The sequence below is a fragment of the Cynocephalus volans genome, chromosome 12 (assembly GCF_027409185.1).
Source record: "Cynocephalus volans isolate mCynVol1 chromosome 12, mCynVol1.pri, whole genome shotgun sequence".
In the NCBI taxonomy this organism is placed as follows: Eukaryota; Metazoa; Chordata; class Mammalia; order Dermoptera; family Cynocephalidae; genus Cynocephalus; species Cynocephalus volans.
Window position 1 is genome coordinate 104390863 of NC_084471.1, and position 72089 is coordinate 104462951.

The 72089-nt window shown below is 37.4% G+C and overlaps 2 protein-coding genes and 1 pseudogene across 2 annotated transcripts; 2 read left to right on the forward strand and 1 right to left on the reverse strand.

The window, feature by feature from the left end:
• Positions 1-686, forward strand: part of LOC134361080 (olfactory receptor 4C16-like) — a 3475-nt pseudogene extending 2789 nt beyond the window's left edge.
• A 12917-nt stretch (positions 687-13603) lies between these two features.
• On the reverse strand, positions 13604-14533 carry LOC134360595 (olfactory receptor 4C12-like). The gene has a single exon (XM_063075182.1). The coding sequence runs from the start codon at positions 14531-14533 to the stop codon at positions 13604-13606; it is 930 nt and encodes a 309-aa protein (XP_062931252.1).
• Positions 14534-35417: 20884 nt separating this feature from the next.
• Positions 35418-36353, forward strand: LOC134361144 (olfactory receptor 4C16-like). Its single transcript, XM_063076098.1, has one exon. It carries the CDS (start codon positions 35418-35420, stop codon positions 36351-36353), a length of 936 nt encoding a protein of 311 aa, XP_062932168.1.
• Positions 36354-72089: the final 35736 nt, after the last annotated feature.

A 72089-nucleotide genomic window follows, 5' to 3' on the forward strand; every position in this document is an offset into this window, starting at 1 on the left:
CTTTTGAAGAAGACCATAATCTCTTTCACTGAGTGCATGATCCAACTCTTTTCATCACATTTCTTTGGCTGCCTGGAGATCTTCATCCTTATCTTCGTGGCTGTTGACCGCTATGTGGTCATCTCTAAACCCCTGCACTACATGACCATCATGAGCCACTGGGTCTGTGGTGTGTCGGTGGCCGTGGCTCGGATGGGATCCTGTGTACATTCTTCCACTCAAACTTTTCTTCTCTTGAGTTTGCCTTTCAGTGTCCCCAATGTTCTGGATCACTATTTCTGTGACTTGCAGCCCTTGTTGAAACTTGCCTGTTCAGACACTTATGTGATCAACCTACTCCTGGTTTCCAATATTGGTGCCATTTGCAAAGTGAGTTTTGTCATGCTGATGTTCTCCTATGTTGTCATCTTGCATTCCCTGAAGAAGCATAGTGCTGAAGGGAGGAAGAAAGCTCTCTCCACCTGATCTCCCACATCCTCGTGATCATCTTGTTCTTTGGTCCATGCATATTTATATACACACATCCTGCAACCACCTTTCCCATGGATAAGATGATAGCTGTGTTTTATACAATTGGGACACCTTTGCTCAACCCTCTGATTTATACACTGAGGAATGCAGAAGTGAAAATTGCCATGAGGACGTTATGGAGGAGCAAGAAATTGATCTCAAATGATGAAAGATGAATGGATATTTAAAATCTCTTCACACTTTGGATTTACATAGAAGAAATCAATATGAATATTTTGTTTTTATTATTGATTGGATGTAATTGCATCTGTGGAATGATAAGAGACAATGTGAACACAAACACTGGTTAATGTTGAGTCATTGTTATGTAGAGGAAGAGACAGCACTAGTTAAAAACAAGTGTGTAAGGCCCGTTGCCTTACATGCTGTTCACTAAGGTGTGGCTGCTTCTCTTGCTTGCTTAGTGTCTCTATGGTTTTGGTATGTTGTTTTCCTGCCCTTATCCATGTTGACTTCTGTAGTTGTCAGCTAATAGTTACCCATTTGTACACGCATAGCTTATAATTACAGAACACAGTTGTTCCCTCTTCCAAACAGTTTCCTTTATTAAATTCTTTTGTCTCATCATGTCTTATCATCAACTTAGTTCTTCCGGACTTAGCAGAAAGTACCAGATTCAAATGATTGTAGATGCTTCATGTTGTAAGTGCTAGTATATATGATGGTACTTCAAAAGTTCATGGAAAAATAGAATTGAGAAATAATATGAATTTTTCAATGATGTTTTTGAAGTACCTTTGTATAATCTAAGTAAGCTGTTTTCCAAATCATTGGGTTATACTCATAATATCTTACCATGTTTTTACCTAGATCCCTCTAGAACAGTGGCAAAACACATAGAAAAATTCACCCTTCTGAAAGTTTCCTTTAAGTTAGGAAGGCTGTCACTGTTGGCATTTTAGTCATATAATTATTCAGTTTGTAAAATGTAGTTTTTGATCTAACTTAAAATCTACTATTTTGATCCCCTCTAAATTTGGGGGAGTATTAAGGTTTCTCTTGATTTGTAACAATTATACTATTGTTTATAATTTAGGGTTATTATGATTATAGCATAGAAAGCTTAAATTAAGGTAGAGATATTTATGTGGACTAAAAATAAAGAGTGCAATAAATTGATAGTAGGAAATTTGAAAATACTAACAGATTCAACAAAGCATGTGATAATCCAGAGGGACATTTTTAGGCCTTGAAACAGAAATAGTTACTTCATAGCTATGAATTATTTCAGTGAGTTTTTTCTATAATCCAGAAGAGAGTAATTTGAACAGAGAAGATGGAGATGTTTAGATGAAAGGTACATTTCTGCAGTAGAGATGGGTATCACGTTTTGTCATTATCCATCAACAGTATGGTCTCTAAACACACGGCAAATAAAAATTTTTCAAAACTCAATTTGTTTTCTTATCTGTATTTCTTTCATACAGAAAATTAAGCATGAGTATTTTGTTGATTTGAGACTTCCATTTGTATTTATAAGTTACTAAATTATATTAAGATTATTAAATTTATATCAATTTTATTGTATCAGGAGCATCATAATTTCTTTAGCTTTAGAAAATGATCATCTTTTCTTTTGAGGGAATAGAAAGTTGTGTATTGCACAGCAAACATAGTGATATGTTTACATCACTTTTTTCAGATTGTGTGAATTTCAATGTGTAATCCATCTGAAGACGTTTATCACTGCAGAGCAAGGGTGGTTTGGTTTTGCTATTGTAAGGTTGCACAGCAGCAAACCTTCAATTGGTAGAGTTTTACCTGTTCTTGTCTTTTATCTCACCACAAAGGAAGTATGAAAGGGGATATATATTGAATTTAGGTGCTGTCCAGTTACACTCTGTCTAATGAGTCTGCTGAGGATGAATTCAATATAGAGTCCCCATGGCTCCTGTCAGCACATCTCATGCAGACAGAGATTGTGCTCTCAACCAGGGCCAGGTTTTTTCTGACAAAAATGCAGAGAGTAGATGTACATCCTTACCATGTTTTTAGTTAAAACATGGGTTGTCACACGAGGATGCAGTTGTCCCTTGCCTAAACACCGTGCTACTACCTCATTGGAAGAATTTGCCGTGCAATAATATTGGTTTTCTTCATGAGCTTCCTCCATACTCCCACGGCTTCCAAACAGCTAACCAGGGACCAATCTCAGAAAACTCCAAACAAGAAAGTCCAATGTGGCTCCAGAAGGAAATGACCCACATGAGGATAGAGCAGAACTTGGCTAAGATGCACAGGTGTAAACCAGGAATGGATCTTGAAGGTGTTAACACAGGGTGGCAGAATATTATAAGTCTAGAAACTGAAGTTTTTTAAAAATTTTACTTCACAAAATACATTGCAGTTGATTTTCATGCCCCTTTACCCATTCCTCTCACCCCTCCCCTCCCTTACCAACATTGAATTTGTTCACTTGACTTAAATAGTTCAAGGAATTTTTGTGGTTATTCTGTCTTATTCCTCCCACCCACCCTTTATTTGTTTTTGTGTCTATTTATTTATTTACTTTTAGCTCCCACAAATAAGTGAGAACATGTGATATTTCTCTTTTCATGCTTGACTTGTTTCACTTAATATAATTTTCTCTGAGTCCTTCCGTGTTGCTGCATAAAAATAGACACACAGGTCAATGGAATAGAATAGAGAACCCAGAAATCAATCCACAGACCTACAGCCATCTCATCTTTGACATAGGCACCAAGTCTACACACTGGGGAAGAGACTGCTTCTTCAACAAGTGGTGCTGGGAAAACTGGATACTCATATGTAGGAGACTGAAACTAGACCCGTACCTTTCACCATATACCAAAAATCAACTCAAAATGGATTAAAGAATTAAATATACATCCTGAAACAATAAAACTCCTTAAAGAACACAGAGGGGAAATACTTCAGGAAGTAGGAGTGGGTACAGACTTCATGAATAGGACCCAAAAAGCACAGGCAACTAAAGGTAAAATAAACAAAAGGGGTTATATCAAACTAAAAACTTTCTGCACAGCAAAAGAAACAATCAACCGAGTAAAAAAAAAAAAAACACACTGGGAAAAAATATTTTCAAAATAAACATCTGAAGTTTTTTTTTGACATCAGGCACTCACCCAAGACTTGATATTTGATGTTATGATTGAATTGTGTCACCCAAGGAAAGGATATGTTGGAATCCTGATCCCCAATACTTCAGAATATGAACTTATTTAGAAGTAGGCTCTTTACAGAGTTAATGAAGTGAAATTCATTAGGGTGGGCCTTAATCTAATATGACTGGTGTCCTTATGTGAAGGATAATTTAGACATAGTGAAGACACACACACATACCCACATGCACAGAATGTCATATGAAGATGAGGGCTGAGATCAGGGTGATACATCTACAATAACAAAACACCAGAGATTGCCAGTCAGTGCCAGGAACTATGAGAGAGGCATGGAACAGATTCTCCTGTCACCTCTCAGGAGGAACCAAACCTGCTGACACCTTGATCTCAAACTTTTAGTGTCCAGAAATCAGAGACAATACATTTCCATGGTTTAAGCCCCTTAGTCTATTGTACTTTGAAATGGCAGTCCTAGGAAACTTAACACAAATATTCTAAGAACATCTGGAGCTGGCTGTTTAAAGCATATAGGAGATGGTAGCTGTATTAGTTTTCTATTGTTTCTGTAACAAGTTAACACCAACTTATTGGCTTTAAACCACACAGATTAATTATCTTACAGTTTTATAGGTAGAAGTCTTACACAGGTCTCATTGTGCTAAAATTAAGGTGTCAGCAGGGCTGTGTTCTTTCTAGAAGTTGTAGGAGAGGATCTATTTCTTTGTCATTTTGCAGTTACAAGAAGTTGCCCACATTTCATGGCTTGTGGCATATTAATTGCATCTTGAAAGTGGGCATGTTGCATCCATTCTGTTTTTTTTTTTTTTCAAAATTTTATTTTGTCTATATACAATGTGGTTGGTTATTGTGGCCCATTACCAAAACCTCCCTCCCTCTTCCCTCTCCCCCCTCCCACCCAACAATGTCCTTTCTGTTCACTTGTCATGTCAACTTCAAGGAATTGTAATTGTTATATCTTCTCCCTCCCCCTGCCTGGTTTTTTTTGGGGGGCAGGTATGTGTGAATTTATTTATTTAGTTTTATCTACCACCAAATACCTGTGATATTTCTCTTTCTGTGCCTGACTTGTTTCCCTTAATATAATTCTCTCTAGGTCCATCCATGTCATTGCAAATGGCAGTATTTCATTCTTTTTTATAGCAGAGTAGTATTCCATTCTGTAGATGTACCACATTTTCTGTATCCATTCATCCGATGATGGACATTTGGGCTGGTTCCAACTCTTAGCTATTGTAAAGAGTGCTGCGATGAACACTGGGAAACAGGTACACCTTTGACTTGATGATTTCCATTCTTCTGGGTATATTCCAGCAGTGGAATAGCTGGGCCATATGGTAGATCTATCTGCAATTGTTTGAGGAACCTCCATACCATTTTCCATAGAGGCTGCACCATTTTGCAGTCCCACCAACAATGTATGAGAGTTCCTTTTTCTTTGCAACCTCACCAGCATTTATCGTTCAGAGTCTTTTGGATTTTAGCCATCCTAACTGGGGTGAGATGGTATCTCAGTGTATGTAGTTTTGATTTGCATTTCCCAAAAGCTGAGTGATGTTGAACATTTTTTCATATGTCTGTTGGCCATTTGTATACCTTCCTTAGAGAAATGCCTACTCAGCCCTTTTGCCCATTTTTTAATTGGGTTGCCTGCTTTTTTCTTGTAAAGTTGTGTGAGTTCCTTATATATTCTGGATATTAATCCTTTGTCAGATGTATATTTTGCAAATATTTTCTCCCACTCTGTTGGTTGTCTTTTAACTCTGTTAATTGTTTCTTTTGCTGTGCAAGAGCTCTTTAGTTTGATATAATCCCATTTGTTTATTTTTCCTTTGGTTGCTCGTGCTTTTGGGGTCATATTCATGAAGTCTGTGTCCAGTCCTACTTCCTGAAGTGTCTCTTCTATGTTTTCTTTAAGAAGTTTTATTGTTTCAGGGTGTATATTTAATTCTTTAATCGATTTTGAGTTGACTTTACTGTATGGTAAAAGATATGGGTCTAGTTTCATTCTCCTGCATATTGATATCCAGTTCTCTCAGCACCATTTGCTAAAGAGGCAGTGTCTTCCCGAGTGTATAGGTGTGGTGCCTTTGTCAAAGATAAGATGGCTGTAGGTGTGTGGATTGATTTCTGGATTCTCTATTCTATTCCGTTGATCAGTGTGTCTGTTTTTATGCCAGTACCATACTGTTTTGGTTATTATAGCTTTGTAGTATAGTTTAAAGTCAGGTAGTGTTATTCCTCCTGCTTTATTCATTTATTTATTTTTTGCTCAGTGTTGTTTTGGCTATGCATGTTTTTTTTTGTTATTCCATATAAATGTCTGGATTGTTCTTTCCATTTCTGAGAAAAATGTCATTGGAATTTTCACGGGGATTGCATTGAATTTGTATATCACTTTGGGTAGTATGGACATTTTCACTAAGTTTATTCTTCCAATCCAAGAGCATGGGATATCTTTCCATCTTCTATTCTGTCTAATTTCTCTCAGCAGTAGTTTGTAGTTCTCATTATAGAGATTTTTCACATCCTTGGTTAACTCAGTTCCTAAGTATTTTATTTTTTTGGTGGCTGTTGTAAATGGGCAGGCTTTCTTAATTTCCCTTTCTGCATGTTCACTATTGGAGAATAGAAATGCTACTGATTCCATGTCCACATCTCCCTCTGACTTTTTCCTGTCTCCTTCCAGTTTTAAGAAGCTTGTGTTTACATTGTGCCTACCTGGATATTCCAGGATAACTTCCCTTTTTAAGGTCAGCTTATTGGGAACCTACTTCCCTCTATAACCTTAATTCCTCCTTTGTCATGTAAACTAATGTATTCCCAGATTCCAGGTATCAGATCATGGGCATCTCTGGGACCATTACTCTGCCTTCCACATAGTGTACTGTAAATACAATGAAGATGCAGGAAGTTCCTTGGCCCAGTATTGAGGAAGGAATTAGACTGCTCAGAGTGGTGAGGATGTTAGAATCTAAGGCCAGAGAATCCATGAGTTGCTTGTGTTTTCTGTGATGAACCAGAAGACATTCTTTTCACTAATACAGTTCCAAGTACCAGTAAGGTGAGCACGAACATTTTTGAGAGGCTGGTGGAAATTACAAATGATGATGGTGCTTCACTGTAACTATGCTCCCTGGTATCAGTGAGGATGATGACATTCTAGAATTGCAGGTGGCAGGAGGTAATAACTAATACAGGCAAGGTGGGTATAAGTGTAGTAATAATAGCAATTCCAAGGTGCAATAAGATTCCTTTTCCTGTAGGTCTCCATGACAAAGGCAAAAATATGGTGTTTCTAGGGGTAAGATGATAAGCAGCCAACTAAGTTGATGAATAAATGCCCAATTATGAGATTACAGGAGTTTTAAAAAAAAGAAGATGATGATGATGGTGATGATAATAATAATAGCTCACAAGGAAGGAGTCAATTTGGTGGAGTAGAAGTGCCTATGGCACATTATTCCCACAGGAAAGGACCAGAACAACTAACAGCCAGCTAAATATTGATGGGAACATTGGTGGAAGAGTGTAAGAGTGCAGCAGGAGACTGGTGAGATCCATGTAGAGCATAAAAGCCCAGGATGGTGGCATAGAGAGGAGAAAGAGGTACACAGTCTCAGCTGCCATGGCTGACTCAGGAATTGATGCAGGAAGAATTTTCTTTTGTAGCTAAAAGGTAGGCAGAGGGTCCACACCAACCCCGTCCTCACCACAGAGATGGACAGATCCTTTGGCAGGAGGAACCCGGAGGTCAATGTGCGGAGAATCCTAGAATACACACACTGCATAGCTCTAGAACACTAGCACAAACTGTGCATTCCTACCCTCAATCCTCATGACTCAAGCCAATGCACCATCTTGAAACCAGAACTGTTAGGAGAGTGCATTCTGCTCTGGGTTCAGTAGCCATGGCACTACTTCAGCCTTAAGACGCTGCTGTCATTGCAGTGCACTCACAGGAGAGGCTACAATGCCATGGCCCTAGCGACTTGAATCCTTGCCTCAGGGGGACTGTGTCTCCAGTTCTGCTGTCTGGGAACCAACCGCAGTCCTGCTGAAGTGACACACCCCCATGTCCCCAGCCAGAAATTAGAAAGGGAGACCCTCCTTGTGTAGGCCACCCCTTGTTTCTACCCCTTCCCCCTATCCCCACTGGCTGAGTTGTGTGAGCCTGAGCCCCCAACCCCCCAAAACAGCTTGTGGGTCTCTAATGAATACACCCTTGGGCTATTGGAAATAAAGTGCATTCGTCCCTCCTTGAGAAGCAGCCAGGCAGTTCTACCCTGAACAGTCTCACCTAACAGCTGTGCAAACAGTCCAAGAAGTAGATGCACTGGCCCCCTCACTGTGGGCCTGCCTAGTGGCCCTGCCCTTTGTCCAGAAGCAACTGGACTGGTCACTTCACTGCAGCCTTGCCTAGCAGCCTTGTCCACTGCCCAAAAGCCTCTGGATAGGTCACTTCTGTAAGAAAATAATCTAAGTGATTCATTTTCAGAAATAATTCAGGCCCAACCCAAAAGTTATCTGACTGGTCTAGCCCATTCCAGCGGGAGGGGTTGGGTGTCACTGAATAGAAAAAGCACCTCCTTCAGATGACAATGAGTTACCAGCCCTTAATTGTTTACTTCAAATGGATAAATTTGTCCTTGAGATGGTTATGAGTCAATAGCCCTTTATGTTTCTCTTCACTTCCTAATGTTTCTCCTTTCACAGGGTTTTGGGTGGGCCTTTTTCATAGGCTTGTCCTGAGCCCTCAGACAAAGAAATTTGCTACAAGGGGGTAGTAAATTTGGGTACTTTTAGACATCATCCGGGAAGTTTGTGCACCCCAACCAATGAGAAGGTGGGGGCAGGGACTTGCGCACTAGGAAATAGATTGCTTGCTACAGCCCTTTTCCATCTGCCTGCCCTTCAGACACCTGAACCTTTCAAGGCCATAATAAAAGTCTCACTTCGCTGTACCCTGTGTCTCCATGTCCATCCTTTGGTATTGGACGGGTGAGGGTGTTTCTTACAACTTCCTAGCAGTCTTGCCAAGTGGCCCAGACCACCATCCAGGACTAGCTGGATAGGCCACTTCACTGAATACCTGCCTACCCACCTCCCAGAAAACAAAACAATACAAAACAAAACACTTAAGAATAAATTTAACAAGGAGGTGAAATACCTCTACACTGAAAACCAGAAAACATTGATGAAGGAAACTGGAAAAAATTCCCACAACTAAATAGAAAGATATCTTGTGTTTATGGATTGGAAAAATTAATATTGTTAAAATGTTCATGTCACTAAAAGTGATCTATATATTCAGTGTAATACCTACCAATATCCTCATAGAAATTTTCATAGAAATAGAAAAGACAATCCTAAAAGTTATATGAAACCACAAAAGTCCCCAAATAGCCAAAGCAATAGTGAGCAAAAAAACCCCCAAAGTTGAAGGCATTGCACAATCTGATTTCAAAATATACTATAAAACTATAGCAATCAAAACAGTAATGGCACTGGTAAGAAACAATCATCTAGACCATTGGAACAGAATAGAAAGACCAGAAAGAAATCTGTGCATTTATGGTCTTGGACAAGGTACCAAAAACACACAATTGGGAAAGGATAGTCTCTTTAATTAACGGTCTTGGGAAAACTGGATATCTACCTGAAAGAAATGAAACTGAACCCTTATCTCATACCATATGTAAAAATCAATTCAAAGACTTAAATGTAAGCACACACATATATAATGGAATACTATCAGCCTTTAAAAAAAAAGAAGGAAATCCTGTCATTTAAGACAACATGGATGCACCTAGAAGATATTAGGCTAAGTGAAACAAGCCAGACACTGAAAGACAGTTACTTCATGATCTCACTTGTTGTTATTGAACCAAATGGAGTCCATTTGTCCATGCCACAAAAAGCCAATCACCAAAGCACATGTCTTTGCAATAGAGAAAAAAAGGTTATTCACCAGGCAGCCATGTAAGAAAACAGGAGATTTGTATCTCAGATCCACCTTGCCCACTGCCAGAGAGATGGTATAATTATGAAGTGGTCAGGGGTGGGGTGAGGATATGCACAGGCCCAATCCGTCTGCATGCCTCTGCTGGTTTGGAAAATGGTGAGATCTGGAGGCAGGGTTTTTGGCACAAGCTCAGTGGAGAGATCTGTTGGCTCAATCAGCCTACCCCAGTTTATATTGGGCCAAACTAACTTCAATGATGCTGAAAAACACCTGTAGGCACCCAACTCATGACTTCTGCACCAGAGGTGTTTCCTTAAAAGACAGATAGGAAGAAACAGAATGAGAGGTTAGTTACGAAATTTTACCAAAAAAAAAAAAAAGAGCAATTTAAACAGATAATAATTTTAATTGAAAGCCATGGTTACACTATCTGTGGAATCTGAAAAAATCAAACTCCTAAAGGCAGAATGGTGGTTTCCAGGGTTTGGGGAAATGAGGTTAACAGGGAGCTGCTCGTCAAAAGGTATGAAGTGTCAGTTGGACAAAGTGAATAAGCTCTGGAGATCTGATGTACAGCATGGTGACTATAATCAGTAATGTAATGTATGTTTGAAATTTGCTAAAATAATAGATTTTAAATTTTTACCCCCCTTCCCCCCAAAAAAAGTAACCGTGAGGTGATGGACATGTTAATTAGCTTGATTGTAGTAATCATTTCACAATGTATACATGTATCAAAACATCATGTCATGAATCTTAAATTTATTTAATTTTTATTTTTCAATATTACCATAAAGCTAAAATGAGAAGGCAAATTGTATGATGTAATTATTTCATAATATGTACTTTTTTATTGTAAAGATACCAGTGTGTCTTATTAATATCTTAAATCCAAAGTGTTCATGAAAAGCATACATTGAATATAATTTGGCTTATAATTTGACAGTTGATAGCAATGATTAGCACTAAATCACAGTACAAGAACATGCAGGAATGAGCTGGTGGTAGAAGCACGGTGGTCCAAGGAACATGGATGTAGGGATGCACAGGGGATTGGAGAGCAAGACATCCCTGATAATATAACAGCTTTTTATTTTTTTTCATGAAAATTAAAGCTGTCCTATGATATGAGGATATAGAATTGCATGAACTGTTGCTTTGTCCCCCACGGATTTGTCACCCCACTTACCCTGGGTAACAAAGCTGAAAAGGATTACTCAAAGCCCATCTCTTCTGATCAGTGAGAAGCCCTGAAGTGGTTAACTTCCCTGGAATCTTCAAGCAAGAGGCATTCCTTCCTTGGGAAATTAACCCCAAATTGGGGTTCTCCTCCTGCATTTATTTTCCAGACCAGGAAGTTACAGGAAGAGAACATAGGTGGTGTTATAGTTTAACAATATAGGCTGGTAACTTTCAGTGAAACAAGTCAGATGACATTTCATTAGACAATTAAGTGATCCACCAACAAAAGCTTGAACTTAGCAAACATTCCTTCTTACAGCTATTTCCCAGTATCTTTACATATTAATCAGTAACTAGTTTGTTTTTGAGCAAGTAACCTTGCTGTGCCACAAATCTTTATCTTACACCAGAGACTCTATATCCTAAGGAAAATTTCCAGTCCTTCGCAACGTCAATATTTGAAACTGCAAGGCTTTTAAAAACCAAGCCCTGTGAAGGACGTTTGCTTTAAGAATCCTCTACAATGAACAAAAAGTTGAACTAACATAATGAAGTGCAATGTGCATATAAGTCATCATTTATCAACCTTGATTTCCTAATGATCATGTCTGGGACCATCTGGACACGCTAAATGAAGAATCTCTATGAAAGTTCTAACAAACATCATCAGCTTCATTGACCTCCTTTCTGTCTGGGTATCTTTTTAAATTTCCTCACAACTTTACAGAGAGTTGAAAGACATCTTTGAGTTGTGCCCCAGGAATCTCTCCTGGGTCCATTTTCTACTGACCACTCTAAAATTTCTTGGATACCTTGGCATCTGGTGTCTATTGACCTACGTTGTGATTTTGCCTTTCTGCTAGTCTGACATTTCAATCACCTTTGGATACCAATTCTGTTTATGTCCCTGTACGCTATCTATTTCAGGTTTTTCCATAATTTTACTTTCTTTTTGACATTCCTGAGCCCATTCTGGTGCCAAAGTCTAACTCCTAAAGACCCGTCATAAACCCCTTTGACGTAGGAGAAGAGACTATATCTTCCATGCTGTGAAGACTGCTACACTAACTGGATGATACAAATTTAGTTAAAAGTTTAAATAATAGTAATGTTTAAATCTGTTCTACAAGACCATCCTCTGTTTACCTCCAATAAAAGTGTTAATAAGACACCACAGTATACCTAATGGTAAAATTATATGAAATAGCCAAAAATTAGGTTATACAGAATCTTTCAGTAAATTAAGGCTCTTTTTATTCATTTTCAGGCTTCACAATGAAAAAGATGATTGCAGCTACCTGCTACCAACAAAGAAATGTGATTTTTACTTAGAGCTGTGTAATGAGCAGAAAATATGTAGGACAGAGTCATGTCTTAGTTTATATCTAAGTTCTGCCACCAACTTGAGGTTAGTTCAAATCATGACATACATTTGGGCTTCAATATCCTATAAAATGTGTTGTAAGAATTAATGAAAATTGGGTTCCTCTTACCTACCAGAATAAAATTTGTGTGCCAGTTATCAATTTATTGCCTATCAGCCCCAAATATGCCCTTCATTGCCTGCTCCAAATTCATGAAAATGGGCCCTGTAAACATTTCTCCCCTGTACCTGGCCTGATATGATGTTAAGCTTTGTCAGTATAGGGCATCTCTTCCTGATTTTAAATATATTTCTGTTTTCCTCTTGATCTATGTAGCTGCCAACAATGTGTGTGTTTTTGTGGGAGCAAGGGAGGGAAATCCCGTGGTACTCATTTCCATCGAGTTTCATTGATAACTTCATGGACAATTTCCCATTAAGTTTCAGTGGCACCTCTGCCGGCAGATTCCAGTGAATCTCACTGGCATCCCAGTGATCAGTTTCCCACCTCTGTCTATCTACACTGTGATGGGGTGTTTTCTGGCAACCTTGGTTCACCTGCAACCCAGAGGGCTGTTTCCTTCTTGCCAGTCCAGAACATACTTCTTTGTTTGCCAGCCTTAGTCCACCAGCTTTTCAGTGGGAGGCTCCCAGCTTTCCAATCCCAGACAAGTTTCTTGTGTGCCGGTTTCTGCCCAGCTGTGATGAGCTAGTTCTGGCCCAAGACAACCCAGTTAACTTCTCCACCAACCAATGGGCAACAAATGCACCTTCTCCAAAATATGGAATCCCAACCTTGAGCAGGGAGCTCAGCTTCTAAATGTGTTCCTTCCTTTGATACTCATCTCTCAGTCCCAGGGCATTCTTTACTCCTTTATAGTTAATCCCCTAATATAGTTAATAAGTGTATATAAACTTTCCTTGTTCAAATCACAGAAGCTTTTCTGTCTCCTGATTGAATTCTAACTGATACAATAGAAAATACTTAATATTATGTCAGCCTTATATGCATTACATAACCAGTATCTTTTTATACTATACAATCAATGTTTAATAAACAATACAATTAACAAAAGAAAGAATTTGCATTAAGGCCAAAGTAAAGAAATATCATTAAACATGTTATTTTCAATAATCTTTAATAACCAACACCTCAATGTTGCATAATAAGATTATTTTAGTATCAGTCCAATATTCTAGATTTATACCTTTTAGCTTCTAGAGATATTTCAGATTTCCAAGTAATTGATAAATATTTATTAAGAAGTAATAAGTTGTGATAACAAAAGAAAAAAGATGGGAGACAGTTAAGTCTGGATTACACTTCAAGATTTAGCTTTATGTGTTAAGTGTACATCTGCAACCCCTTGTCTTCATCTACAGATTAAGGGCTTGGACTAGATTACATCTATTACCTGTATGTGTAATGCTCAGTGATCCTACTTAGTCATTATCCAAAGTCACTTTTTTTCTACACAGCTTCCTTATTGCATTTTTAACCTCAGCATTTCTGAGTGTGTAGATTAAAGGATTTAACATAGGGGTCACCATAGTATAAAAGACAGCAACAGCTTTATCAATGGGCAGAGTAGTCACTGGGCGCAGGTACACAAATACACAGGGCACAAAGGATAAGATGACAACTGTGATGTGAGAGGCACAGGTGGAGAGGGCTTTGCACCTCCCCTCCGAGGTAGAGTTCTTGACGGAACACAAGATGATCACATAGGATACCATCAAGAGGAGGAAGTTTAACAGGCATATGAGTCCACTGTTGGCAGCAACAAAGAGACCAAGGGTATGAGTGTCTGTGCACACAAGTTTCAACAAAGGGTACAAGTCACACATGAAGTGGTCTATGACATTGGGGCCACAGAAGGGCAGACAGACTGTAAAGAGGATCTGAATGGTTGAATGGAGAAATCCTCCAGTCCAGGCCACTCCCACCAGGAGAATGCACAGCCTGTGGCTCATGATGGTCGTGTAGTGCAGAGGTTTGCAGATGGCCACATAGCGGTCATAGGCCATCACTGTCAGCAGGATGATCTCAGTAGCACCAAAGATGTGTTCTGCGTAGACTTGAGCCATACAGCCACTGAAGGAGATGATTTTCTTCTCACGAAGGGAGTCCACAATCAGCTTAGGAGCTGAAGAAGAAGAATAAATAGTGTCTATCAAGGACAGATGGGTCAGGAAGAAGTACATGGGGGAGTTCAGAGCCTGGCTGGTGATAATGGTGACCACAATGAGCAGGTTGCCTGAGAGCGTTACCATGTACAGAACCAAAAACACCACAAAAATGACTTTCTGCATTTTGGGGTTCTGTGTAAGACCTAATAAAATGAATTCAGTCATGTTCCTTTTATACTCCATCTATGTGGTGTGGGTGATAGACACTGGAAGGAATCTTTTACCTTTACATAAAAAGAAAGAAAGTAAAATTAGAACCATAAAAGAATCAAATAGTGCAAAAGTCTCCCTCTTCCTTTTTGGTACTCTGCCACCTCACAGATGACTCCTGCTCTTCCCCAAAACTCTCTAGGAACAGGTTCCTCATTCTCTTAGTTGACTCTTTTAGTCCTTTATTATCCTGACCTCAAAAATATTCTTAAAACGTGTAGGACACCCAGATGAAAGGAATTCCATTTACTAGGGTCAGGGTAATTGTTTTAAACTTGAAAATCAATATGATGGATTATTTTAGTCATGAGAAATAGTAATTTTGCAGCCTAATAAGACTTAAAAATATATATACATGAAATAACATGATTAAAACAACACAATATAGTCTGTATACCCTAATTATAATTATGTAAATATACTATAGGTAAAAGTTAATGAATAATAGTTATGGAATTAGCATTTGAAGATAATAGGTTTTATACACATATTTTAAGAATAAAATTCAAATTAAAAATTTTACTTGTATGATTTTATACAGGTTTTGTTTCACCTATGTTAAAACATTTGTTTGGGAAAAAGTAGGTAAGGAAATATGTCAATATATTTAGGACATTCACTTCTGGATATTAGATTATGGGTCATCTCTTATTTCTTTGTATTTTTTAGTATTTTCCAAATTTCTAAAGTTTGCATTACTATTTTATGATCAGAAAAGAAATATAATTTCTACATTTTTTTCTTAGAGGCCTACAGTTGAAACCATGAATTTTTAAACTGAGTGGAGTATGTGGGGAAATAAACATAAGGAATTGTACATTGGTACATCACGGGAACCAAGGAAATACTATGTGGATATAATTAAAGTAACTGCTGTAGTGTGCTCATGAAACTGTTGTTACCAATGGACCAAATGGACATAGAGTGAGAGGGCCTGACTGGATACCAACCAAAGATTATTGATCCATCATTGTAATTTATACCATTGATAATGATGGTCAATATATCAAATCTGAACAATCAACCAGAACCTGTTTAATAGAAAGTCTATTTTTATTTGCTTGATGAATAATGCACTTATCACTCAAACTTTAAATTAGTATTTAAAACCAAGTTTTGCCACTTTTAATTGTCACTTTTTCCTAGACCTCAGGTTTCTTTCTGTTTTCTTTTTTCTTTATGTGTTCTTAATCACAAAAGCAATGAAGGGTAAGATGAATTGTTCCTGCTACATGTGGGCGTGATATAAAATGAGATTCATGGAAAAGAAACCTCTTCCAGATGATCCCACAAATGTTTCATTGAGAAGCTGGTTTTACAGCTCCAAGCCCCAGGATCATGGCCTCCCTTCTGGATAGATCAATGCATCAGAGAATCCTTCCAGAAGCAAGAACCCTTGAGCATAAAGGTGAGTGCACTTCCAATGACCAGCTCTTCTCTAAGGAGATGGCCTCTGGGAGAGTCAACAAGTCACTAATATGTTTTTCAACTTCTTGAAGGTCTGGGCCAAAGGTTAGGTGATCAAAACTGGACAGAAATCTCCAAACTTGACTCATTCATCTTCATTACTTCACTTATTAGTTCAGCTTCTTGCATATCTTGAAGTAATCTGGATATGTTAAAAGAACATTTCTCTTTTACAGTTGTTTTTTTTTTTGACTTTTTCGTGACTGGCACCCAGCCAGTGAGTGCACCGGCCATTCCTATGTAGGATCCGAACCCGCGACGGGAGCGTCGCTGCGCACCCAGCACATAGTGTGCTTATTATCACTCAAATCCTCTAATACCCATATTTGCAGAAATGAGAAATGGAGAAAAGTGTCAATCCAGCAGGAAGATCCTGATCTTCCATAAAAAAGGCCCTCAGACTGCAATTGAGAAGCAAAGACCTAAACAGTCAAACTTCTTCCCAGAGAAACAATTGCTACTTGTTTAAATTCCACATACCCAAACATTTTAAAGTGCAAACATTTACTATAGCTATGCTTTTCCACATTCTTAATAGCACGCAGAGATTTACTTTTGCACTGTGTGCTTCCTATAGTAGTTAATTTTTACTGAGTGTGTTCAGTACTGTACTAAAATTTGCTTTATGTGTATTATTTCACTTAATCCTCACAACAATGTTATGAGGTTGGTACACTGTTATACATATTTTGAAGAAAAGAAAATTCTTGTTAGGAAAAGGTAAATGACTTGCCCAAAGTCATAATAATAAAAAACATAAAGGAGCCTCTATTCAAATCCAGGATGTCTATCTCTAACTCTTTAGCACTTATTCAATGCCTCTTCGGTATAGGTCCAGTCTGCTTCTGGGAATCAGAAGTTTCAGAGTTTGTACATGTGGGTTAGTACCTAAAATCACTATTTGTGACCATGGGAAATCCATGGCAGTCTTTTTGCTAAGCTATGAAATGTAGAGTCAGATGTTAGTGAGTTCAACAGTCCATTGGACAAGATTTTAGACAATTTGTACTTTAGAAATCCTCAAGCACCTTGCATTTCATCAATTTATGCATGCTTTGAAGATCAGGAAACTGAGAACCAAAGAGGTAAAGTCCAAGGGAACACAGCTAATGGATTAGGGGCAGAGGACAAGGAGAATTCAGAGCTCCTAATGCCCAACACAGTGATTTTTTTCCACCAACTCATCTTGCCTTCCATAAGATGCCTTCAGATAAGTGTATACAAGGAAAAACTCACTTTAAAGTGAGAAAGAGAATTAACTTTAATCTTTTATCTTTAGTAATACTTGTCTTGGCTCTCTAAGAAAAAGGCCTAGGTCTGAATGCAGGGATACAGAAATTCAGTCACATTGCTGGGACCACATCCATCGTAGCAGAAACAAGGACTCACTAGGATAGAATAATATCTGAGAAACTTTGAATAGAGTCAGAATCAGAAGTGCTTCTGAGTCTGGAGTTTAACATAGATTCCCAACAGAGCAGAGGGTACACTCTTTCCTTGCAGATTATACTTTTTAATGCATTTGCCTTTTGTATCTCAGTTTTAGAGCTGAATGTTTTCTTTGAAAAACAGAATCCAAATGCTATCCTTCTCTTTCCCATTGCCAACCTGTCTTGACCACAGTGAAGCTTACACACCCTATCTCAGCTCTACCTCCAATTTGCATTTCTTTATTCTCAGTTGCCTCTCATATCTCCTCCTATCAGTACAAGGTGAGATATTCCCCCTCTTTCATCCCTGGAAACCATCAAAGTTAGAGCATTGTTTCAAGGAAATGAGTGACTGTCCATAAGCCTCTAACTGTCCAAGCCACCATATCACATACCCTACCCTGGAGGAAACCCACAGTGACCCATCCAGCTACTGAAATCTCTCCACATTCAAAAACCTGGAAATCCCTTCCTTCCTTCCTTCCTTTCTTTCCCACCACTTTCTTAGAAAGAAAAAAACACAAAAATATGTTGTACTTACAGAAGGAGAGAACAAACCTAAGGATATTAAAAATTGGGGGGAGGGAGAGAGGGGTTGGGGGGAGTAATAGGTTGGGTAAAGGGCATAAATAAAAATCACGATTTGTAAAAATTGCCTATGTTAATGATAAATAATAAAAAATGTTTTAAAAGCCAGGACATCTAAAAGTGATCCCCCACAATGAATCAAAAAGTAATTTTTCTTTTTTCTTTAATTTAATTTAATTTCTCGAAATATATTGTACTTGATTTTCATGCCCCTTTACCGGGTCCTCTCCACCCCCACCCCTCCCCCACACATCGTAACTGTGCACTTGGCTTAAATAGTTCAAGGAATTTTTGTGCTTATTCTGTAAAAAGTAATTTTTCAAGGATTTTAAAATAAGCCCCTTGAGGAGAAATGGAAATACAAAAAAATCAACAATTGTAGATAACTTACTGTGGTTGTATGTAATTGAGAAGAATACCCAATACAATCAGAAATAAGAAGTAAGCCTTATACTTGTAGATAGTTGTTCAAATAGCATGTTTTTTTAATGTAAGTTTCCAAAGTCCCCACTGGCTGAACAATATTACAGGAAGCAGAGAAAGTCAAGTTGGTGCAAATTACTCCCAATAGATTCAGCAAGCATTTCCAAAGCTTTAATGACCTTGAAACTCATGTCAAAATAAAATGAAATACTTTGTTGAATTTGAAACCTAAAGTCCTTTGATACCAAAGAGAATCTTCTGATCTTCTCCCACATCTAGATCTGTCATTTCAGAATAAGAGATACAAATATTTCTATTACTTAATGTCACCTCTTATTCTTCTCTTAATATAAGAAAACAGCTTGTTCTGGAATCATAGAGTTTTGAGAGGTTACTGAGAATGTTATATTTCTATCTATGGCTTTGCCCTCCCAGGAATTAATTATCTCTGTTTTTTAAAGATTTTTTCTTAGAAACAAATATTTAAGAGTATTCATCTATGAACAACATATCTTTACCTGATTAATTCTTTTCCCTGCACTTTACATTAATCTATTAACAGCCTACATTCCTGGTCTGGATTGTTATGTGATAAAGCACAACTCTAATAAGCCCTTGGGTGTCATGAACTGGGACATAAAGGACTCTAAACCCTCTGTGAATAACAACGTGGGATTTCTCTCAAGTTGCATATCCCTGAGGAAATTTCCTCACTGTCTGAGGTCATGAAGGAGGTTGAGATACTGAATCAATCTCTCAGCTGTGCTATAAACACATCTGGACATATCCCATCCATAGGAATGAACCTTGACACTTGATGTACTTTCAGGCAGGATAATATCTAAAGTTGGAAGCTAAATGGAGGCTAAAATCCTAGTGTCAACTTTCCCAGTGTAGAAACCTAAACAGATTTTTATGCCTCCCATCAACAATTTTTGGAAGTTTAGGAATTCCACTGATCACTCAATGGAAGGAGCCTCCCCTAGGCAAACAGACTTCTTCAAATTTTCTTCACACATAATATTCCCAAGACAGTGCAGATTTGCATAGCCAAATACATTTTGCTGTCTTTAAAACATATATTGTAGCAATTACCCTGAAGTTCGGAGGACAAGGGTTGTTTAAACCACGTGTCATAAAAGTTAAAACAACTACTATATTTAAATGTATGGTTAGGCAGTGGATGGAGAAACCAATAAAAATAAAAGAAGCAGCTATCATTACTGAGCACTATGTCTTTTTTTCTATTAATATGGTATATTAGGGACTTCCAGGAAAATGGCAAACTAGAGGTGCCAAGAGCATGCTCCTCCCACAGAAGAAGATTGAAACAGACCCACCGTTACAACCACTGCAGTCGCTGAAGTATTGTTTGGTCCCAGAACTGTTGCACATAGCAGAGCAGCTCCCCGCAGAGCAGCAGTCCTGCAGGTGGCCCTTTGATGCACCACAGACATGAGGGAGGCTGTTGCCACTGCTGTGAAGTAACCACACTGCCATCAAGGACACAGCAGATGAGAGGGAGGGGGCTGCAATCAGCTGTGCCATTGCCACAACTACGAGGTAACCCTGTTGCTGCTGCAGACACTGCAGACACAATGGAGGCAGTTGTGCCACTCTCATCACCAGAAGTAACCCTGCTGCCACTGAGGACACTGCAGATAAGAGAGAGGCAGTTGCAGCTGCTGGCACTAGTGCCACTGCCATGAAAGAGCACCACTGCTACTGCAGACACCATAGCTGTGGGCACAGCCGCTGCAGACATCAAAGCTGAGTGGGCAGGAAACCATTGCAGCTGCCACTGCTGTAGTTGCTGCCATCACTGGCACCACCAGGCAGCCACCAGCATTGTGTGAGCAGCATGCCACCACTGAACTCACCACTATCATGTGGGTACTTCACCAAAGCCACCACTGGTGTCACTGCCATTGTAAGGGTGGTCTGTCACCACAGCAACAGCCACAGCAGCCACTGTCATGGTGCAGGCAGACCACTGATGACTCAACTGCATTCTAGTGGAATACCAGTAGAGTCCAGGGAAAGAAGTAAGACAGCACAGACCCTCTACCCAGTGGTCCAACCCACAGGGGGATTTAAGCTGTCCCCCACCCACCATAGTAGTGCACTTGTGGGTGAGAGCTACGTGGGAAGCCCACATGACTGCCTCAATCTGGGGAGAGACACACATGGAACCCCTGGAGAGTGAAGAAACCCAGGATAGCCAGAGAAAGGAAGAAAATTCCCAGTGCATCTATCAGGGTCACAGGATGCAGCCAGTATGCCAACAAGCCCTCTCAGGGTCACCCACTCTAAACAAAGTGTGACAGGTCCCCCAGGCACTTCTCCCAAGAACTCAAGATCTCATGCAAAACCATGATGACCCAACACAGTGTCAATAACCTCAGTAAGAAATCACTAAATGCCACAATGGCTAGGTCATGGAAACACTCACATAGAATTCCAACACTGAACATGGCTGAAGTGCCCACAAGGATACTACACTACTGCATCTCCCTGGAATGAATACTAAAATACCCTACTCACCACTAACTATAAAACACATCTACAGGAATCTTTCTTCTCAAAGTCCACTCTAGAGTAATAGAAGAAGCAACTGCTCTACCAGATGACTAGACATCACATAGAAAGATGAAAAATACAAAAAAAAAAACAAGAAAATATGAGTCACCCAAGGGAATACGATAACTCTCAAGTATCAGATCCCATAGAGCATGAAATCCTTGAAATGACTGGAAAGGAATACCCAGTAATGATTCTAAGGAAACACAATGAGATAAAAGAAGACACAGTAAGATGAAACAATGCACTGAAAAAAACTATTCAGGATATGAAGAAGGAAATTTACACAGAGATTAATACTTTAAAAAATAATGTGGCAGAACTCATGGATCTGAAGGAGCCATTCAACAAAATGAAAAACACAACCAAGAGCTTAAGCAGCAGGCTGGAGCAAGCGGAAGAAGGAATTTCTTATCTTGAAGACAGTGTCCTTGAAATAACTCAGGTAGACAAAAAAAATAATATTTTTTTTAAAATGAAGAAAATCTAAGTGAGGCAGGCAACCTTAAGTGTACAAACATGTGAATCATGGGTGTTCCTGAAGGGGAGGAGAAAGGAAAAGGCACTGAGGGCATATTCAATGAAATAATTGCAGAAAACTTCCCAGGCATAGGGAAAGATATGGACCCTCAGATATAGGAGGCTAAAGATCTCCAAACAGATCAATCCAGAAAGATTTTCTATGGGGCACAATTGCCAAACTGACAAAACTCAAAGACAAATACAGAATCCTAAAGACAGCAAGAGAAAAGTCACCTATAAATAAAGTCCCTATCAGTTTAACAGCAGACTTCTCAACAGAAACTCTACAGGACAGAAGAGAATGGGACAATATTCGAACTTAAAACAAACAAACAAAAACCTGTCAGCCAAAAATAATATACCCAGCAAGGCACTCCCTCAGAAATGAAGGAGAAATAGTCTATTTCCGAGACAAACAAAAACTATGAGAGTTCACTGCCACATGACCAGCCCTACAAGAGATCCTCATGGGAGTACTGCATCTGGTATCCGAAAAATAATCACTGCCATGAATATGCAAGAAAGGACCTGCTGGCAGAACAAAAATCTAAATGAGAAAGAAAAAGCAACTGTATCTTGCCACCTCCAAAAACCAAGAAACACCAAAGATAAAGTATAAAAGTGAAAGAAACAAACAATATTTAAAACATCCAAATAAAAATTGATAAAATGCAAGAAGTAAGACAATACCTTTCAACAACAATGAAAAAAAAAATGCTCAACATCAAGAATCACCAGCAAAATACAAGTCAAAACCACAATGAGATATTATCTCACCCCAGTTAGAATGGATATTATCAAAAAGACAGAAAAATAATTCTGGAAAGGATGTGGAGAAAGGGAAACCCTTTTACACTGTTAGTGGGAATGTAATTAATACAGCTATGGTGGAAAACACTATGAAGACTTCTCAAACATCTACAGGTAGAATATGCACCCAAGGGAATGAAAATCAACAAGTCGAATAGATACCTGCACTTTCGTGTTTATCAGGACTCTTAACACTAGCCAAGAGTTGGGTCCTATCTAAATGTCCTTCAATGGATGACTGGATAAATAAAATGTGGTATGTACACACAATGGAATACTACTCAGCCATAAGAAGAATGAAATTCTGCCATTTATAGCTACATGGATGAGCTGGGAAAAAATTATGTTAAGTGAAATAAGCCAGACAGAGAGAAAGAGATACCACATGTTCTCACTCATATGTGGAAGCTGAAATAGTTGATTTCATAGAAGTAGAGAGTAGAATAGTAGTTACTAGAGACTGGTGGAGGGAAGGGATGGGGGGATGGGGAGAGGGTGATCAGTGGACACAAAATATTAGACAGATTGGAAGAATGGTAACTAGTGTTCTGCAGTAATATAGGGAGACCACTGCTAACAGGTGTATCTTTGAATAGCTAGTCAAGATGATGCTGAATGTTCTTAACACAGAGAAGTGACAAATGTTTGAGGTGATGGATATACTAAGCATCTTGATATGATCTTTGCACAGAGTATGAATGTACCCAAATAACATATTGCTCTCCATAAATATATACAATTTTCATAGGTTAATTAAGAAAAAAAAGCTAAAAAGAGAAAGACAGACATAGAAAGTAGAATAGTGGTTACCAGAGATAAGGAAAGGGGGAGGGGGCAGAGGAAGGTTGTAGACTGGTACAAATTTACAAAGTTACAGTTAGATAGGAGGAATAAGTTCTGGTGCCCTAGGGTGACAATAACAAATAATATTGTATTGTGTATTTCAAGATAGCTGGAAATGAAAATCTTGAATGTAATAACCACAAAGAAATGATAAATGTTTAAGCGATAGAAATGCCAATATTCTGATTAAATCATTATACAATATAAGCATGTTTTAAAACAACAAACTGTGTTCCATAAACATGTACAATGAAAAAAATTATAATTAAAAATAAATAAATATATGAAAACTAAAAAAAAAAAAAAAATTGATGATCACAACAATAATACAATCACTGCGACAGAAAATTGTGGTCCCTTTCACAGGTCCAGAATTAGGTGAATTTTCAGACCTGGAACCAAATGATTGAACGGTATGTTGAGTCTCCTTGAGGTAGTATCATGGCTATTAAAAAAAAAGTATATAAATATCCTCTGATCCTTCCTCCAAAGAACCTGTTGTGCCAGTGTAACTTGCGTGATATGGAAAGGAAAATACCAAGATTTTTGTAGATTGTTTGTAAAATTCTTTTTTGATGGATTTGAGATTTCTGTGTCAAGTCAGTGAAGTCAAAAGTAAAGTCATTTGTTGAGACTGAGGAAAAGAAAGGAAGTTTTGGGGTTTTCGAAGACAAAGAAAAAGGGTGAAATAATCCTTTAGGACGATGAGATTATAAATGGACTGCAGACCTACAGTGTGATGCTCTAGCTGCTTCAAGAGCTCACTTGAGATCCAGGTCATGAATATAAAGGGAGACCAGTTAGTGTGGCCTTAAAGTAACACTCACAGAGTGAAGCACAACATGGTTAAAAATTCGCTAATGATCTATTAATATTTTCTGAAGACATAGGCAACTCAACTAAATCCTCTAGGACTGACCCCCAGTCTAGTATTCAATTTGAGTGCCACCTTATGGGAAAATCCCAAAAGGGAAAATTAATCAAAGGGTAATAGAGCTACAGATATTATTACTATCCAGGTTGTCCTAATGTGTCCCTAATGTGAACAGGAATTAGGGTGCATGGTTTGTTCTTGTAACTGTTTAGGAAATTAAATCGTCCTGGGAATTGATCTTTACCCGAACATGTTTCATAATATTGGCTTAGCTTATTTATCCATGGGTGACATGATGTGAGGGCCAGATTCATACTGGGGGCATACCCATTGCCAGAATTGCTTTTGTACCCCATGTCCCCACCCAATTATCCCCCAACATCCCTCCCCCTCCCCCTTTCCCCCACTCTGCTTTGTAGCCCTAGGAATGTTCCCTCCCTCTGTACGACCACTGCACTATTGTGGTCTTTCTTTCCTTCCTTCCTTTCTCTCTTAGCTCCCACATGAGTGAGAACATGTGGTGTTTATCCCTCTGTGCTTTGCTTATTTCACTCAACATTGAGTCTTCTTATATTTTAAAATATTTAAAACATTTAGGTCAGGGATTTTTTAAGCAAAAACACTCTTTTGAAATTCCTCACGTTGGATAATGTTGAATTAAAAAAAATGTAAAATTTTTCATTTTTAATTAAAGGATGTAAAATAGTATACATGATAAATTGTATTTTCTAAAAAAAATTCATACATAAATAATACAAAGAATATGAATAAAGATGCTAGGAAAAATAAGTTAACTAGCATCATTGATCAAGCAGTTTATTTTGTTATCTTTGACTGCTGAGATTGGAGCAGAAGTGTCAAATCAAAGTCCATTTCAGAGCACATTTTATTATGGGACTTATTCTTGGTACCTAATAGGGGAAGCTCTGATTCTAAGTTCCCAGAGGCCTGTGTCTCCACACAATGCGCCCCACAGACCTGATTCTAAACATCATCAGGATGGGTTAACTTACCACATACCACTGAAATTACATTGATCTCCCTGCACACTCAGGTATGCCAGCACCCTTCTATGATGGTCCATAGCAGGAATTGAAATCTTGACAGTTGTTAGTTCTTCAGTAGCTGGAAACCCTAGATCAATTTCTGTTGTAGTATACCATGCTGGAAAGCATTCCAGAGAAATCATTTTGGACATGTTTGTGGGTACCAAATCTTGTACCTAGAGCATTTATCATTCCCATGGATGAGAGCTTATTTTCCATCCATGCAATGACTGTGTATCTTTAACTTCACTCAATATCCTGCTTCCTAATTTCTCTTTTTCTTCTTTCCTGCTGTATCTTAGAAACATATCTTCAGCATCTCACTGGAGGTATTCATCCAGTTGTCATCACTTTCTATAAACATCCACTGGAGACAATGGCTAAAAATATTAATAAAATATAAATTTTACATATCTTAAGGTATTGCAGAACAGTTCTAGCTCTGTTAGACAATTTTGTTAATTTGTCTGAGGCAAGAAAATAAAACAGTATTCATGCTTTAGCAATGAGATGTAATACTAAAAAAAGGAAGAGATGAAAAAGTTGCACAATTTTATTTTGCTTTGTGATACTATTTATGCTTGTTCTTGAAGTGATTTAGTACATTTGTAGCTGTGGTTGTCATGTCTGTGTCCACATTTTGGAAAAGGATTAGTATTATAACTATTTATTTTAGAAAGTCAATATAGTTAATGTTTCATACTAAAAGGAAATCAAAGTGAAAAAAATAAGACATATATAGAGATATTTTCGTCAAGTTTCATTTGGAATGTTTACCCATATTGGAGAGAGAATATTTATACATTGACAACAAATCTGATTTTCATGACTAAGTTAGTATAGTGCTAGTGTGCAGATTAGAGGTGATGATAACCCATGCAGACGTATGCCTGAAAGAATGACACATAAGAAATGCAGCTGATGAAGTCATTTATCTCTTCCATCTTTTAAGTGATGAAATATAAGTTAATAAATGATTTTGGCTGAATACCAAGGCTGAAGCCGAACTTCAGAGCAGCCCTATTTAAAAGTCTTCAACAAGCAAACCACTCCTGAGAGAAATTAGAGAGGATACAAGAAGATGGAAAGATATCCCATGCTCTTGGATTGGAAGAATCAACATAGTGAAAATGTCCATACTACCCAAAGTGATATACAAATTCAATGCAATCCCCATCAAAATTCCAAAGACATTTTTCTCAGAAATGGAAAAAACTATCCAGACATTTATATGGAACAATAAAAGACCATGCATAGCCAAAGCAATGCTGAGCAAAAAAAATAAAGCTGGAGGCATAACACTACCTGACTTTAAGCTATACTACAAAGCTATAATAACCAAAACAGTATGGTACTGGCATAAAAACAGACACATTGACCAATGGAATAGAATAGAGAATCCAGAAATCAACCCACACACTGACTTCCATCTGATCTTTGACAAAGGCACCAAGCCTATTCACTGGGGAAGGGACTGCCTCTTCAGCAAATGGTGCTGGGATAACTGGATATCCATATGCAGGAGAATGAAACTAGACCCATACCTCTCACCGTATACTAAAATCAACTCAAAATGGATTAAGGATTTAAATATACACCCTGAAACAATAAAACTTCTTAAAGAAAACATAGGAGAAACACTTCAGGAAATAGGACTGGGCACAGACTTCATGAATACGACCCCAAAAGCACGGGCAACCAAAGGAAAAATAAACAAATGGGATTATATCAAACTAAAAAGCTTCTGCACAGCAAAAGAAACAATTAACAGAGTTAAAAGACAACCAACAGAGTGGGAGAAAATATTTGCAAAATATACATCTGACAAAGGATTAATATCCAGAATATATAAGGAACTCAAACTACTTTACAAGAAGAAAACAAGCAACCCAATTAAAAAATGGGCAAAAGAGCTAAGTAGGCATTTCTCTAAGGAAGACATACAAATGGCCAACAGACATATGAAAAAATGCTCAACATCACTCAGCATCTGGGAAATTCAAATCAAAACCACATTGAGATACCATCTCACCCCAGTTAGGATGGCTAAAATCCAAAAGACTCTGAACGATAAATGCTGGTGAGGTTGCAGAGAGAAAGGAACTCTCATACACTGTTGGTGGGACTGCAAAATGGTGCAGCCTCTATGGAAAATGGTATGGAGGTTCCTCAAACAATTGCAGATAGACCTACCATACAACTCAGCTATCCCACTGTTGGGAAAATACCCAGAGGAATGGAAATCATCAAGTCGAAGGTATACCTGTTCCCCAATGATCATCGCAGCACTCTTTACAATAGCTAAGAGTTGGAACCAGCCCAAATGTCCATCATCAGATGAGTGGATATGGAAAATGTGGTACATCTACACAATGGAATACTACTCAGCTATATAAACAAATGAAATACTGCCATTTGCAACAACATGGATGGACCTTGAGAGAACTATATTAAGTGAAACAAGTCAGGCATAGAAAGAGAAATACCACATGTTCTCACTTATTGGTGGGAGCTAAAAATTAATATATGAATTCACACACACACACACACACACAAAACCGGGGAGGGGAAGAAGATATAACAGCCACAATTACTTGAAGTTGATACGACAAGCAAACAGAAAGGACATTGTTGGGGGGGAGGGGAGGAGGGAGAAGGGAGGGAGGTTTTGGTGATGGGAGCAATAATCAGCCTCAATGTATATCGACAAAATAAAATTTAAAAAAAAATTGAGAAACAATTGTGTATACATTAAAAAATGAACTGTTAGAGCCAATATATATAAACAATGGAAAATTCTAAGAGACACAAAAGTCTTGAGTGAGGATGGAACTGAATCCATGCTCTGTGTGACAGGAAGGGGAAAATAGTGATTTCAGGAAGATACTCTGTGCAAAGAGCTGGCATAAGCCAATGGGTAGGGAGATAGAAAAGAGGTCTTAGTGGCAATGCTTGGCTGGGCAGGAGAATTCAGTGAGACAGAAACACCACACAAGGTGTAATGACTTCAGAGAATCCTTTACTATGTTGGGGGAATTGGGGCTTGTTAGCAGGAACCATTTTCAAAAGCTCAATGGTAGGATTCAGCTCTGAAATTTCTTGCCAAGAAACAATTGGCTGCTAGAAGAAGTAAAAACACTGGGGAGTTGATAAACAACAATGCCTGTTAGTGCAGAAGTGACTTTGGCACCAAACATTCTGAATAATTAAATCATTGCATTAACCTTGGAACCCAAGAGATCATTTCGGACTGAGATATTGACCACAGTTTGCCAAATACCTCAGGGAATGCACTTTCCCTTCCTTACTTCATGAGCCAGAGGTTTGAGTTCCAAGGAATCTGTGATTCGAGCTAATCTAAAGACTGCATCACCTCAGTATACCTTGTGATCCCAAAATATTACAACCTAGAGAAACACTTGGCAAATGCATGTAAATATCTTCTAATAAGCTAATTAATAATATTGGGTTTTGAAATTATGAACTGAGGTGAAGGTAAATCTGTCTTGGGTTAGGCAGTCATTTTGAGCTTTTCATTTTAAGAATTTTTATTACAGGCAAAAGTATATGCAATCGGAGTTTGCTATTAGGAAATACAAGGTCCATTTAAGACTCAAAGTTCTGAATGTTCACGTACTTAATAAGATGTATAACAAATCAGTAAGAGAGTAAAGGTGATATATATCCTTATCATTTTCCAAACAGGAGATTTCTTATTCTACTTGGCTAAGCTTTTCAGCCCAGACTACACTCTAAGAAACAAAGAAATCTAAGATAGCATACAATATTCTAAGATTTTTCATTATTGAGCCTATGCTAACCTCTGCAAGTTGTGTTTAATTAATGTAGGCATGCAGGTGTAGAAGGAAATATTTTTATAGTAACACCTCATTAATAAATGCATAATCATATACCTCAAATCTAATTTTCTAGATTACATATTTTAACAATACTTAATAAATAAATAAGAGGAAGTCTTTATGCCTCAAAGAAACTCTTTCACAGACCTCCAGTCTGTTTTAGTGTTCAAGAAATTTTATTCCAAATATGAAAGAAATCTACTTACAAATAATTGACATTTTTTATGTTGACAGTAAAAATATATAAGTGGAGATTGTTTTTTGGGTTACAGATTTACATTTGTATGTTATTAAAACACCAACAAAAAAAGTAAAACATTCAACAAATTAATCCTTTCCTCTGTGTGGAGAGTAGTAGGTCTGTTCAAAACTATTGTAACTTTCTACTTCTTTTACATAGTTTGATTGTATTTCCTGGATCTCTTGGGGAAATATATGATGTTACTCTATAAAGCTAAATATTGCCACATCTTGCAACCAATCAATTGCATTTTGGGAGACATGTTAAAATTGTCATAGTTGCAGTGTTTATAGTAGTCAAATATTAATGGACAGGATAATAACCTAGCATGTTTTGAAATGATCACAAAATGGAGTACAGTATAGGATAAAAATGAATCTATGACTTCAAGGAATTGTAATTGTTATGTCTTCTTCTCCCCCCCCAATTTTTTTTTTTTTGTGTGTGTGTGTGTGTGTGTGTGAATTTTTTTTTTTTTTAGCTCCCACCAATAAGTGAGAACATGTGGTATTTCTCTTTCTGTGCCTGACTTGTTTCACTTAATATAACTCTCTCAAGGTCCATCCATGTTGTTGCAAATGGCAGTATTTCATTCGTTTTTATAGCTGATTAGTATTCCATTGTGTAGATGTACCACATTTTCCGTATCCACTCATCCGATGATGGACATTTGGGCTGGTTCCAACTCTTGGCTATTGTAAAAAGTGCTGCAGGAGAGGTTTCAGTAATGGGCCACAATAATCAACCACATTGTATATTGACAAACTAAAATTTTTAAAAAATGAATCTACAACTATATTCCACAACTGATTTAAAACTTAGTAAATTAATGCTATGAAAAAATTAATTTCTAAAGTCTGTATAAAGTATGCTAAATTAAAAAAAATTCAGAACCATGTAAATCTAAAAAATACATACATTATAAAGATATTTTATTTTTGGAAACAAGATAGTTATACATTAAAAACAAGATATTGTTACTGTTTAAGGTGAAGCATGGGGCAGGATAGGAAAAGGATTTAAACTAGACACAATATTGGTAAGATTTTAGTTCTTGGGATGCGTAGTGAGTTTACAAATATGCATTATACTATTTGTATAAGTCTAAGAAAACAATAATATAAAAAAATAAAAATGGTAAAATAGTTTAGAAAGAGAATTCTACATTGGAGATTTTGTTGATAGAACTGGTTTCTTCTGCTTGTACATTGGATCTTCTTCCTCTTGTGTTGGCTCCATTTTCAATCAGGCTCTCTGCATTCATGGTAAAATCATAGAATGGAGTTTTGTGTCTGTCCTCTCAGAAACTCCATGAGGAAAAAAAAAATGACTTTTTGTGATATTCCAAATGAAAGTATTGTCTTTGCATCTCATTTACACTAGATTTCTGACGAGATCATTATAGCCTTGGGAAAATGTTTTCTGATGGACTAACAGGAGTCATATTCCCATCCTTTGGGGAGATAGCACTCCCCAAACCTTATGTGCTGAGTATGGACAAGTTGGAGATTCTCAGAGGAAACTCAGGGTTCAGTTATTCAAGAAGGAAAATGGATTTCTTTCAGGCACAAAGAACCAGGGTCCAGTGTCTAATAACAATCTTTTACAACTCATCATTAGCGTCCTTATGAAGAAGGAAGGATGTATTTGCAAAGGTATTTAAATACGAGGATACTTCAAAAAGTTGATGAAAAGATTCTCATTACATTTCAATTCTGTTTTCCCATGAACTTTTTGAACACCCTCATGTTGTGCAGCAAAAGTCAACCATGGCTGAATGTATCCTCCTTATTGATACTACTTTCCACACTACATCATCAAAAATAGCACACTCTGTTACGGGGACAATCTAACACTTACAGTGCTAGTTATCTCCCAGTGCTGTTGATTGTGCTAGTAAGTTGCATCTATGAAACAGATGACCAGAAAAGTGTTTGTTCTTTCCTGAGATCTGACCTCCCTTCCATCTGCAGCCTTTTAAATTAGTAGTTTATTGTTATCCAGAAAGAATCAAAAGAGATTCTTATTTCATTTATCATTACAGAAGTAGTTTTCCAGAATAGGTAATTGTACATTGATACTAATTTCTTTCAAAATTTGGTTTCATTTTTTCTTCATTCATTCACTTACTAAATGATTATTAAATATGTAATATAATTGTAGTTCATAAATACCACAGCAGACATGGTGAAGAACGAGATAGTCATGATCTCTATCCTCAGTAAGTGCTTACAATTTACAAAACTTTTTAAGAGTCTGAGAAACAAAATAAGAAATTTTTTCTGGTCTAGCCATTATTCAACATTTTCCTATTTTAAAGCTCTCTAGTGAGTGATCTTTCAATCAGGACTTGCATGTGTGTGAGTTTCTGACACTAGTGCTCATGTGGACTTCCTATGCAGAAAACTCATGCACTCCTGTCTGAAAGTCTAGTCCTTTGGGTTTCATAGTGTTACTTTTCCAGAATTTCATCCAAGTTCTTTAAGCATGCTTCTTGCAATCCTTCAGGGATTCTTTTAAATGGTGGTGTAACCCCACATTTTGTGGTCAGCTTACTTTTCTAATCTCTCTGCAAGTTTTCTTCAGGTGACCTCATGTAATCTCATGATTTAAACTACCATCTACAAATAATGATTTGCAAATTGAATTCTGCAGTACTGACTTGAAATTTATGCTTACAAGATTCAACTCTGTACTGAAAATTTTCATATTTATATCCTGAATTTCAACCTGTTCTCATAGCCTTACTATTAATTTCAGGATCCTAAACCTGAGATACCATTACTTAGCCATTAGAAATTTTCTTCAACATCATTACTTTCTAGTATTAACTGATTTTTAACTTAGGATAGTGTACAGAAAATGTGTAGAATGAGGAAAAAACACAGAATAAGACAGACGTTAGTACAGATGAAGTACTGAATTTACTAAGTAACCTGGGCAAGCTGCTTAACTTCTGTGAGTTTTAGTTTCCTCTTATAAGAAATCTTATTGTTGGTACCTGCATCATGGGATAGTTATATAAATTAAAAGGTGTAATTTATGGAAAGTGATAAACACTCAAGCTATTACATAAGAAAATTGATTATTAATTAATAAAAAAATCAATAAATATTTTGGGAAATAGAATTTTTTTGATACAATATATTTCTTAATAAATGTCCTTTATTAACATGGGTTAAAAAAACAAATGAAAATAAATTTTAAACAATATGAGATTCAGTGCTTCTTGTACATTTTAATCCTCGGACTATTTGCTGTAAATCTGTAGTTCTCTGGTGGGGGTTGTCTGTAGCCCACAGAATCAAACCTCTGGTTAAAGGACACCACCCTGCCCTCCTGGTCTGTATTTGCAAATATACTTCAAGTGTATTACATGAGCTGGAAAAGTTTGCTTCTTAATGCATGGAGTGGCAATTTAGAGCCTTGGTTGAGAATAGTTATTTCTTGGTGATATTACTCTAATGACATTATTTTTCCTTCTTCCTGTTTTCTATCACCCTCTACACCATACATTTGTATTTTTCCTCTTCTTCTCTGATACCGTTGGTGTGTCTGAGACACCTAACACCTTCATACCATTATTTGTATTTGGTTACCGAAGATGAGTAGGGTTAACTTACTATTCTTACAGGCAAATAGACAAACCCAAAGTCAAATTTATTATAATATCTGAGATGTTTCTGATTTACAAAAGAAAGGACACTTTAGGGAACAATACTCTCTAGGATGCTAATGTTTTACATCATTACATGTTAACATATTCCCTCTGGAATGCAGAAAGGGATTTTTTTTTTTTTTTTTTTTTTTTTTTTTTTTTTTAGTATTCTTTGGGAAGGATGCTTCAAAAAGGAATAAAAAGTCTTGACACTACCTTAGAGCATCTTCTAACAGGTAAGTGACAGATTATTTTTATTTTTTGAGCTCTGAAAGTCATCATTACAGATTAATCCAATATAATTTTTATATTTATTTACATACGGTGTGGCTATACTGTTCTCACATCCTCTGAGAAAGGAACAGAATAAAATGAATAAGAGGTTTTAAAGGTTTACTGTTAATATAGAAAATAAATGGAATGAAATTTAATTTTTGGTATAAAACAGTCTTTTATACCAAATATATTACCAATACAAATATTTTACGAACACCAGGTGTGTGAGAAGCCATCATTATTGTGTAGGGAGATGAGAATGCATTCCATGTCTTAAGTTAATTACTGTTTCTGGACATGGAAGAGTGAATAAGAGTCCATAATTTTTTTAATGTTATGTAGGTGGGCAAGATAAGTCCTCACCAAAACCTATGGGAATCAGAAACTCTGAAGAGGTTATGCCTGATAAACAAACAGAGAAAAGGTTAATACAGCATAGTAACCTTGACAAAGTTTGTGGAGAATGCCAATTTTTCCATCTCCAAGTCACAGATTTCAATAAAATATTGTATGTCACAGCATAGAAATTATCACTCCTTGCATGTTCTTAAGTGGTTTCAGGAGATATAATTTCCAACTCATGCACATATGGGATTTAGTTTGAAAAGTTGAATGATGACTCCTCATAGAATGTTCAGAGCAAATATGAAAATGAGGAGGCTAAACACTAAATATTGACCGTGATTGATAATATATCATATCTGTGGAGAGGTGTTGCTGAAAATATTTTGGGTAAAAGCCTTCCCTTTTCCTCAGTATTTGTCCCTGCATGACTTTCTTCCACTTGTCGTCTTATCTACCCCTGACCCTCCACAATATTCCTGCTCTCTGTCTAGTAAGATTTTGGAAAAGGAATAATTTAAATATTAATTTTATGACATTTCGGACAACCAGACATAGGAAGCACAGATAATGGGTATTGAATTTTATAATGACCTTTTGATCCTCAGGCCAGGTTGTTTTCCAGAGTGTCACCTGAGCAGAGAGCAGGAATCCTGGGATTTGGTTGCACAGGGTGAGGAGCTGAAGGTGGGTAGATTACACCACTCTTTAATTTGGGCTTTTTTGGGATAAAAGAGCTCTGGCAACCTGTTTTCCTTTCCACAGAGAACGGTAAATTCTGCGTAGAAATAAAGTGAGTAAAGAGATTCTCCCAAAGACAGAAGTCTAGTGCCACTGATTTAGGGAGGGTTGGGGAGTTTAAGAGAGGAAAGCAATGCTTCTGCGTCCTCTGCAATCCAACACAGGAGCATAGAAGGAGTCACTTAGCATTCTGTGTTCGACCCTCATTTGTCCTCGATCTTTTCGTGATTGCTTTTTTTTCAGCTCTTCGATGTTACCTCCAATGCTGACACTTTGTCTATTTCCTATTGTTTTGACTAATTCGGCCATTCTAAAGTTGGCTAATCTCGAAGAGTTGAGGTAAGTGCAGTCTTTATTAGAAGATGTGCTGTATAACTAGTTTTGTCTCTAGTCCATTGCAACCTATTTTTGTGTCTTATTCCTTTGGGAACCTGATGAAAGGTGTTAACATTCCTCTAAAAAAAAATAGACATAGAGTCATACACATAGACATCCATGATAATGTGCATTGAGATCAAGAGAAGTGCAGCATATTATGTATCTGTAAATAACATGTATTTTTATAAATATGTATAATGAATATTTAAAGCATACAAAATGTATAAATAAGACTTTCTCTATGGGATGGCAGTGGTGTTTGACTTTATATTTATATTATGAAACTCCAAATGTTTAGTGATATACCATGTAAAACATGAGTATTTACCTAAGTATATCCTAAATGTTTAGTGATATACCATGTAAAACATGAGTATTTAACAAATATAAAAAATATAAAATATCATTTATATTTACTAAATGAAAAAAAAGATATAATACAATTGATCCATACCTCCTAACTTTACATTCACTGCATTGGCAAAATTAATCAGAATATGACAAAACTAACAAGGGCTTGTATTGTAAGAATGTTGTCAGAAAGTATCACATTCATATTCCTATGTGAGACTCAAAATATCCCCATAAAGCGGTCATTAAAATTGAGGAACAAATATTCATGTGACTCATTAAGGCCACAGACAGATTGTCTCCGAAGAGAAATGTTTATTTTTTCTTAACATATTTCATAACTTCAAATAGCACACCACAATTTATTTTTATTTTTATTTTTTGCAGACAAACCATTTCACACTCTTGGCTTCTCATTCATGAAATCATGCACCTGAATAATAATGTGACTAAGTTTATTCTGCTTGGGTTGACACAGGATCCTGTTTGGAAGAAAATGGTGTTTACCACTTTCTTGCTTTTCTACTTGGGGACATTGTTTGGTAACTTGCTGATCATTGTAACCATCAAGACCAGTTGGGTACTTCAGAGTCCCATGTACTTCTTCCTTTTCTACTTATCCTTATCTGACACCTGCTTCTGTACTTCCACAGCCCCTAGAATGATTGTGGATGCCCTTTTGAGAAAGACCACTATTTCTTTCACAGAATGCATGATCCAACTCTTTTCATCCCATTTCTTTGGCTGCCTGGAGATCTTCATCCTTATACTCATGGCTGTTGACCGCTATGTGACCATCTGTAAGCCCCTGCACTACATGACCATCACGAGCCACCAAGTCCATGGTGTGTTGGTGGCCATGGCCTGGGTAGGCTCCTGTGTGCATTCTTTAGCTCAGATTTTTCTTGCCTTGAGTTTGCCTTTCTGTGGCCCCAATGTAATCGATCACTACTTCTGTGACTTGCAGCCCTTGTTGAAACTTGCCTGTTCAGACACTTATGTGATCAACTTACTCCTGGTGTCCAATGGTGGTGCCATTTGCGCAGTGAGATTTGTCAGGCTGATGTTCTCCTATGTTGTCATCTTGCATTCCCTGAGGAACCACAGTGCTGAAGGGAGGAGGAAAGCCCTGTCTACCTGCATCTCCCACATCACCATGGTCATCTTCTTCTTTGGTCCATGCATATTTATATACATACGTCCTGCAGCCACCTTTCCCATGGATAAGATGATAGCTGTGTTTTATACAATTGGGACACCTTTGCTCAACCCTCTGATTTATACGCTGAGGAATGCAGAAGTGAAAAATGCGATGAGGAAGTTATGTGGGAGCAAGAGATTGATCTCAGATGATGAAAGATGAATGGAGGTTTAAAATCCTTCTTCATAATTTGACTGACCTAGAAGCAGTCAACACTAATATATTCTTTCTACCCTTGATTGAATGTAATTAAATCTTGCAGAATAAGGGTGAGTTCCTTCAGGAAAAGTGATAATGTGAACTCATACAGTGGTTAATGTTGAGTCATTTTCGTGTATAGGAAGAGATTGCACAAGGTTCAAACAGGTGTGTAAGGCCCATTGCCTTATATGCTGCTCACTGCTGTGTCTCTGCCTCTCTTGCCTGCTTAGTGTCACTTATGGGTTTGGTCTATTGTTTTTTCTGCCCTTATCCATGTTGATTTTGGAGTTCTCTGCTTATAGTTACCCGTGTGTATACCCATAGTTTATATCTACAGCCTGACAGGTGTTTCCTCTTCCATATGGTTTCCTGTATTAGACACTGTTGCCTCATGATGTCTCATAATCAACTTAGTTGATCTTCCTGACTCAGCAGAAAGTACCAGATTCAGATAATTGTAGAAGCTTCATGTTGTAAGGGATAGCAATAATGAAGGTACTTCAAATCTTTGTGGATAAATAGAATTAAAACGTTGTAGAAAATTTTCCATGAATTTTGTGAAGTACCTTTGTATAATCTAGGTAAGCTCTTTTCCAATTTTTTGGGTTAGATGCTGAAATTTCACCATCTGTTTATTTAGATCCTTCCAGAACAGTGATGGAATGCATAGAAATTTTCACTCTTCTGAAAAAGTCTTTATCTTAGGAAGGCTCTTGCTGTTGGCATTGAATTAATATAATAATAATAATTATTTTTTTGTAAAATCTACTGCTGCTCCTATTTAGATCCCATCTAAGTTTATGAGGTTATTAAGGTTTCTCTTTAAATTGAACAATTATACTGTTGTTTATAATATAGGGCTATTATGATTACAGCATGAATAGATCAAATTAAGGTAGAAATATTTATATGGAGTTGAAAGAAAATGTCCAATCAATTGATGGCAAAAAATTTTTAAATATGATAAGTTTCAACAAAATACACAATAACCCAGAGAGACATTTTTAGGCATTGAAAGAGTTACATCACAGATATTAATATTTTAGTGAGTTTTCACTATAATACAGAAAAGAGTAACTTGAGCAGAAAATACAGAGATGTTGAGATGGAAAATGTATTTCTGCAATGCAGATGGATGTCATTTTTTGTCACTATCCATCAAACACCACAGTCTCTAGTCACATGAATATTAATAATTTTTCTCATTTTAATTTTTTCCTTATTTGTATTTCTTCCATATAGAAAATTATACATGAGTAGTTTTATTTATTGGGACTTCCATTTCTATTTATAAATTACTAAATTCTATTAAGATTATTAAATTCAGATAAATTTTATTATAAAAGAAGCATTAGATTTTCTTTAGGTTGAAAAATTGTTCATCTATTTCATCGTGCAGGAATAGGAAGCTCTATATCCACAATGAGCTGTAGTGACAAGTACACATCACATTGTTCAGATTCTTGTCAATTACAAGGTGAAGTCAATGTCAAGGAGTTTATCTTTGCACAGCAGCTACAGTTTGGTTCTGCTATTGCAAGGTTTGCACAGTAGCCTATTCCAACTGGCAGAGTTTTACCTAGTGTCATCTTTTCCCTCAAGACAACAAAAGTATGAAAAGGAATTTATACTGACTCTAGGTGCTTCCTCAAATACACTGTGTCTAATATTTCTTCTGAATATGAATTTGGTATAGAGCCACCATGGAGACTGTCAGCACATCTCGTGCAGACAGAGATTGTGCTCTAAACTAGGGGCAGGATTTTATTATGAAAATGCAGACACTGAATGTGAAACCTCATCAGGTTTTTAGTTGAAGCTGGTATTTTGTATGGGGAAAGAGTGAGAACAGTGACTCCATAAATTATCTGGCATTCTCTGGGTTGTCACATCTATCTCCCTTTCCCTTGAAAGAGGATCAGTTGTCCCTTGCTTAACATCATGCTACTACCTCATTGGAAGAACTCACCATGAAATAATATTTGCTTTCTTCATGAGCTTCCTCCCATACCCTTTATAGCTTCCAAACAGCTAAGGCAAAAGTCTCATGAAAGTCCAAGTGGGAGAGTCCAATCTGGCTCTAGGAGGAAATGACACACTTGAGGATACAGCAGAATTTGGCTAATATGCACAGGTGTAAACCAAGAGTGGACCTTGAAGTTGTTAACACAGGGTGGCAGAATATAAGTCTAGAGATTGAAGATTTTTTGACATCAGGCACTCACCCAAGACTTGATATTTGATGCTGTTATGATTGAAATGTGTCACCCAAGAAAAGGATATGTTGGTATCCTGATCCCCAGTACCTCAGAATGTGAACTTATTTAGAGGTAAGGTCTCTGCAGAGGTAACAAAGTGAAATTCATTAGGTTGGGCCCTAATCTAATATGACTGATGTCCTTATGTGAAGGATAACTTAGACATAGTGAAGACACACACATGCAGAATGTCATGAAGATGAGGGCTGAGATTGGGGTGTTACATCTATAATCACAAAATGCCAGAGATTGCCAGTCACTGCCAGGAGCTAGAAGAGAGGAGTGAAACAGATTCTCCTCACAGCTCTCAGGAGGAACCAACCCTGCTGACACCTTGATCTCCAACTTTTAGTCTCCAGAAATCTGAGGCAGTAAATTTCTGTTGTTTAAGCTACCTAGTCTATGGTACTTTGGAATGGCAGTCCTAGGAAACTTAACACAAATATTCTAAGAAGATCTGGAGCTGGCTCTTTAAAGCATATAGGAGATGGTAGCTGCATTAGTTTTCTATTGTTTCTATAACAAACTAACACCAACTTGGTGGCTTTAAACCATACAGATCAATTATCTTATAGTTTTATAGGTTGGAAGTCTTACACATATCTCATGTGCTAAAATTAAGGTGTCAGCAGGGCTGTGTTCTTTCTGGTAGTTGTAGGGGAGAATCTATTTCTTTGGCACTTTCCAGTGTCTAGAAGCTGCCCACATTTCATGGCTTGTGGCTTTTGAACTCTATTTTCAAAGTGAGATGTTGCTTCTTTTTCGCTGTTCTTTCATGTCCATATTTCCCTCTGAGTATTTCCTGGCTCCTTCTTCTAGTTTTAAGTACCCTTTTGTTTACACTGTGCCCACCTGGATATTCCTGGATAATCTCCCTATTTTGAAGTCAGCTAATCAGGAACCCGCTTCCATCTGTAACCTTAATTCCCCCTTTTCATGTGAACTGTTATATTCATGTTCAGGGGATCAGATCACGGGCATCTTCAGGCTCATTACTCTGCCTTCCACATAGTGTACAGTAAATACAATGAAGATGCAGAAAGTTCCTTGGTATAGGATTGGGGAAGGAATTAGACTGCTCAGAGTAGTGAGGGTGTTCGAATCTAAGACCAGAGAATCCATGAGCTGACTGTGTTTTCTGGGAGGGCTCAGAAGACACTCCTTTTACTAATACAATCTACATATACAATCTAAATGTACAAACAACTTTGAGAAGCTAGGTAGGGGTTATAAATGATGATGCTTTAGCATAACTATGCTGCCTGGTATCAATGGGAATGAATATGAGATTCTAGCAGGTGGCTGGAGGTAATAAGTATTAGGGACAAGGTGAATATAATTATAATAATGACAGCAAGACCAATGTGCAATTAGGTGCCTTTTCTGTAGGACTCTGACAAAGGTAAAAATATCATGGTGTTCCTGTGGGAGAGAAGGATAAACAGCCAACTAAGTGGATGGATAATCATCCACCTAAGAGACGTCAGGACTTGTTGAATAATAGTAATAATAATGATAATAATAATAACAATAATAATAGCTGATGAGGAAGGAGGTGGAGCAAGGTGGTGAACTAGGTGCCCAGGGCACATTCTCCCACAGAGAATGGATCAGAACAACTAACAGACAGCTAAACATTGATGATGGCATTATTGAGAAAGCTTGGGAGTGTAGCAGGAGACTGGTGAGATTCCCATCGAGCAAAAAATCCCAGGATGATGGCACAGAGAGGAGAGACAGACACATGGTCTTAGCTGCAAAGTCTCTGACATCCGGGCTGGCAGAGGAGGAATTTTCCCTTCTGGTGAAAAGGTAGCCAAGGGCCCATACCAGCCCCCATCCTCACTGCAGCGGCTGGCAGATGATTTGGCAGGACAAACCCAGAACCAAGCATGGGGAGATCCCTAGAATATACACACCACACAGCTCTAGAACACTAGCACAAGCTATGCACTCCTTATCCCCCATCCTCATGACCCAAGCTGGTGCAGGACAGTGCTGTCTTGAAACGAGAGCTATTAAGGAGCACACCTTGCCTTAAGACCAGTAGCCAAGGTACTTCCCCAGCCTTTAGTGTATGCTCTTGTCCCAGCATATTCACAGGGAAGCTACAGTGTCCTGACCCTGGTGACCTGAAACGGGCTCAGAGCAGCTGTGACTTTAGTTCTGCATTCAGGAAGTCAACTGTAGTCCTGCTGAGCTGACCCAACCCCACATCCCCAGGCAGAGACCAGACAGGCAGAACCTCCTCAGGCAGACCATCCCCCATTTCTCCTCCTACTCCTCACCCCACCAGCTGACAGAGTTTGTGCACCTGAGCCCCCAGCCCAGAAAAAAAAGCTCATTGGTCTCTATCTTAACAAATATACCAGTCAGGTTGGTGGAAATGACTTTCAACTGCCCCTTCCTGAGAAGTGGCCAGGCAGATCTATCCTTAATATTCCCACCTAGCAGCATTGCTGACAGTCCCAGAAGTGGCTCCATTGGCCTTCTCACTACAGGACTGCCTAGCAGCTCTGACTGCTGCCCAGAAGTGGCTGGATGGGCTACTTCACTGTAGGCCTATCTAGCTGACCCACCCACCACCCAGAAACAGCTGGACAAGCCCCCTCACTGAAGGCCTGCCTAATGGCCTTACCAAAATCTGAGAAGTGGCCAGAAAGGTTCCCTTACTATGGGTTTGCCTAGTTGTCTCAACTGCTTCCTGAGAAGTGGCTCAACAAACAGCTCTGCTCTTGGCAGTCCAGCTCCTGAACCATAGAGAGAAGCATGATGTTGCATAGGGCCCCAAGCAGTGGCACAGCAGAAGGGGCACCAGCAGACTGGAACTCAGCTAGCTGAGCCAAAGCACATCCAGACACAACAGCTGAGAGAAGAAGCTTGGCTGCCAAGCCCCTGGAAGATCCTTTACTAAATCTTTGAGCCATCACATGCACAGACATATGAGTGAGAAACAGTTCGGCTGACATGCTCCTGATGGGCTCAACCCTGGTCACAGAAGCAGCACAATGACCCTGTCACCAAATGCCCACATCCCCAGCCTGAGAATTAATGCAACAACTGCATCTGCAGTGAGCCAGCTCCTGAGACTACTGACCTACACATTGCATATGCACACTCTCAGCCTGTGAACCAACTTGGAGATACCTCCCCCAACCAAACTGTGCCACTGCCACCATAATCATCTGAAGCATAGATTGTTAAGTCACTTGCAGACATAGCAAAAGTAGATTATAGTTGAAAAAACTAAATCTGAAATCATATTACGAGGCCAGCATTACCGTGATACTAAAACTAGACCAATTCATCACAGATCTGTTTACAATAGCCAAGACATGGAACCAGTCTAAATGTCCATCGACAGATGATTGGATATGGAAACTGTGGTATATATACACCATGGAATACTACTCTGCCATAAAAAATAATGAAATGCTCCCATTTGCAACAACATGGATGAACCTGGAGAAACTTACGTTGAGTGAAATAAGCAAAGCACGGAGGGATAAATACCACATGTGTTAATTCATATGTGGGAGCTAAGAGAGAAAGGAAGGAAGGAATCATGGCATCACGTCAAAAGAATGAAAGAAAAAAACATATGACCATCTCAATAGATGCAGAAAAGGCATTTGATAAAATTCAACATCCCTTCATGATAAAGACTGTCAACAAATTAGGTATAAAAGGAAAGTATCTTTTTTTTTTTTTTAATTTTATTTTGTCGATATACATTGTGGCTGATTATTGCTCCCCATCACCAAAACCTCCCTCCCTCCTCCCTCCCCCCCCTCCCCCCCAACAATGTTCTTTCTGTTTGCTTGTCGTATCAACTTCAAATAATTGTAGTTGTTATATCTTCTTCCCCCCCCCCCGGTTTGTGTGTGTGTGTGTGTGTGTGTGTGTGTGTGTGTGTGTGTGTGTGAATTTATATATTAATTTTTAGCTCCCACCAATAAGTGAGAACATGTGGTATTTCTCTTTCTGTGCCTGACTTGTTTCACTTAATATATCTTAATACCAAAAAGCCTCTATATGACTAGCCCACAGTACACACCCTTCTGAACTGGGAAAAGATGAAATCTTTCTCCCTAAGAACTGGAAAGAAACAAAGATGCCCACTCTCACTACTTCTATTTTACTGGAAATTCTAACCAGAGCATTTAGGAAAGAGAAAGAAATAAAGAGCATCCAAATTGTAAAGGAAGAAGTCAAATTGTCCCTGTTTGCAGATAACATGATTTTATACATAGAGAAACCTGAAGACTTTACCAAAAAAATTCCTAGACCTGATAAACAAATTTAGTAAAAAATTCAGAAATAAATCCATGTACCTACAGCCAACTGATTTTTGACAAAGAGTTAAGAACATACATTGGGGAAAGGACAGTCCTTTCAATAAATGGTGCTGGAAAAACTGGAGATCCATATGCAGAAGAATGAAACTAGGCCACTATCTCTCACCATCAAAATCAACTCAAAATGGTTTAAAAACTAAAATGTAAGACCCCAAGCTATAAAACTTCAAGAAAAAAAAAATAGGGAAAACACTTCAGGTCATAGGTCTGTGCAAAGACTTTATGAAAAATACTTCAGAAGCATAGGGAATAAAAACAAAAAATAGCAAATGGGTTTATATCAAACTGAAAAGCTTCTGCATGCAAAGAAAACAATGAACAGAGCAAAAAGACAACCTGCAGAGTGGGAGAAAATATTTGCAAACTATACATTCAACAGGGATTAATATCAAGAATATACAAAGAATTCTAACAACTGAGTAGTAAAAAAAACAAATAATTAAAAAAAAAAAAAAACGGGCAAAGGAACCGGATATATATTGTTTGAAAGAAGACATGCAAATCACCAACAAGCATATGAAAAAATACTCGACACTGCTAACCATCAGAGAAATGCAAATCAAAACCACAGTGATATATCATCTCTACCTAGTTAGACTGGCTATTACCATAATGACAGAAAATAACAAATGCTGGTGAGGATTCGGAGAAAGGGAACTCTCCAACACTGTTGGTGGGACTGTAAGTTACTACAGCCACTATGGAAAACAGTGTGGAGATTTCTCTAACAACTACAGCTAGAATTATATGCTGCAGCAATTCTGTTATTGGGTGTATATCCAAAGGAATGGAAGCCAACAAGTCAAAGGGACACCACGCTCCCATCCCATATTTATCATGACTCTATTCACAATAGCCAGGAGTTGGAACCAACCTAAATATCCTTCAATGGATGATTGGATAAAGAAAGTGTTCAGCTGGCTGGTTAGCTCACTTGGGAGAGCATGGTGCTGGTAATACCAAGGTCATGGGTTCATATCCCTGCATCAGCTAACTGCCAGAGAAAGAAAAAAAGTGGTATGTATAGATAATGGAATACTATGCAGCCATTAAAAAAATGAAATTCTGCCATTTGCAGCAACATGGATGTGCTTGGAGAAAATTATGTTAAGTGAAATTTTAAGCCAGGTACAGAGAGAGGGATACCACATGTTCTCACCCATATGTGGAAGCTAAACAAGTTGATCTCATAGAAGTAGAAAGCAGAATAGTGGTTACTAGAGACTGGTTGGTGGAAGGGGAAGAGAAGAAGGGGAGATGGTGGTCAGTGGATACAAAATATTAGAGAGATAGGAAGAATGGGAGCTCGTGCTCTATAACAATATAGGGAGACTACAGTTAACAGCAAACTGTTGTGTATCTTTGATGAGGTAGTCGAGATGACGTTGGCTGTTCCTAACTGTAATGGACTGAATTGTGTCTCCCCAAAACTCACTGAGGCTTGAATTGTTTCCCAAGTTTCATGTATTAGAAACTTAGCCCCCACCGTGACTGTTAAGAGTGTGGGAAATCTTATTGTGGTAATTGAAAGGTGGAGCCTTGAAGAGGTGATTGGACTGTAGGACTGTGCAGTAGTGAATGGATTAAAAATGGTCATCAGGGGAGTGGTTTTGAGGGCTTTATAAGAAGAGGAGGGTCTCTCGGTCATCTCTCTCTCTCTCTCTCTCTCTCTCTCTCTCTGCCTCCCCCTCTCTCTCCTCTCTCTGCCTCCCCCTCTCTCTCCTCTCTCTCCCTCCCCCTCTCTCTCCTCTCTCTCCTCTCTCTCTCTCTCTCTCTGCTCTTTCTGCTTCCACCATCTTGCAACGTGAGAACTCTGGTTCACTGTTGCCACCACCAGATGGACTTTGGACTTCCCAGCCCCAGAAACTGTAAGCAATAAATTTCATTTTCTTTATAAATCACCCAGTTTCAGATATTCTAGCAATGCAAAACAGACTAATACACTAACACAAAGAAGTGACAAATGTTTGAGGTGATGGATATACTAAGACCCCTGATATGATCTTTGCACGTAGTATGAATGTACCCAAATATATTGTAGACCATAAATTTGTACAATTACCATGGGTCAGTTAAGAAAAATAAATTATACAGAGAAAAAAAGGAGAAATAGAGAGTAGAATAGGGGTGTTAGAGGCAGGGAAAGTGAGGCAGGTGGCGGGAGGGGGTAGAATAGTTCAAAGTTACAAAGTTACAGTTAGATAAGAAGAATAAGTTCTGGTGCCCTAGGGTGATAATAGCTAATAATATTGTATTGTACATTTTAAGATAGCCAGAAAAGAGGATCTTGAAAGTAATAACTGCAACAAAATGATAAATGTTTCGGTGCTAGATATGCTAACTATTCTGATTAGATCAATATACAATATATGCATGCAAACAACAAACTGTACTACATAAACATGTACAATGAAAATTAAAATTAAAAATACACAAGTAATTTAAAAAATAGCTACTTAAAACAGTTATGCCAATCACTGCAATAGAAAGCTGTGGTCCCTACCCCAGGTCCAGAATTAAGTGAATTTTCAGGCCTGGAACCAAATGATTGAATGGTATGTTTGTTCTCTTTCGGGAAGTACCATTGCACTGAAAGTAAGCAAATATCCCTTGATCCTTCCCCTAAAGAACCTGTCGTGCCAGTGTAACTTGTACAGTAGGGAAAGAGAAATGCCAAGATTTTCATAAATGTTTGTAGAAATTCCTTTTTCGTTGATCTATGATTTCTGTGTGAAGTTGCAAGTAAAGTCGTCGGTTGAGACTGAGGAAGAGAATGGAGGTTTTGGGTGTTTAAAGATAGAGAAAAGGTATGAAATAATCCTTCAGGACAATAAGACTATAAATCGACTTCAAACCTACAGCATAATGCTCGAGGAGCATCAAGAGCTCGCTTGAGAAGCAGTTCACGAATTTGAAGTGAGACCAGTTATTGTGGTCCCAATGTAACAGTCACAGGATGAAGCACGACTTGGTGAAAAATTCGCACAATGTAGTATTTTCTGAAGACATAGGCAACTCCACAAAATTTAGGACTAGATGAAATTTGAGAGGCTGTTAACTAGCCGAGTATTTGACTAAGCATCACCTTGTGGCAAAATTGCATAAGGGCCAAATTAATCAAAAGGGCGATAGAGCTACAGAAATTATTAACCAGGTTGTCCAGGTTGAGAGTTTTCGTCCCTTTAGTTTTTTCTGACAGGTAGGAACACTGTTAGGCTTCACTTAAAAGTTCTGTAACTGTTCTATTTTTTTACTCCAAATAGATTTAAAAGCATCTTAGATCAGGACACCATCCAGAAGGCAAAGCTGCTACTGCTGCCCCAGGAGCGGTCTTGAGCATCATGTATTCCTGATCGTATCCCAAATATTTATGTCTAGCTTTTCCTATAATTAGCAAGATTATTCCACTTTATTGTACCAATTGTTGTAATTGTCCCAACCAAATTTCATGGAACAGATTGTCAGAGTCACTTTTCTTACACAGTTTCACTTTTCACCTAAAGCATGTTACAATTCAGGACCGCAGGGCTGGCCCTTAACTTCTGCTTTTTGAAGAATGATATTTATCCTCAGAGGACAGGGCAGTTAAATCAGTAGCTAAGTTAATAACTATCTTTCAGGCAGAATTGTTATATAAATTGTATAAAGCATTTCCCTAGAATCTATTGTTTCTTCCTTAAAATAGGCACATTTTTGATAAATTTCTAATTTCTCACAGTCCACGAGGCTGTAGAATTTACAATAAGCTCAGTTTTTAACCTGGTTTGGAGCTGTTTTATATGGGCCAGCATGCTTAATTTTCGTGGGGTTTAGGAGGGGGATTTAGTTACATCAAGCGGACATTTAAGTTTTTAAATTATTTGTGTATTTTCAACTTTAATTTTTTTCTGATATTTTGTATGTGGATGGGACAATGTTAAGATGATTAACGCTGCTCTGTTCACAATAGCCAAGACATGGGACTAACCTAAATGTCCATCAACAGAGAATTGTATAACAAAAGTGTGGTTCATATACACAATGATATATTACTCAGCTGTAAGAAAGAATGAAGTTCTGCCAGTAGCAGCAACATGGATGACCTTGGAGGAAATTATATTAAGCAAAACAAGTCTGGCACAGAAAGGGAAATACTGCATGTTTTCATATGTGGGAGCTAAAAAAAAGAGAACAAAAGAAAACAAACAAGCAAAACCAAATAATCATAATAAGTTGAACTGTTAAGAGAAAGAACTATGATTACTAGAGGTGGGAAAGGAAAGCAGGGAGGAGGGACAGCGAAAGGCTGATTAATGGACACAAAAGTACAGTGAGATAGGAAAAATAAGCCCTACTGGTTTACAGTCAACCCAGAATTCCATAATCAATAATGTTTTACTACATGTAATCAAATGACTAGAAGAGAGATCAAATGTGCACATCACAAAGAAATGATTAAATTTTGCAACGATGAATAGGCTTGTTACTCTGAATAGATCTAACACACATTGTATACATGTAATGAAATTTAACTCTGTACCCTATAAATATGTACAATAAATATATAAGAAAGATGAAAGTTCTCTTATTTTGTAACAAAAGATACATTTTGCCATAAGGGAAAGTGAATCAATGCTGACCTTTGGTTACACAGAAATCATTATTTGTATTTGCATGTACATTTACTAATTACGGTGGCCTTCATTACTTTTGGTACGTACAGATTTCCATCTGGCCTTATTTTCCTTGTGACTAAAGGATTTTCGTAACATTTCTTGTAGCGCAGTATGAAGGTCTTTACTTCACCTTGGTTTTTGAAAGTCATTTTTGCTGAATATTGATTCTAGGGTGACAAGTTCTGTTTGAGTACTTTATTTTTATTTTTTATCACATATATTTAAGGTGTACAACAGGATATTTTGATACACTTACATAGAGTGAAATGGTTACTATAGTCAAGCGAATTAACACATCCATCATCTTACATAGTTACTCCCTCACCCCTAGTTTTTTGTGGGGGAAGCCAGAGCACCTAAAATCTATTCTCCCAGCAAAAATCCCAGATACAATTCAACATTATTAACTTTAGTTCTTTGCTGGACATTAGACCTCTGGACTTGTTCATTCTACATAACAGCGATTTTTTATCCTTTGACCTAAGTCTCCCAAATTCATGTCCTACAGCGCCCCCCCTCTGCAGTATATATTTTATTTTCAATCTCTGTATATTCATCATTAACTTCCTTCTTTCCTTCCTTCCTTCCTTCCTTCCTTCCTTCCTTCCTTCCTTCCTTCCTTCCTTCCTTCCTTCCTTCCTTCCTCCCTCCCTCCCTCCCTCTCTCCCTCCCTCCCTCCTTTTTTCTCTGTCTCTGTCTCTCTTTCTAGATTCCACATACAAGTGAGATCATGCAGTAATTTTTCTTTTTGTGATGGTTTATGTGTTCTGCTGCTGTACTCTGGTTTACACTGTTTCTGGTGAGAAGTCTTCTGCAATTCCCACCTTTATTTCTCTGTACATAAAGTGTCTTTTCTCTTTGGCTGCTTTAATGAGTATTTTTAAATCATTGCTTTTGACCGATTTATTATGATGCACCTTTTAGTGTAGTTCTCGCCAGGACGTTTTTGCTTGAAATGTGCTGGTTTCTTAGAACTTTGAGTTTGTAGTTTTCATCAAATGTGAAAAACTTTTGGTCATTATTTCTTTAAAAGAATTTTCTGTCACTCTGTCATTCTAATCTTTGAGGATTCCACTTCATCTTACGTTTGACTATATTTTTTCCACAGGTCAACCACACACTTTATTTTCCAGTCCCCCTTTTTTCATTTTGTTCTTCAATTTAGATAATTTCTATTGCTGTCTTCAAGCTCACTAATATTTTTGGCTGCTGTGGCCAGACTTCTGCAGTGCCCGATCTTCTGTTAAGCTGCCACCCAGAATTCTTTTTTTGAATTTCAGTTACTGTAATTTTCAATTATTAGAATTTCAACTTGAGATTTTTTTAAAAGATTTAAAATATTTAATTCATTTAGGCCAGTGACCCTTTAATAAAAAGCATTCTTTGGAAATTTCTTACATTGGAAAATGCTGAATTAAAAATTATAATGTCCACTCCATCTCAAAATATCACAAGAAGGAAAATTCCCAAAAGCATGTAAACTAATAAACATGGTAAACTGTATTTTCTAAAAAAAAAAAAATAGACATAGTAAATAATACAAAGAATATGAAGAAAAATCATATGGAAAAACAAGTTAACTAAAGTCATTGATTAAGTTTACATCCACACAAGTGGTTGGTTTTGTTTCCCTTGATAGTTGGGATGGAGAGGAGGTGTCCTACCAAGGTCCATTCCAACTTGACAGCACATTTTATAATGGATTCCTGTGACATAACAGGGAAGGTCTGATCCCATATTCCCAGAATCCTAGGCTCCCAGACAATGTACCCCACAGATGTGATTCCAGACATCATATGATGCCTAAATTAGCCACATACCACCACTGAAATTACAGTGGATTCCCTGCATACTCAGATGTGCTGGCACCCTTCTCTGATGCTACACAGCAGGAATAGAAATCTTGACAATTGTTAGTTCTTCAGTAGCTGTAAACCCTAGATCAATTTCTATTGTAGCATGCCCTGCTGGAAAGCAACCCAGAGAGATCATTTTGGACATGTTTGTGGTAGCAGAACTGGTACCTAGAGCATCCATCATCCCCCCTGGATGAAGAGTTTATTTTTCATATCTGCAATGACTGCGCATTTTTAACTGGATCCAGTGTCCTGCTTCCTATTTTTCTCTTTTTCCTCTTTCCTGCTGTATCTTGGATACATTTTTTCTACATCTCATTGGAGGAATTCACCTAGTGGCTATCATTCTGTATAAACATTCAAACCAGACAATGAATAAATATATTATTAAAATATAAATTTTACATACTTTAAGGTACTGCTTGTGTGTGCATGTGTGTACATGCATACATTGAGATATTAGAGAACTATGGTAACTTTCATATAATTTTATTAACTAGTTGAAGCAAGAAGATAAAATAAGATTCCATGCCTTAGCAATGAGGTGTTATGTTAAGAAAAAGTGAAGAAAGAAAAATGTTGTACAATTTTATTTTTCTTTGTCATCCAATTCATACTTATTCCTGAAGTGACTCTGTGCTAGTTTCAGCTGTGGTTGTCATGTCTTTGTTCACATTAAAATATTAGTATTATTACTATTCATATTATAAGAATGCCAATCTGGTTCATGTTTGATATACACAAGAAAAACGAAGTGAAAAAATATTAAGACAAATAGGGAGATATGCTATTCAAGTTTCATCTGGAATGTTGACCAATATCTGAGAGTGAATATTTATACATTGATAATGAATCTGATTTTCATGCGTAATTTGTTATAGTGCCATTGTGCAGATTGGACATGCACTCATATCACTGAGGGGCAGAGATGCCAGAAATGAAGCTGAAGTTATTTAACTCTTCCACTTTTCAGCTGACAAAGTCTAAGTTAATAAATGATTTTGCCTGAATACCAAGGCTGAAGCTGAACTTCTGAGAATTCTTATTTAAAAGTCTTTAACAGGTACTCAAATTTGAGAAAAAAATGGTGTGCAATTTAAAAGTGTACCATTAGGTGCAATGTACATAAACAGTTGGAACTTCCAAAGGACACACTAGTCTTGAGGATGGAGCTGAGCCCATTATGAGTGACAGGAAGGGGAAAATAGCTCTCTCAAGGTGCAAACACAGAGTTGGCATAAACTCATGGATGGGGAGAAAGAAAAGAGGTCTTAGTGACAGTTCTTGACTTGTAAGGGCACTGGAGATAGAAACACCATGCAAGGTGGCTGATGTAATGACTTCAGAGAATTTTTTACTATATTGGGGATATTGAGGACTGCAGCTAGGAACTATTTTCAGAAACTCAGTAGTAGGATCCAGCTGTGAAGCTACTTGCCAAGAAATCACTGGCTGCTAGAAGAAGTAAACACTGGAGAATTGGTAAATAACAGCACCTGTAAGTGTAGAAGTGGTTTTGGTGCCAAACATTCTGAATAATTAAAGCATTGCATCAGCCTTGGAGATCAAGAGCCCGTATTGGAAAGAGATGTTGATCACGATTTGCCATATAATTCAGGCAATGCACTTTTTCCATCCACATTTCATTAGCCAGAGGCAGGAGCTGGAGTTCCAAGGAACGTTTGAGTAGGTCTGATCTAAAGGCTATTTTTGCTTCAGTATAACTCATGATCCCAAAATATTACATCCTAGAGGAACACTTGGAAAATAAGTGTAAGTATCTATACATAAGCCAATTAATCATAATGTGTTTTAAAATTTTGAACTAAAGTGAAGGTAAACCTATCTTTGATTAGGCAAAGGTGTCTGAAGGCAGAGTGTGACATTGGAAAGCATAAGTCCCATTTAAGACTGAAAGTTCTGGTTGGTCATCTATTTATTAAGATGCATAACAAATAAGTAAGAAAGTAAAAATGGTATATCTCCTTATCAATTTCCAAACAGGAATTTTGGTAATTTCAGCCCAGATGGTATTCTAGGAAACATAGTGGAGCTTGCTTCCATGAAGTTAAACTTGCTTCTAAACTGCTAACCTCCTGGGAGTCTTTTTCACAGAGATATTCAACAATGTTTTCTGACAGTGTTTGCATGGCCATTCCAAAGGGCCATGAAAATATTCTAAGATTTTAAAAATATTCTAAGACATCATAAAATATTCTAAGAGTTTCCCGTATTGTGCCTCTGCTAACCTTTGCAAGTCATTTTTATGTAGGTATAGAAGGAAATATTTTTATATTAATACATCTATTCAATAAAAGCATAATCATTTACCTCATATCTGAATTTCTAGATTACATATTTTAATAATACTTAATAAATAAGGGGAGGTCTTTATGTCTCACAGTAACTTTCACAGACCTTCTGTTTATGTTAGTATAAAAAATTGAGAATTTTTATTCCAAGTATGACACAGATCTAGTGACTAAAAATTGAAAATTTTAAATGGATGTTAAAAAATATAAGTCCAGATTGTTTTGTGGATTACAGAGTTATACATGTATGTAATTAAAATAACAAGAAAAAATTATAACATTCTTTGAATTAATCCTTTGCTAATAGTATGGAAATTATTAGGTCTGTTTACAAATATTCTAGCCTTCTCCTTTTTTTACATAGTTAGATTTTGCACAGTTATATTCCTGTACATTATTATCCTATAAAGCTAAATATCAGCACATCATGCAACCTATCAATTGCATTTTTAGGAGACATGTTAAAAATGTTCATAGTTGCACTGTTCACAGTAACCAAATATTAATTGATAGGATAATGACCTAGCATGTTTTGAAATAATCACACAATTGTATATGGTATAGCAGTGAAAATGAATCTACAACTACATTCGATTACTGATATAAAACTTAATAAATTATTGCTAAATGAAAAAATAAATTCCTATTAGTCTACATAAAGTGTGCTAAATTTTTAAAAATTCCAAAAGAGGTAAAACTAAAAATGTGTATGTGATAAAGATATTTTATTTTTCAGAAACAAGGTAATTATACATTAAAAAATAAGATATTGTTAATGTTTAAGGTGAGGTAGAGGGCAGGAAAGGAATGGTGTTTAAAATAGATTCAGATATGGGCAATATTTTGGTTCTTGTGATGAGTAATACGGTTACAAGCATTCACTATCCTATTTAAATCAATCCAGAAAAAATTAAATAAATATAATACAATAAAATAAAAACGGTAAAATAGTTTGAAAATGTGAGAAATCTACATCTGATATTTCATTTTTGGAAGTGGGTTTTTCTCCTTCCATATTGGCTCTGCTTCCCTTTCTCTGGTTGTATTTTTGATCAGGCCTTTTCCACTCAAGATAGGATTGTAAGCAGAAGTTCTGGGTCTGTCCTCTCAGAAACTCAATAGTAATAAAAATGACTTTTCTCCATATTCCAAATGATAATATTGACTTTGCATCTTGTTTGTACTAGATCCCTGACCAGATCATTATAGCTTAGGGAAAATGTTTTCTGATGGAACAAGCAGAAGCCATATTCTTATCCTTGGGAGATATCACTCCGCAAAACTTATATAATGAATATGGACAAGTTGGGGTATCTCAGAGGAAAATCAGGGTTCAGTTATTCAAGAAGCAAGTGGATTTCTCTCAGGCATAAGCAATCAGGGTGCTCTGTCCACTCAGACAATTTTTAGGACTCATGATTAACATCCTTATGAGGCAGCAGGATGAATTTGCAAAAGTGTTTAGATATGAGCATACTTCAAAAAGTTCATGAAAATATTCCAATTATATTTCAATTCTTTTTTTTGATAAACGTTCAAAGCACCCTCCTATTGTGCAGTGAAAGTACACCAAGGCTGAATTCATTCTCCTTATTGATAGTATGTTCCACACTCCATTATGAGGACAATCTAACATTTTCTATGTCCCATTTGATGTCTCCCACTGCTGTTGATTTTGCAAGTAAGTTGCATCCATGAAAGAGATTACTAAAGTAGTTTTCGTTGTGTGCCTAATCCTGAGCTCACTGCTATCTGCTGTTTTTTTAAATTAGAAGTCTTAGTGTCATTCAGAAAGAATCTGAAGATGAATAATACTTTATCTTGGTGTATAATTTTTTTGACGTGTTGCTGTATTGTTCACTAATATTTTGATTAGAAATTTTGCATCTATGTTCTCCAGAGATGTTGGCCTATAGTAATCTTTTTTTTTGGATGTATCTTTGTCTGGTTTTGGTATCAGGGTGATGCTGGCCTCATAAAATGAGTTTGGGAGAATGGCCTGTGTTTCAATTTTTTGGAATAGTTTAAAGAGAATTGCTATTAATTCCTCTTTAAAGTTTTCATAGAATTTAGCAATAAAGCCATCCAGTCCTGGGCTTTTCTGATTACTGCTTCAGTCTCATTGTTTGTTATTCGTCTGTTCAGGTTTTTTATTTCTTCTTGGCTCAGTTTTGGTAGTTTGTATCTTTTCAGAAATTTATCCATTTCCTCCAGGTTTTCAGATTTTTTGGCATATAGTTGTTCGTAATAGTCTCTAATGATTCTTTGTGTTTCTATGGTACTAGTAGTAATATTTCCTTTTTTATTTCTGATTGTTATTTGGGTCTTCTTTTTTAGTTAGCCTAGCTAATTGTTTGTCTATTTTGTTTATTTTCTCAAAAAAACAACTGTCTGTTTCATTGGGGTTTCATTTCTGTTTATTTTTCTGTTTATTTTGGGGGTCTCTATTCCATTTAGTTCTGCTGTGATCTTAATTATTTATTTCCATCTGCTAATTTTGGGATGCAAGGATCATTCAACCTATGCAAGTCAATAAATGTGATACACCACATCAACAAAATCAAAGACAAAAACTATATGATTGGATCAATAGATGCAGAAAAAGCATTTGACAAAATTCAAGATTCACTCAGGATAAAGACTTTCAGCAAATTAAGTACACAAGGAAAGTATTCGAGTACAATAAATGCCACATATATCAGCTTTCCCCTTAACAAAAGAACAAGACAAGGATGCCCAATCTCACCATTCCAATTTAACATAGTATTGGAAGTCCTAGCCAGAACAATCAGGCAAGAGGTAGAAAGAAGGGTCATCCAGATTGGAAAAGATGAAGTCAAGCTGTCCCATATAGATGACATGATCCTATGTAAAGAAAAGCCTAAAGAAGCTACAAAAAACTCTAAGATATGATAAAGGATTTCAGTAAAGTTTCAGGATAAAAAAATCAATATACAAAATTATTAGAGTTTTTATATTCCAACAATGAACTAGTAGAAAAAGAAAAAAAGAAAGCAAGCCCATTTACAATAGTAAACAAAAACAACACCCCCCCCCAAAAAAAGAACTAGGAATAAATTTAACCAAAGAGGTGAAAGATCTCTACAATGAAAACTACAAATCACTGATGAAAAAAATTAAAGAGGACACAAATAGATGGAAAGACATTCTATGTTCATGGAATGTAATAATTAACATTGTGAAAATGCCCATACTGTCAAAAGCAATCTAAAGATTCATTGCAGTCTCCATCAAAAACCAATGACATTCTTCACAGAAATAGAAAAGTCCAATCTTAACATTTATAAGGAAAAACAAAAGACCCTGAATATCCAAAGCAATGCTGAGCAAGAAAAATAAAGCTGGAGGCATAACACTACCTGACTTCAAATTATATTGCAAAGCTATATTAACTAAAATAGCATGGCGTTAGCATAAAAACAGATATACAGACCAATACAGCAGAATAAAGAACCCAGAAATCAACCCATATACCTACAGCCAACTGATCTTTGACAAAGGAACTAAGAACATACATTGGGGAAAAGACTGCCTCTTCAATGAGTGGTGCTGGAAAAACTGGACATCCATATGTGGAAGAATGAAACAAGACCCATACCTCTCACCATAGACCAAAATCAACTCAAAATGGATTAAGGAATTAAATATACATCCTGAAACTATAAAACTTCTAAAAGAAAAGATAGGGGAAATTCTTCAGGAAGGAGGAGTGGGCAAAGGCTATATGAATAAGAACTCAAAAGTACAGGCAACAAAAGGAAAAATCAACAAATGGGGTTATATCAAACTAAAAAGTTTCTGCACAGCAAAATAAACAATTAACAGAGTGAAAAGACAACCTACAGAATGGGAGAAAATATTTGCAAACTATGCATCCAACAAGGGATTAATATCCATAATATGCAAGGAACAAAAAAAAAACAGTAAAAAAACAAGTAAGCCCATTAAAAAATTGGCAAAGGAGTTGAATAGGCATTTCTCAAAGTGAGATAGACAAATGGCCAACAGACACATGAAAAAAAATGCTGAACATCACTAAGCATCAGGGAAAAGCAAATCAAAAGCACATTTATATATCATCTCGTCCCAGTTAGATTGGCCATTATCAAAAAGACAGAGAATAACAAATGCTGGCATAGATGCATGGAAAGGGGAAACATCCTACACTGTTGGTGGAACTGTAAATTAGTGCAGCTGTTATGGAGAATAACATGGAGGTTTCTCAAACAACAACATATAAAATTGCCATACGATCCAGCAATTCCATTGCTTCTTGAGTAACTGAACCTTGAACTTCCTCTGAGAATCTCCAACTTGTCCATATTCAGCATATAAGGTTTGGGGAGAGTTATCTCCCAAGGATAAGAATATGACTCCTGTTAGTCCATCAAAAAACATTTTCCCTAAGCTATAATGATCTGGTCAGTGATCTAGTACAAATAAGATGCAAAGTCAATATTATGGTTTGGAATATTGAAAAACGTAATTTTTATTACTGATGAGTTTCTGAGAGGAAAGACCCAGAACTCCCACTTATAATCCTACCTTGAGTGAAGAGAACCTGATCAATAATGTTTAATATGCTAATTATCCTGATTTGAACCTCCCTTATGGCATACAGGTAGTGATATTCAATACTGTACCCCACAGATACATATAATCAATTATGTTGTAATAAAAAGAAGTAAACGATAGAATCAGAAGAGATTCTTATTTTATCTACCATCACAGAGATAGTTTTTCAGAAAGATTAATTATAAATTGTTACTAAAAGGTTTCAAGATGGCGGCGGCTGCGGCGGCTGGCGCGGAGTAGCTGAGGTGGAAAAGGTGGCCACTGGGCCTCAGGCAGCCGGGAAACTTGTGGACCTTCCTCTGGCCATCTCTTAAGGGAGGACTGCTGCTGCTGGCCGGTCGTGGGGGCTCAACGCCACTTTGCCCCCGGCAGGAGAGGCTGCCTCATTTGCAGGCAACAGCTTTGAAGTGTGGAGCAGGAAAAGAACTGATTCTTAGCTGCAAAAGTGAGTCTTGAAACAGGGAACACGGCGCCAGGGCTGCTGTGGATGCAGCCAGGATCCCGGAGGCTGGGGCCGCACTGAAGGCGGCCAGCTGCCCTATCCAGGATTCGAGGTTTCAGGCCGGCATTAAAGAAGACTCCTGGGAGCGCCCGAGCGGCGCCGCGACTGAACAGCCCGAGGCGGCAGCGCCGAGAACACGGAAGGCAACAAACCAGAGACAGAGCGAGCGCCCGACCTGGCACAGCACTGTGAGTGATCCCTGGCACAGCTCTGTTCGGGGGGTGGATGCACACGCGGCTCCCCGCCTGCACCACCAGGCCACTCACTACCCCGGTGCTGCCTCCATTTTCCCAGGTGCGGGCAGCTCCGCCCTGCTCGGCCATCACTGAGCCCATTTGCTTGGCCTGGCGCGGGGCTTTCCGGACCCTGCGGGCCGACCTCCTCTCCCACTCCCTCCACGGTTCTCTGGCAGGGCTGGGGGTGTGGGGCGTCCCGACCAGTTTTGGGAGGGCTAGGAAGTACGGGCGGGCCGACTGTCACTCCACCACACCCTGGACTCCGGCCCCGGTAAACTTCCTGTTACTGGGAGGCAGATACCATCTCTGCAACCACCAGTTTGGAAAAAAGCCTAACGAATTTCTGGTTGGGAATAGTGTGGTAGGAGAGTTCCCAGGTCCGCTTGAACCTGCCGGAGAGCAGGCTGCAGGCGGGCACTAGACTCGGTTTATACCGGGGGGATACAAAGGTGAACAAGACCCGAGAAAGATCTACACAGTGCTACAAAGGCACCCAGAGAGACTGGTCGTCTGTGCCTAGCAGAAACCTGGTAGACTTCCTGGGCGAGGTGGTGCCAAGCAGGGTCTTGAAGGCCCAGCTGATAGACGAGGGGTGCAGAAGACACGCCCCAACCCAGCACAGTGTGCACAGAGGGGGGAGACGTGCGGCCAGGGAGGCGGAGACTCGACAGAAACCATACACCCGGTGGGGTCGCCACTGCACGATCTAACAGCCTGGGCCAGAGCACACGGAACGGGGAGAAGTCCTGTACAGAAAGTGAAAGCTCAACAGAGATCACACACCCTGTGGTACGTGATCCACCAGCCCAGCAAAGTACAAGCTGACCAGAAAGGTGGATCCCCGGAGAAGCCCAAGACCCGAGGCAACCACACACACAAGACACTAGAGGCCAACTGAGCAGTCACGGTGGGAGCCATACCAAATTGGCAACCACAGCAACATCCTAGTTAGTCATTAGTCTTAAACCGGTGGACTGTGAAACCCCCTGCCACAATGAATAAACACCAAAAAAAAGACACCAGAAATACAAAAAATCAAGAAAGTACACCACCAAAACTTAATAAATCTCATACTCTAGATCCTATAGAACAAGAAGCCCTTGAAATAACTGACAAGGAATTTCGAGTGATAATTCTAAGGAAACTGAATGAGATACAAGAAAACTCAGCTAGACATCATGATGAAATGAGGAAAAGTATACAGGATCTGAAAGAGGAAATATACAAGGAAATCAATGTCCTGAAAAAAAATGTAGCAGAACTTGCTGAACTGAAGAAGTTATTCAGCGAAATAAAAAACACAACGGAGAGTTTAACCAGCAGGCTTGTCGAAGTTGAAGAGAGAACCTCTGAACTTGAAGATGGGCTGTTTGAAATAACACAAGCAGACAAAAAGAAAGAAAAAAGAATCAAGGACATGGAAGAAAATCTGAGAGAGATATCAGACAACCTCAAGCGCTCAAATATCCGAGTCATGGGTATTCCAGAAGGGGAGGAAAATGGAGATTCCATTGAAAACATATTCAACAAAATAGTGGCAGAAAACTTCCCAGGTATAGGAAAAATCACAGATCTTCAGATCCAGGAAGCTCAACGATCTCCAAACGTATTCAACCCAAAAAGGCCTTCTCCAAGACATGTCATAGTCAAATTGGCAAAACTCAGAGACAAAGAGAGAATCTTAAAAGCTGCAAGAGAGAAGCGTCAAATCACCTATAAGGGAGCCCCAATCAGGTTAACATCAGACTTTTCATCACAAACCCTAAAAGCTAGAAAGGAATGGGATGATATTTTCAAAATACTAAAAGACAAAGATTGCCAGCCAAGAATACTCTACCCTGCAAGGCTATCCTTCCGAAATGAGGGGCAAATAGTATATTTCTCAGACAAACAAAAACTGCGGGAGTTCACTACCACAAGACCACCCTTACAAGAAATCCTCAAGGGAGTACTGGGTTTGGTTCCTGAAAAATAACTACCACTGCCATAAAAACCTAAGAAAAATCTAAACCCGCTAGTACAATAAAAATGGCATTCATGAAGAGAAAACAAGCTAACAAAAACACTATCTACAACCTAAGGAACCAACAAACAAAGAAACCAAACAGTAAATCAGAAAGCAAGGAACAAAAGACACCTAAGACAACCAAACAACCAATAAAATGCTAAGAATAAATCAACACCTTTCAATAACAACTCTTAATGTTAAAGGCTTAAATTCCCCAATTAAAAGACACAGACTGGCTGACTGGATCAAAAAGCAGGACCCAACTATATGCTGCCTACAAGAGACCCACCTCACCCATAAAGATTCACACAGACTAAGAGTGAAAGGATGGAAAAAGATTTACCATGCAAACAGAAAAGAAAAACGAGCTGGAGTGGCTATTCTTATATCTGACAAAATAGACTTTAAACTAAAAACCATAAAAAGAGACAATGAGGGACACTACTTAATGATAAAAGGACTGATCCATCAAGAAGACATAACAATCATAAATATGTACGCACCCAATGTTGGAGCAGCCAGATTTATAAAACAAACTCTATTAGACCTAAAGAAGGAAATAGACACTAATACCATAATAGCAGGGGACCTGAACACTCCACTGTCAATATTAGACAGATCATCTAGGCAAAGAATCAGTAGAGAAACACAAGATCTAAACAAGACTCTAGACCAATTGGAATTGGCAGATATCTACAGAACATTCCACCCAACAACCTCAGAATATTCATTCTTCTCATCAGCACATGGATCATTCTCCAAGATAGATCACATATTAGGTCACAAATCAAGTCTCAACAAATTCAAAAAAATTGGAATTATCCCATGTATCTTCTCAGACCACAATGGATTAAAACTAGAAATTAATAACAAACAAAACTCTGGAAACTATACAAACACATGGAAATTAAACAGCATTCTACTTAATGACATATGGGTCCAAGAAGAAATCAAGCAGGAAATCAAAAAGTTTATTGAAACTAATGAAAACAATGATACATCATACCAAAACCTGTGGGATACTGCAAAAGCAGTATTGAGGGGAAAATTTATTGCATTAAATGCTCACTTCAGAAGAATGGAAAGATGGCAAGTGAACAACCTAACACTTCACCTTAAAGAACTAGATAAACAAGAACAATCCAATCCTAAAGTTAGCAGACGGAAAGAAATCATTAAGATCAGAGCAGAACTGAATGAAATTGAAAACCAAAAAACAATTCAAAAGATCAACGAATCAAAAAGTTGGTTTTTTGAAAAGATAAATAAAATTGACAAACCATTAGCATGGCTAACAAAAAAAAGAAGAGAGAAGACTCAAATAACAAAAATTAGAAATGAAAAAGGCGATATTACAACTGATTCATCTGAAATACAAGGAATCATTCGAGACTACTATAAACAACTATACGCCAACAAATTTGAAAATCTGGAGGAAATGGATAAATTTCTGGACACACACAAGCTCCCAAAACTGAACCGTGAAGACGTAGAAAATTTGAACAGACCAATAACAATAAAGGAGATTGAAGCTGTTATCAGAAGGCTCCCAACAAAGAAAAGCCCAGGACCAGATGGATTCACAGCAGAATTTTACCAAACATTCAAAGAGGAATTGACACCGATTCTTTACAAACTATTCCAAAAGATTGAAACGGACGCAAATCTCCCAAACTCATTCTATGAAGCAAACATCATCCTGATACCAAAACCAGGTAAAGATATAACCAAAAAAGAAAACTACAGGCCGATATCCTTGCTGAATATAGATGCAAAAATCCTCACTAAAATACTAGCAAACAGAATACAGCAACACATACGAAAAATTATTCATCACGATCAAGTGGGATTCATCCCAGGGATGCAAGGTTGGTTCAACATACGCAAATCAATAAATGTGATACACCATATTAATAAACTCAAACACAAGGACCATATGATCATCTCTATAGATGCTGAAAAAGCATTTGATAAAGTTCAGCACTCATTCATGACAAAGACCCTCTATAAGTTAGGTATAGAGGGAAAGTATCTCAACATAATTAAAGCCATATATGCCAAACCCACTGCCAATATCATCCTGAATGGAGAAAAGCTGAAAGCTTTTCCTTTAAGAACAGGCACTAGACAAGGATGCCCACTCTCACCACTCCTATTCAACATAGTGTTGGAAGTACTAGCCAGAGCAATCAGAGAAGAGAAGGAAATAAAGGGCATCCAGATTGGAAAAGATGAAGTCAAACTGTCCCTGTTTGCAGATGACATGATCCTATATATCGAACAGCCTAAAACCTCTACAAAAAAACTGTTGGAATTGATAAATGATTTCAGCACAGTAGCAGGATACAAAATCAACAAACAAAAATCAGTAGCATTTCTTTTCTCCAATAGTGAACATGCAGAAGGAGAAATCAAGAAAGCCTGCCCATTTACAATAGCCACCAAAAAAATAAAATACTTAGGAATTGAGTTAACCAAGGAGGTGAAAAATCTCTATAATGAGAACTACAAACCACTGCTGAGAGAAATTAGAGAGGATACAAGAAGATGGAAAGATATTCCATGCTCTTGGATTGGAAGAATCAACATAGTGAAAATGTCCATACTACCCAAAGTGATATACAAATTCAATGCAATCCCCATCAAAATTCCAAAGACATTTTTCTCAGAAATGGAAAAAACTATTCAGACATTTATATGGAACAATAAAAGACCACGAATAGCCAAAGCAATGCTCAGCAAAAAAAATAAAGCTGGAGGCATAACACTACCTGACTTTAAGCTATACTACAAAGCTATAATAACCAAAACAGTATGGTACTGGCATAAAAACAGACACACTGACCAATGGAATAGAATAGAGAATCCAGAAATCAACCCTCACACTTACTGCCATCTGATCTTTGACAAAGGCACCAAGCCTATTCACTGGGGAAGGGACTGCCTCTTCAGCAAGTGGTGCTGGGATAACTGGATATCGATATGCAGGAGAATGAAACTAGATCCATACCTCTCACCGTATACTAAAATCAACTCAAAATGGATTAAGGATTTAAATATACACCCTGAGACAATAAAACTTCTTAAAGAAAACATAGGGGAAACACTTCAGGAAATAGGACTGGGCACAGACTTCATGAATACGACCCCAAAAGCACGGGCAACCAAAGGAAAAATAAACAAATGGGATTATATCAAACTAAAAAGCTTCTGCACAGCAAAAGAAACAATTAAAAGAGTTAAAAGACAACCAACAGAGTGGGAGAAAATATTTGCAAAATATACATCTGACAAAGGATTAATATCCAGAATATATAAGGAACTCAAACAACTTTACAAGAAGAAAACAAGCAACCCAATTAAAAAATGGGCAAAAGAGCTAAGTAGGCATTTCTCTAAGGAAGATATCCAAATGGCCAACAGACATATGAAAAAATGCTCAACATCACTCAGCATCCGGGAAATGCAAATCAAAACCACATTGAGATACCATCTAACCCCAGTTAGGATGGCTAAAATCCAAAAGACTATGAACGATAAATGCTGGCGAGGCTGCGGAGAAAAAGGAACTCTCATACATTGTTGGTGGGACTGCAAAATGGTGCAGCCTCTATGGAAAATGGTATGGAGGTTCCTTAAACAATTGCAAATAGATCTACCATACGACCCAGCCATCCCACTGTTGGGAATATACCCAGAGGAATGGAAATCATCAAGTCGAAGGTATACCTGTTCCCCAATGTTCATCGCAGCACTCTTTACAATAGCCAAGAGTTGGAACCAGCCCAAATGCCCATCATCAGATGAGTGGATACGGAAAATGTGGTACATCTACACAATGGAATACTACTCAGCTATAAAAACGAATGAAATACTGCCATTTGCAACAACATGGATGGACCTTGAGAGAATTATATTAAGTGAAACAAGTCAGGCACAGAAAGAGAAATACCACATGTTCTCACTTATTGGTGGGAGCTAAAAATTAATATATAAATTCACACACACACATACACACATACACACACAAACCGGGGGGGGGGGGAAGAAGATATAACAACCACAATTATTTGAAGTTGATACAACAAACAAACAGAAAGGACATGGTTGGGGGGGATGGGGGGAGGGAGAAGGGAGGGAGGTTTTGGTGATGGGGAGCATTAATCAGCTACAATGTATATCGACAAAATAAAATTAAAAAAAATTAAAAAAAAATTAAAAAAAAAAAAAATAAATAAAAAAAATAAATAAATAAATTGTTACTAAATTCTTGTTCGATTCAGTTTCATTTTTACTTCTTTAATTTACTTACTAATTGATTAATTATTAATTGCACACCATAGTTGTAGTTCATAAATATTTACAATGGTAGATACGATTAAGAACAAGATAGTCATGATAGCTCTCCTTAATAAGTGCTTACAATTTGCAGAACTTGCTAGGAGTTTGAGGAACAAAATAAGAGTTATTTTCTGAGTTCTTGCCCTTATGCAAAATTTTCATATTTTTAAGTTCTCTGGTCACTGATTTTTCAACCAGGATGTGCATGTGTATTAGTTTCAGACACTAGTGCTCATGTGGTCTTGTGAAGAGAACTCAGGCACTCCTTCCTGAATGTCTAGTCTTTCCAGTGCCATATCATTACTCTGTCATAAATTTATCATGATTCTTTGAATATGCTTCCTGAGATCCTTCATGTATTCTTTTAAATGTTGGTGTAATCTTACATTTTATAGTTGACATACTTCTGTAATCTCTCTATCTGATTTCTTTTGGTGACTTCACGTAATCTCGTGATTTAAACTATCATTTACATATAGTGATTTTTCAAACTGAGTCCTGCATTACTGACTTGAAATTTATAGTTAAAAAATTCAAATGTCTACTGAACGGTTTCATTTGTAAATCTAATAGCCACCTGAATTTCAACCTGTCCTCATTACCTTACTATTAATTTCAAGATCCTCAACCTGAGATACCATTACTTAGCCATTAGAAATGTCCTTCACCAGCACCACTCTCTAGATCGCCCTGATTTTCAGTTTAGGCTACTGTAGTGAAAATATGTGGAAAGAAGAAAAAACACAAAACAAGGCAGTTTTTAGTACAGATCTCAGTATTGAATTTACTAAGCATGGAACCTGGGCATGCTGCTTAATTTCTGTGAGTTTTAGTTTTCTCTCATATGAGGCTATTACATAAAAAATTTGGTGAAGTAAAATTATGTCCGTAAAATGTATTGCCTAATAAATGTCTTTTCACTAACATCAGTTAGTAAAACAAATGGAAATAAATTTGAAACAATATGAGATTCAGTGCTTGTAATACAAAGAAATCCTGAGACTATTTGCTATAAAATTGTGGTTCTTTGGTGGGGATTGTCTGTAGCCCACAGAATCAACTCTCTGATTTCAGGACACCACACTGCCTTCCCTGGACTGTACTTGCAAATGTACTACATCTGCATTTCAAGTACTAGAAAAGTTGTTTCCTAATGCTGGGAGTGACAATTTAGGGCACCGTGTGGAAACAGAGTTATTTCTTGGTGATCCACTTACTCTTTTACCAGTTACACTATTTTTTCTTCTTTCTGTCATCTGTCACTCTCTGCACCGTCCATTTGTATTTTTCCTCTTTTTCTCTGATACCTTTGGTGTGTCTGAGGCTCCTGACACCTCCACAGTCTTGTTTGTATCTGGTTACTGAATAGAGTTAGCAGGTAGTGTTAACTTGCTATTCTTATAGGCTGAATAGACAGACCAAAAGTTAAATTTTTACAACATCTTAGATGTTTTTGATTAGCAAAGAAAGGGAAACTTCAAGGAATATTACTCTCTAGGATTCTAATATCTTACATCATTATGTGTTAAGATATTCCCTCTGTAATGCAGAAAGGGGCATTTTTTCCCCAGTATCCTGTGGGAAGGCTGCTTTCAAAAGGGATGAAAATTCAGAGAATCTTCTAACAGGCAAGTGAAAGGTATTTTCTATTTTTTGAGATCAGACAGTTAACATTACAGAGTGATCCACGTAATTTTTCAATATATTTCCATATGTCTTATGACTATACTTTACCCACATCCTATGAGAAAGGAACAGGAGGAAATGAATAACTCAAAGTTTTTAAAGGTTTGCTATTAATATAGAAAATAGATGGAGTAAAACATAAGATTTGGAATAAAACTATCTTTGAACTCACCAAATTTTTTATAAGCTGCAGATATGTGAAAGGCCATCATTGCTGTATAGGGAGAGATGAATGCATTCCATATCCTAAGATTATTACAGTTTCTTGACATGGAAGAGTCAATAAAAGTTCACTTAAAAAGAATACATAGTACCTGGGCAAGATAAGTCCTCCCCAAGAGCTATGGGTACCACAAACTCAGAAGAAATTATTCCTGATAAACAGTTAAAAAGGTTAATAGAGAATAGTGACATTTACAAAGCTCCTAGAGAATGCCAGATCTTCCATCTCCAAGTCATAGATTGGAATAGAATACTGTACATCATAGCATAGAATTATTACTCCTTGTTTATTTTATTTTATTTCTTTATTATTATTATTATTATTATTATTATTATTATTATTATTATTATTATTATTATTATTATTATTATTATTTTGTCTTTTTCGTGACTGGCACTCAGCCAGTGAGTGCACCGGCCATTCCTATATAGGATCCGAACCCACGGCGGGAACGTCGCTGCGCTCCCAGTGCTGCACTTTCCCGAGTTAACCACGTGCTCAGCCCTTACTCCTTGTTTATTAAATTGTATCATAAGCATGTTTATAAATTGTATAATAAGAATGTAATTTGCAATTCATGCACATCTGAGATGTAATTTGAAAAGTGGGATTACAACTCCTCATAGAATATTCAGGCTGAGCCCCTACCTGTGCCTTATGGAGGTGAGCCCAGCAGCAGAGGTGGATCTACATGGTAGAAGTAGCACCCTCCCCCTCCATGGACATGGAGGTGAGCACGAGCCTGTGGGGTCTGACCCACTGAGGTTTGCCCAGCAGAACCATGCAGCGCTAGGGGCTCATTCTATGACCACAGATTCTGAAACAGAACTCAAGGTGATTTAACATAACCACCACCACACCTACAGTCAAGCAAAGACAATTCACCACCACAGTAGTAACCAAGGCCACTCCACAGCCAACCTCAGTGTAACAGAAAAAGCAAACCCTCTACCAAATGACCAAACATCAATGAAAAAGTACTAGAATTACAAACAAACAAGAAGAAATGATACCACCAAAAGAATACAGTAACACTCCAAAGTCAGACTCCATGGAACAGGGAATCCTTGAAATGTCTGAAAAAGAATTCTGAGCAATGATCTTAAGAAAACTTGAAGAAATAAAGGAAGACTCAGTTAAAGAACACAGTAAAACAAGAAATATCCAGAATATGAAGAAGGAAACCTACAAAGAGATTAATACCTTAAAAAAGAGTGTAGCAGAACTGCTAGAAAAGAAAGATTCACTCAATGAAATAAAAAACACAACTGATAGTATGAGCAGCAGAGTAGAGCAAGCAGAAGAAAGAAATTCAGAACTTGAATGTGGTCTTTTTGAAATAACTCAGGCAGACAAAAAAAAAAAGGAAAAAAAAGAATTAAAAATAATGAGGAAAATCTAAGAGAGAGAGCAGACAACTCAAGCACTCTAACATCTGAATTGTGGGCATTCCTGAAGGGGAAGAGAAAGGAAAAGGTATTGAAAACCTACTCAAGGAAATAGTAACAGAAAACTTCCAAGGAGTAGGAAAGGATACAGACCTTCACATCCAGGAAGCTCAAAGGTCCCCAAACAGATTCAACCCAAAAAGATCCTGCCCAAGACACATTATAGTTAAATCTGCAAAGCTCAAAGACAAAGAGAATTCCACAAGCAGGAAGAGAAAAGCATCGGGTCACTTACAGGGGAACCCCCACCAAACTAACAGCAGACTTATCAACTGACACCCTACAGGCCAGAAGAAAGGGGTATGATATATTCAAAATCCTAAAAGAAAAAAATTGCCAGCCAAAAATTATTTACCGAGCAAGGCTCTCCTTCAGAAATGAGGGAGAAATAGTGTATTTCACAGACAAACAAAAGTTGTGGTATTTCACCACCACATGAACAGCCCTGCAAGAAATTCTGAAGGGAGTCATTCATCTGGAGTCTGAATAATGGTGACCACCATCAAAATATACAAGAAAGAACAAAACACCCTTTTAAAACAAAAATGTCAGCAAGAAAGAGAAAGAAGCTAAATCATCCCACCTTAAATTCCCAACTAACATTGAGGAAGAGAAATAAAAGGGGAAATAATGATCAAAAGATATTTGCACCACCTAACAAGAAGCAATTAAGTGACAGGGATTAAGCCACACTTGTCAATAACTACTCTAAATGGGAATGGACTAAACTCAGCATTCAAAAGACAGAGACTGACTGATTGGATTAAAAAACTAGACCCAAGTGTATGCTGTCTTCAAGAGACCCACCTCACCTGTAGAGACACCCACATAGACTAAAAGTGAAGGGATGGAAGAAGATATACCAGGCAAATCGAAACCAAAAATGAGCAGGAGTAGCTATTCTTATATCAGACAAAATAGACTTTAAACCAAAAAACATAAAAAAGACAAAGAAGTCCCCTATATAATGATAAAGGGATCTATCCAGCTAGAAGACATAATAATCATAAACGTGTCTGCACTCATTACTTGAACACCCAGATATATAAAGCAAACACGCTTCGACCTAAAGAAAGAAATAGGGCCTAAAACATACGTAGTTGGTGATCTGAACACCCTTCTCTCAGTTTGAGACAGATCTTCCAGGCAAAAAGTCACCAAAGAGACATGGGATTTAATCTGCATCCTAGATCAACTGGACTTAGCAGATATATACAGAACATTTCACCCAACAACTAAAGAATACACCTTCATCTCATCAGCTCATGGTACATTCTCCAGAATAGACACATATTAGGTCACAAATCTAGTCTCAGAATATTTTAAAAAATTGAAATCATTCCAAGTATCTGTATAGACCACAATGGACTAAAATTGGAAATAAACAAAAAGTAAAATGCTGGAAGCTATACAAATACATGGAAACTAAATAAATAGGCACTGAATGACCTATGGGTCCAAGAAGAAATTAAACAGAAAATCAAAAAATTTCCAGAAACTTATGAAAATAAAGAAACATCATACCCAAACCTGTGGAATACTGCAAAAGCAGTACTAAGAGGAAAATTTATTGCAATAAATGCGTATATCAAAAGAATGGAAAGACTTCAAATAAATGACTTAACACTATGCCTCAAAGAACTTGAAAACCAACCACAATCCAAACCTAAATGTAGTAGGTGAAAAGAAATAATTAAGATCAGAGCAGAACTAAATGAAATAGAGACCTCAAAAAACAATAGAAAAGATCAACAAAACAAAAAGTTGGTTTTACAAGAAGATAAATAAAATAGACAAACTGTTAGCTAGGTTAACAAAAAAAGAAGAGAGAAGACCCAAATAACAAAAATCAGAAATGACAAGGGACACATTATAACTGATACCAGAGAAATACAGTGAATCATTAGGGACTATTGCAAACAACTGTATGACAACAAATATGAAAATCTGGAAGATATGGATAAGTCACACACAAACTACCAACACTAAACTAAGAAGAGATAGAAAACCTGAACAGACCAATAACAAGCAAGGAGATTGAAGCAGTAATTATCAATCTTCCAATAAAGAAAAGTTCGGGTCTGGATGGCTTTACAGTTGAATTCTATCAAACTTTAAAGAGGAGTTAACACCAATTCTCCTCAATCTATTCCAAAAAATTGAAAAAGACACTACTCTCCCAAACTCATTCTATGAAGCTAACATAACTCTGATACTAAAACCAGATAAAAACACAACAATAAAAGAAAAGTATAGGCCAATATCCTTGATGAACCTAGATGCTAAAATCCTCAACAAAATATTAGCAATCAGAAAAGGGCAACATATTAAAAAAATTATACACTATGATCAAGTGGGATTCATCCCTGGGTTGCAAGGGTGGTTCAACATATGAAAGTCCATAAATGTGATACATCACATCAACAAAATCAAGGACAAGGATGATATAATTATCTCAATAGATGCTGAAAATCCATTTGACAAAATTAAACATCCCTTCATGGTAAAGACTCTCAACAAATTAGGTATTGAAGGAAAATATCTCAACACGATAAAAGCCATTCATGACAAGCCCACTGTCAGTATCATTCAGAATGGGAAAAAACTGAAGGCCTTTCACTTAAGAACAGGAAAAAAACAAGGATGACCACTATTACCACTTCTATTTCAAATAGTACTTGAGGTAGTAGCCAGAGCAATCAGGCAAGAGAAAGAAATAAAGGGAATCCTGATTGGAAAAGATAAAGTAAAACTTTCACTATTTGCAGATGACATTATACTATATATAGAAAAACCTAAAGACTCAATCGAAAAAACTCCTAGAGCTGGTTAATAACTTCAGTAATGTTACAGGATATAAAAAAAATGCCACCAAATCAGTAGCATTCATATACTTAAATAATAAAGTAACAGGAAGAGAAATAAAGAAAGTAAGCCTGTTTACAATTGTCATGAAAAAAGTAAGATACCTAGGGATCAATTTAACGAAGGAGGTGAAAGATCTCTACAATAAGAACTACAAACCACTTCTGAAAGAAATTATAGAAGACACAAAAAGATGGAAAGATATTCCATGCTCTTGGATTGGAAGAATTAACATTGTGAAAATGTCTATACTACGCAAAGCAATCTATAGATTCAATGCAATCCCCATCAAAATACCAATAACATTCTTCACATAAATGGAAAAATAACAATCTTACCTTTCATATGGAAAAACAAAAGACCATGAATAGCCAAAGCTATCCTGAGCAAAAAAAAAAAAAAAAAGCTGGAGGCATAACACTATCTGACTTCAATTTATTCTACAAAGCTATTATGACCAAAACAGCATGGTACTGGTATAACAGTAGACATTCAGACAAGTGGAGCAGAATTGAGAACCCAGAAATCACCCCTCAGGCTTATAGCCACCTGATATTTGATAAAGGCAACAAAAATCTACATTGGGGAAAAGACTGCCCCTTCAACAATTGGTGCTGGGAAAACTTGATATTCATATGCAGAATAATGAAACTAGACATGCATCTCTCACCATACACTAAAATCAACTCAAAATGGATTAAAGACTTAAGTTTATGATCTGAAACTATAAAATTACTAAGGGAAAATACAGGTGGAACACTTCAGGGAGTAGGTCTGGGCACATGCTTTATGAACATTCGCCCAAAAGCACAAGCAGCAAAAAAACAACAAAAAACAGAAAAAAAAAAAAACCAAAAAACAAATGGAACTACATCAAACTAAAAAGCTTCTGTATAGCAAAGGACAATCAACAGAGTGAAATGACAACCTACAGAGTGGGAGAAAATTTCTACTAACTATGCATCAACAGTAGTTAAATATCCAGAATATGCATGAACTCAAGCAATTATACACTTAAAATTTTTTTTAAAAGATTTCAGCACAGTAGCAGGATACAAAATCAACACACAAAAATCAGTACCATTTCTATTCTCCAATAGTGAACAAGCAGAAAGAGAAATCAAGAAAGCCTGCCCATTTACAATAGCCACCAAAAAAAAATAAAATACTTAGGAATTGAGTTAACCAAGGATGTGAAAAATCTCTATAAAGAGAACTACAAACCACTGCTGAGAGAAATTAGAGGGGATACAAGAAGATGGAAAGATATCTCATGCTTTTGGATTGGAAGAATAAACATAGTGAAAATGTCCATACTACCCAAAGTGATATACAAATTCAATGCAATCCCCATCAAAATTCCAAAGACATTTTTCTCAGAAATGGACAGAACCTTCCAAATATTTATATAGAATAACAAAAGACCACACATAGCCAAAGCAACGCTGAGCAAAAAATAAATAAAGCTGGAGGCATAACACTACCTGACTTTAAACTATACTACAAAGCTATAATAACCAAAACAATATTGTACTGGCATAAAAACAGACACACTGATCAATGGAATAGAATAGAGAATTCAGAAATCAACCCACACACCTACAGCCATCTGATCTTTGACAAAGGCACCAAGCCTATACACTGGGGAAGAGACTGCCTCTTTAGCAAATGGTGCTGGGAGAACTGGATATCAATATGCAGGAGAATGAAACCAGACCCATACCTTTCACAATACACTAAAGTCAACTCAAAATGGATTAAAGAATTAAATATGCAACCTGAAAAAATAAAACTTCTTAAAGAAAACATAGGAGAGACACTTCAGGAAATAGGACTGGACACAGACTTCATGAATACGACCCCAAAAGCACGGGCAACCAAAGGAAAAATAAACAAATGGGATTATATCAAACTAAAGAGCTCCTGCACAGCAAAAGAAACAATTAACAGAGTTAAAAGACAACCAACAGAGTGGGAGAAAATATTTGCAAAATATACATTTGACAAAGGATTGATATCCAGAATATACAAGGATCTCAAACAACTTTACAAGAAAAAAACAAGCAACCCAATTAAAAAATGGGAAGAAGAGCTAAGTAGGCATTTCTCTAAGGAAGATATACAAATGGCCAACAGACATGTGAGAAAATGCTCAGCATCACTCAGCATCCAGGAAATGCAAATGAAAACCACACTGAGATACCATCTCACCCCAGTTAGGATGGCTAAAATCCAAAAGACTCTGAGCGATAAATGCTGGTGAGGTTGCGGAGAAAAAGGAACTCTCATACATTGTTGGTGGGACTGCAAAATGGTGCAGCCTCTATGGAAAATGGTATGGAGGTTCCTCAAA

What these genes read in the sequence shown, in the direction of transcription:
- LOC134360595 (XM_063075182.1), bottom strand. Translation starts at nt 14,533, where the DNA reads ATGGAGTATAAAAGGAACATGACTGAATTCATTTTATTAGGTCTTACA.
- LOC134361144 (XM_063076098.1), top strand. Translation starts at nt 35,418, where the DNA reads ATGCACCTGAATAATAATGTGACTAAGTTTATTCTGCTTGGGTTGACA.